The 72,089-nt window shown below is 36.1% G+C and overlaps 4 protein-coding genes across 4 annotated transcripts; 2 read left to right on the top strand and 2 right to left on the bottom strand.

Annotated features, from left to right (window-relative positions):
* Window positions 1-6,447: 6,447 nt before the first annotated feature.
* On the top strand, window positions 6,448-8,818 carry LOC125474630 (very-long-chain aldehyde decarbonylase CER1-like). Its single transcript, XM_048578556.1, has 5 exons — window positions 6,448-6,616; window positions 6,930-7,153; window positions 7,304-7,478; window positions 7,527-7,791; window positions 8,601-8,818. Exons 1-5 carry the CDS (start codon window positions 6,557-6,559, stop codon window positions 8,801-8,803), a joined length of 927 nt encoding a protein of 308 aa, XP_048434513.1. The 5' UTR covers window positions 6,448-6,556; the 3' UTR covers window positions 8,804-8,818.
* Window positions 8,819-15,166: 6,348 nt separating this feature from the next.
* LOC125474631 (very-long-chain aldehyde decarbonylase CER1-like) lies at window positions 15,167-17,268 on the top strand. Its single transcript, XM_048578557.1, has 4 exons — window positions 15,167-15,688; window positions 15,807-15,914; window positions 16,908-17,108; window positions 17,215-17,268. Exons 1-4 carry the CDS (start codon window positions 15,302-15,304, stop codon window positions 17,266-17,268), a joined length of 750 nt encoding a protein of 249 aa, XP_048434514.1. The 5' UTR covers window positions 15,167-15,301.
* A 35-nt stretch (window positions 17,269-17,303) lies between these two features.
* LOC103929757 (very-long-chain aldehyde decarbonylase CER1-like) lies at window positions 17,304-23,648 on the bottom strand. The gene is made up of 10 exons (XM_048578545.1): window positions 23,486-23,648; window positions 22,947-23,170; window positions 22,567-22,796; window positions 21,542-21,761; window positions 19,692-20,067; window positions 19,466-19,573; window positions 18,273-18,473; window positions 18,074-18,166; window positions 17,798-17,971; window positions 17,304-17,715 (listed from the first exon to the last, which is right to left on the bottom strand). Exons 1-10 carry the CDS (start codon window positions 23,543-23,545, stop codon window positions 17,533-17,535), a joined length of 1,869 nt encoding a protein of 622 aa, XP_048434502.1. The 5' UTR covers window positions 23,546-23,648; the 3' UTR covers window positions 17,304-17,532.
* A 25,924-nt stretch (window positions 23,649-49,572) lies between these two features.
* Window positions 49,573-61,502, bottom strand: LOC125474632 (very-long-chain aldehyde decarbonylase CER1-like). Its single transcript, XM_048578558.1, has 6 exons — window positions 61,443-61,502; window positions 52,670-52,892; window positions 51,057-51,290; window positions 50,572-50,768; window positions 50,109-50,257; window positions 49,573-49,795 (listed from the first exon to the last, which is right to left on the bottom strand). The coding sequence occupies exons 1-6, from the start codon at window positions 61,500-61,502 to the stop codon at window positions 49,573-49,575; spliced, it is 1,086 nt and encodes a 361-aa protein (XP_048434515.1).
* Between the last annotated feature and the right edge of the window lie 10,587 nt (window positions 61,503-72,089).

Here is a 72,089-nt window from a genome sequence, read left to right on the forward strand (position 1 = left end):
GTATGCATACTAGGTTTTAGAAAACAATACATACGCATTATGCATTTTAAGTGGAAAAGCCAAATATCTTTCATACAACAATACTTTTTATACCATTGAGTTAGAGAAGAGATCATCTTCGGAAATTTGGATAAAAATAATACTCTTTAAATTAATATATCAATCAACTCTCAAAGAATTCAGAAATTTCATGTTGAAAAAACTTAAAATTGGAGATCATGAGGTCAAACTTAAATTTTATATGAATAATTATAATTTTTAAGTTCTCAAAAGAGTGAGAATTTTAGGAGCTCCAAAATAAACCATGATACCTACGTATATAGGCAAATCAATATTTTTAAATTGAATAACTTTTTTAAAGATGATCTTGGATGACGATAAATATGAATGACTCTGAGAGGGTGCATCTAGTGCAACCGTACAAGGTCCCTGAATTTTTTAACGTGAATATAATGTGCTTAACACAAGCGGTATTTTGCTATACAAGGTCATTGTATTCTCAGTGTCAACTCTCATGATAAAGAGAATAAACGAATCAAACTATACGTTTTGTATGATAATATAATGCTCGTTTGTGAGGAACAAAAACTTTCCTCTTTATCACTAGGAATGAGTGAAATGTTATTCTTTTTTATTTAGCGGGACTGATTATAATAGGAGTAGACCTATCAATTACATGCCTCAACATGAAATGACACAGAAGAAAAAAACGGTTGGGGTTGAAGTCTACTCACAGGTAACCCATTTCAACCTATTAAGAGAAAGGTTATTTTGGTAATTTTGAAATACTCCACAAATTAAATAAAAAAAATCATTTCACATATCCTTAAACATTTAATATTTTGTGGGAAACATTGATGTGTTTTCACTAACCTCTTAATTTTTCGAACCTTGTATGAATTTATAGTGAATTTTAAGAAAAATAAGGGTATCAAACATGTGACCACCGTAACTTTCTTCATTTGTGGACCATGAACCTTGATATCTCTAGATTGGATTTGAATCTTGGACCAAACCTCGAAGTCTTGGGCTTGGATTGGTGTGGGATCATGATTTTCTGGAGCTCGATTAAGAAGTATCCAAATATGTCTACCTCAGAAATTATGTCATGGACTGAGTAGTCTCCATTGCGAAGTTGACTAAACGGATGAGCGATGCCACCATCTGGAATCAATGGGCGAACTCTGGAGCTTGAGTAAGACGTATCAAAATATGTCTACCTCAGAAATTATGTCATGGACTGAATAGTCTCCATTGCGAAGCTGACTAAACGGATGAGCGATGCCACCATCCGAAATCAATGGGCGAAGTCCGACAACTTCGCTGAGATAAACCATTCTTGTTCTGCAATATTTGGTAACCTAGTCTAGTAAGGAATCAACAGGTTTCCTACAATCTTGGAGTTCTTGTAGAGGATTTTCGTGTTCACAATCCTTAAAATCTAAGGATTGGAGTGCGCCACAAATAATCACATTCCTAAGAGGATGCAATATCTACTTCCTAGATGTCCTCATGTATTTTCTTGGTTTAATAAGCATTCTACTATCCTAAAAGGTCATATACTCAACTAATATAAATAGTAGTTCGACCACCAAGCTATAATGTGAAGTATCACTTTTTTTTCTTTTAATACTTTTGTTTTTAGTGCTCTATAATATTTATAGGTTTTAACAATCTGGTAATTATATTAGGGTGATTTTGTATAAAATCAATACAAAGTTACCATATTAATAATAGATCAATAATATTTGTGTTATTTATAAATAGGTCAATCATGTATTGTGACACTTAAATACATTTGAAATAAACAAAAAATTACATAATCTGCCATTACAGCTGACACCTACTTCAATTGACACCCCCCTTTCTCATATATTTTACACTTGGATTCAGACGATGCATTGCAATGTCCATTTTCTGGTTCCTTTTTTTCATCTCTCACATGCATCCATTTCCTGGTTCCTTTTTTTTCATCACTTGATTCAGACAGTGCATTGCAGTGTCCATTCTTCGCGTGACTATTTCTTTTTGCATTTGGATTTAGACACTGCAAAGCAGTGTCTGTTTCCCAATTCTTTTTTTTTCTTTTTTTTTTTTTACATTGTGATTCATAAACTACAATGCAGTGTCGGTTTCCTAGTTCTTTTTTTTTTCTTTTTTATATTTTGATTTAGACATTGCGATGTAGTGTCCATTTCCTGGTTCTATTTTACATGTTTATTCAGACGCTGCATTGCAATGTCCATTTCCTGGTTCTCTTATTCCCATCATCGTTTCCACATTTCGTGGAGTCTCTCTTGACCCATAAAATTAGTTCTTAAAAAAATAAAATAAAAACCGTCAAAACCCAAAAGAAGAAAGAACCCATCAAATTAATCAAAACACAAAAAGATTTCAAACTCAAAAGAAGAAGACATCAAAAACCAAAAAACTCATCCCCCGTAGACCCTTATCACGGTTTTACCTGTTTTGGGCTCAACGAGAAGGCCTTGGCGGTGAAAGATGGCGGCAACGAGGCGCATGTGTTGAAATCAGAGATTTTTTGGTCTGATTTTTTGTTCTTTTTTCTCCTGCAGGTGGTTGCGGTGGTGTGGCGTCGTTGATGAGTCTCACCAAGAACAAGTTGCTGTATTGGGAATGAAAGAAGGCTGAGAGAAATCAACGTGGTGTCCTGGTGGGAGAAGACAGAGCGCACGTGGACGGCTTGATGAAAAATTTGACAGATCTAGTTGGCAGTTGGTCATAGGGTGGAGGAGAAAGGTCTGCAGCATGTAATCACAATTTTAGGGACCACTTCTATTGATTCCAAATCTCAGAGACCAAAGTGATGTGTTATGCAAATCTCAGGTACCATTTTGGCTGAAAAGCCTTTTTAAAAAACATGAGAGAGAATGAAAGAAGGGTAAAATTCTAACTCTTAATAATGCCTTAATGCCCATGTAGCATTTATCATTGATTTATACCTAATTAGTAAAAATATATCATTAATTAAGTCCAGAAAAGCAGGTGGGAGATGTATCTCAACGGCAGACTCAAATAAACCAAATCAAAGTGGACTAACAAAAAAGTAGGTGGGAGAAGTAAATAGAGGGGAGGGCTTAAATGGTCCTCCAAGGTCATTGTCCTCAACATGTATGTATACTAGGTTTTAGAAAACAGTACATACACATTATGCATTTTAAGTGGAAAAACCAAATATCTTTCATACAACAATATTTTTTATACCATTGAGCTAGAGAAGAGATCCTCTTCGGATCTCTTCCACTGTGGTCACTGGATCAAGTGATCCGGACATTTGAAATTTCATCTAATGGTCAAAAATTATTATAGTTTTTAAGGGGTCAAAACAAGTGGGCCATTGGATGAAATTTCAAAGGCTCGGATCACTTGATCCGGTGACCTTGGTTGAAAAGATCTAGAGAGGATCTGTTCTCATTGAGTTAAGCTACACAAAAATTATAATAATAATTTAATATCAAACTCGTTATTTATTAAATCAAAGTTGATAGGATAACAACATAAACATCTTGTAATATGTCAAGACAAACTTTATGTTATCATTAATTGTTCAAAACAAACTTGGTATTTGGATAAAAATAATAATCTTTAAATTAATATATCAACCAACTCTAAAAGAATTTAGAAATTTCATGTGTAAAAAAACTTGAGATTTGGAGATCATGAGCTCAAACTTCAATTTCATATATATAGTTATCATTTTTAAATTTTTAGAAGAGTGAGAATTTTAAGAGAACCAAAAAATAAACCCTGACCCCTACGTATATAGGCTAATCAATATTTTCAAATCGAATAATTTGTATTAAAGATGGTTTTAAATGCCGATAAACGGAAATGGCCCATGTTAGCTCCTGATAATATAATGCTTGTTTGAGGGGAACAAGAACTTTCCTCTTTACTAGGAACGAGAGAAATATTATTCTTTTTTAATTATTTAGCATGACCGATTGTAATAGGAGTAGACCTATCAATTACATACACGATCCGTTAACCCAACACGAAATGACATAGAAAAATAAGGGTTCAGATTGAAGCTTAACAAGTCGGATTTTTATCAAGTCAACCCATTAATAACATATTGGTTTAGGTCTACTCGTTGGTGACCGTTTCAACCTATTAAGAGAAAGGTTATTTTGAAATACTCCACAAATTTGAAAATAAAAATCATTTCATAAATCCTTAACATTTAATATTGTGCAGGAATATACTGATGTGTTTTCACTAACCTCTTATTTTTGGGTATGTAATACTTGAAGTCAAGGTTCTAAAAGATGCTAGGCATTAGTCCGATGGCCGGCTAGGGCCTAGACCCTAGGTGGACTAGGCCGATTTAAGTAAATTTATTATATATCATATAAATAAGTGCATATCTACACTTAGAAAAGCTCTACTTGTATAGAAATTTGGGTTTATTATCTTAATAAGTTTATTATTTGACATATAACTTACAACAATATCAGAATTTTCGCTTTAGTATTTTAGTGAATTTAATGGTATGAGATGAAAGTTCAAGTGAGTACAAATCTGTAGTACTTTAAGGAATATTTTTCGAACCTCGTATGAATTTATAGTGAATTTTAAGAAAAATAACAGTGTTAAACACGTGGATGATAAAGTGGGACACATAAGTTAAGCTGGAGGGTGCCATACCAAATCCAAATTCACATTCAACCCATGTTAGCTAGCAAGTTGGGCGGCACAACTTGATTGAACAATAGCAAAAAAAAAGAGATGAAAGTTAAGAGGTCGCATGGGGTGGGAACTCTTATTCTTCCTTGATCTCTTCTTTGTCGTTGGAACCAATTGCAGCTCTCCATTCATCCTTTCTTAAGTTTGAAAAACTAGAAAAAAAAAATTGATTTCAAATTATAAAATAATCCGACTGAAACACCAAGACCGACTAGGATGCCTAATCGCCTACCTTGGCCGCCCAACATCGCTTCGGCGCCCGCCAAATCCTTTTTTTCAGGTTTTCTCCGGATTGTGGCTTCATCCTTGTGGTTAACCACCGCCATTGGCGTAGCCACACCATAGGCTACGGAGAGTTTGTACCATATGTATATATATATATATTAGTGCATAGTCTAATATAATAGACAAAAAAAAAAAAAAAAAACTGTAAGAAGAATTATTGAGTATTTAGCACAACTAGAAATATAAAACTTATCATGGAAATTGTGATGCCATTTTGTTTAAGATTATTCTGCTTTGATTCAGCGGGCTTTATATTAGTTTCAATCAATTTTTTTAAGATTGCCTTTACATCTCCTTTCATTGTTTTGATTTGTGCTAGTTGTGTGATTGTAATTGAGACGTCAAGTTTTTTATCTTCTTATTGTGTTTGCATCTAAATATATGTAAATTTGATGATTCATTGTAATTTTTGTGGTTTGCAAATGCGAAGCTTGTTGAGTTCATACCAAGTAAATTTTAAGTATACAAATACAGAAGTTAAACTTAAAATTTTTGTATACAATATGTATGTAGCAAAAACAAATGTATCATTTGATTTTAGGTAATTTTTTTTAGCTAGCCCACCCATAAAAAAATTTCTGACTCCTCCACTGAATTTTAGAACACTGCTTGAAAGACTTGTTTTGAAGTAATATTTATGTAACATATACATATGTAGTGCAAAATGAAATGATTGTCGTTTGTATTGTTGAATAAAAAAGAACTTGCGAATTCATATGTTAATGTTTAGTATATTCGTATAACCCAAAGTTTTTTCATTTGGTTATTTATTAAGTAATATTATGTTGTTCGTAATTCGTGCAAACGGGTAAAGTCGAGTTACTTGTCAATTTTAACGGATGGGTTTGGGTTTAAATTTATAAAGCCTTTAACCTAATAGGTTTTGACATGGCACTATTTGTTAAAATGATAATTTTGATACAAAAATAATACGAACACGACAAACAGAACTGTTTACCAGATAGAAATCTTACCCTATTAACTTTGTATTTTATTTTCTTACATAATACAATGAAAATATAAAATAATGTATGAGATTATATAAGACAAGTGCGTGCCATTATTTTCTTACAACCATCGTTGCATATAATAAATTTTTACAACCTATCTCCAACTCCATAACCACTTTTACAGCCACCTTGATATTGGACTTTGCGTACATCTTCACCGATTTTTTCAACATTTTCGGCAAAAAAGGAATGCTAGACAGACTAAATTTGTAGATAAAATTTTATAAACTCAATAATATGGAAGTTGATGATTAGATTATGACTTACGCGTTAATAAACGGGTTCATTCCTATTGATGACACATAATTTAATTTGTAAATTTAGTCTATAAATTTAGTCTTCCTAGCATTATCTGACAAAATATCTGAATGGAATTAAAAACCTTGCATTTTAGGCACGGCTACGCACATAATAAATGAACATAATCATTGTTCCAACTTCGCAACAAAAACTCTCATGTGGCATCGACAAACTACTATATATGCACATACCCAAAGCTAAAACTGTGTCAACGTGCAAAGCAGCCAGCTTTATTAGCAAAGAAGACAAAAGATATGGCTACTACTCCCGGAATTCTCACCGACTGGCCATGGACTCCTCTTGGAAGCTTTAAGGTCTCCTCTTCTACAAACCCTAGCTCCCACCCTCTCTCTCTCTCTCTCTCTCTCTCGTACCTACAATGCCACACACCGAAAATTTTAAAATGGACCGCCCCATAGTATGAACGAGGTAAATGAACAACTGGTATGCGAGGCCAATAATGCAATGGTTCTGAGCAATCAAGAATCTCGATGCATGCTATGCTCCAGTCCATACTAGAAAACTTTGTTACCTCCCCCGTTAAGATTTTTATTGTATATACATTATCGATACATGATATACTTTGATGTACTAATAACTTAAAGTTTGTGATATTGGGGTTTTCAGCATGTGGTCGTGGCTCCTTGGATCATTCATGGTGCATACTCGTATTTCGTTAACGATGAGAAAGATAAAGATCTATCTTATTTCCTCATATTTCCATTTATGCTGTGGAGGTTTCTCCACAACCAGTTATGGATCTCTCTTTCTCGATATCGGACGGCCAAGGGCAATGGCCGGATTGTTGACAAGGGTCTTGAATTCGAGCAAGTCGACAGAGAAAGAAACTGGTACCTATAAAGAACTACATCAGTCGACAGCGGATTCTTAGCTAAAAGATGCGCTGCCTGATTACAATCTCAGAAAGATGTCTTATAACCAATCCATTTAAATGTTTTTAATTATATCTTCTTCTTCTTTTAATTTTTCGTTGGGTGTAGGGATGATCAAATATTGTTCAATGCAATTCTATTCTATCTGGGGAGACACTTACCTGGGGCTGTAAACCTGCCATTTTGGAGGACAGATGGAGTTATTCTAACGATTCTACTTCATGCCGGTCCAGTGGAGTTTCTCTATGTTGGAACCCCCAGTCCCACATCGGACAGAGGGAGAAGAGAAGAGTGCTTTAAATAGAAATAACCCTCTCTAACTAACATCGAGGCTTTTTGTGATAAAACCCCACACCTGAGGATTGTGCAGGTGGTTAAGTGGGGACAGTATCGGTGTTGTTGGAGTGGGCCCTCGGCCCGTCAACCTGAAAATTTCTACATGGTATCAGAGCCAGGAGGCGGGCCCGTACTGCCACGTTATTGGGTGGGTCCCCGTTGGCCCCGCGTGATTGTCCACAGAGCACTTCACCACCATTTCCTATACTCTCGCTACCACTCACATCACCATTCCTCCATTGTCGCTGAGCCAATCACTTGTAAGAAAATTATCCAGATAACCCCCTCCAGTTAATTAGTAGTATACTTCACTTTCTCTTGGTACGTGAAAGTGTTCACACATTTCTTGTGTGAAGCAGTTTTCTGCTCTTTTTAAGAAAATATATGGGGGAGAGAAGCCGGAGAGTCGTGTAAAAATAGAGGGATTGAGAAAAAGAGAGAAAACATGATAGTGGAGACAGGTTTATATTTTTATTATTATTTTTTAAATTAGAAATATATTATAAAGATATGTGGGTGAGGGAAGAAATAAAGAATTTAGTTTATGTAAAATTACATTACTATCTATAATTTTATTTTGTGATATATGACCAAATTGTCTTTACATTCTCTTTTGATAGACAAAGCAGATTTCGTTAATAGGTAAGTAGCATATGCCTGCACACAAACACTTTGTGTGTGAGTATTTTTTTTTTTTTTTTTAAAATGGGAAGGATAAAGGGAGAGAGGGAGAACGTGGAAGTGAGAGTGGGAAGAAGTTTTTGTTTTTTATTTTTTATTTTTTATTTTTTAATATTAGATATATGCTAAAATCATATGTAGATGAGACTTAAATAGAAAAACAATAAATTTTGATTTTGTGAAATGACATTATTGTCCACAACGTTTTTGTTAAGATAGAAAATTAAATGGTCTTTTTCACCATCTTTTAGTTGATAAAAAAAGATTTTGTTAATACATAGTTTAGATTTAGATGTATGTGAAATGATATAAACAGAAAATCAATGTGAAATGATATAACAGAAAATAATTGTTTTGATTGTATATTTTTGTTTGATGTATCGTGCAGCTGTGATTCACCCATTTGCGGAGCACATCTTATATTTCACACTCTTTGCTATACCATTGATGACAACTATACTCACCGGAACATCTTCTATCGTAAGCTTTGCTGGTTATGCAACTTATATCGACTTTATGAACAACATGGGACATTGCAATTTTGAGCTCATTCCAAAGTGGCTCTTCACTATTGTCCCTCCTCTCAAGTAGGTCTGGCAAACGGGTCGTGTCTATCGTGTTCGTGTCGTTTTCGTGTAACACCTGTTATCTTAACGGGTCGTGTCGTGTCACACCCGTTATCTTAACGGGTCCTTAACAGGTCGTGTCACTTTACCCAACGGGTAAAGTGACCCGACCCGTTATGACCCGTTATGACCTGTTAAGAAAAAAATATATTTTTTTAAAATTTGCACATACCACACATTGCCACATAAATATTACTTCAAAACATTAAAACATTTCTCGTTCAAGTACTATATCTACACTCGAAAATAAAAGCCTAATAAAAAAAATAATACATACACTACTAATATATTACAAATATTAAATGTGCAAGGATAAAGAGTTTTTGTTTTTAAGATTGTAAGTCTTTCTCAAAAGTTTACACCTCCATTTACAAAATCTTCAATTTACATCGATCATCATGAAATTGTATTCAATTTATACCTACATCTATATAATTATTATAGTTTTTACTTTTTAGGGATATAAAATTATTAAATTAATGTATATAATTATTAATATTATAGTTGATTCATACTTTTATTAAGTATATAAATTATAACATAAGATTTTGTGATATCCACATCCACTAGTGTAAATATTTTAAATTGAAGATCAAATTCATTCTTTGTATTCATATAGGGTTAAGGAGTGTAGCTGTAAAAATTCATCAAAATCAGAGTTAAATAACCGTTAAATCTTGATTTTTCGTTTATAACCGTCGAAAAGCTTTGTCCCGTTACTTGATCTCTGAATGGTTTTTTTTTTGTGATTTTTTGCTGATGTGATCTCCAAGCATATACAAACAATTTTGACGGTTTGGATCGTTGAAATTAGTTTTGGAGAATTCGTAAAACGATAGATTGACTAACACTTAGAGTTTATTTATACTTTTATTAAGTATAACATAAGATTTTGCGGTATCCACTTGTGTAAATATTTTAAATTGAAGATCGAATTCATTCATTGTATTCATATAGGGTCAAGGAGTGTAGTTATAAAAAATCATCAAAATCGGAGTTAAAATAACTGTTAAATCGTGATTTTTCGTTTATAACCATTGAAAAGCTTTGTCCCGTTACTTGATCTCTGAATGTTTTTTTTTTGTGATTTTTTGCTGATGTGATCTCCAAGCATATACAAACAATTTTGACGGTTTGGATCGTTGAAATTAGTTTTGGAGAATTCGTAAAACGATAGATTGACTAATACTTAGAGTTTATTTATACTTTCATTAAGTATAACATAAGATTTTGTGGTATCCACTTGTGTAAATATTTTAAATTGAAGATCGAATTCATTCATTGTATTCATATAGGGTCAAGGAGTGTAGTTATAAAAAATCATCAAAATCGGAGTTATAATAACCGTTAAATCGTGATTTTTCGTTTATAACCGTTGAAAAGCTTTGTCCCGTTACTTGATCTCTGAATGTTTTTTTTTTGTGATTTTTTGCTGATGTGATCTCCAAGCATATACAAACAATTTTGACGGTTTGGATCGTTGAAATTAGTTTTGGAGAATTCGTAAAACGATAGATTGACTAACACTTAGAGTTTATTTATACTTTTATTAAGTATAACATAAGATTTTGCGGTATCCACTTGTGTAAATATTTTAAATTGAAGATCGAATTCATTCATTGTATTCATATAGGGTCAAGGAGTGTAGTTATAAAAAATCATCAAAATCGGAGTTAAAATAACCGTTAAATCGTGATTTTTCGTTTATAACCGTTGAAAAGCTTTGTCCCGTTACTTGATCTCTGAATGTTTTTTTTTTTGTGATTTTTTGCTGATGTGATCTCCAAGCATATACAAACAATTTTGACGGTTTGGATCGTTGAAATTAGTTTTGGAGAATTCGTAAAACGATAGATTGACTAATACTTAGAGTTTATTTATACTTTTATTAAGTATAACATAAGATTTTGCGGTATCCACTTGTGTAAATATTTTAAATTGAAGATCGAATTCATTCATTGTATTCATATAGGGTCAAGGAGTGTAGTTATAAAAAATCATCAAAATCGGAGTTAAAATAACCGTTAAATCGTGATTTTTCGTTTATAACCGTTGAAAAGCTTTGTCCCGTTACTTGATCTCTGAATGTTTTTTTTTTTTGTGATTTTTTGCTGATGTGATCTCCAAGCATATACAAACAATTTTGACGGTTTGGATCGTTGAAATTAGTTTTGGAGAATTCGTAAAACGATAGATTGACTAACACTTAGAGTTTATTTATACTTTCATTAAGTATAACATAAGATTTTGTGTTATCCACTTGTGTAAATATTTTAAATTGAAGATTGAATTCATTCATTGTATTCATATAGGGTCAAGGAGTGTAGTTATAAAAAATCATCAAAATCGGAGTTAAAATAACCGTTAAATCGTGATTTTTCGTTTATAACCGTTGAAAAGCTTTGTCCCGTTACTTGATCTCTGAATGTTTTTTTTTTGTGATTTTTTGTGATGTGATCTCCAAGCATATACAAACAATTTTGACAGTTTGGATTGTTGAAATAGTTTTGGAGAATTCGTATGCCATCAATCAAGTTCCGTGTCTGTGTGTGTATATATATATATATTTATTAAGTAGATTTAAATCTATTTATTTTGTACGTATAAATTATAATTGACTGGTACACGGAATAGTATATACATCACGTGTCACGTGTGTAATTATAAAAATAGTGAGATATGTCATGAGAGTCATGTGTGTGATAAAAAGTTAATAACTTAAAAAAAAAAAAAATTTCTCATCACTTCTATTAATTTTCATTTTTCCCTCTCTTTTTTGTTTCCTTTTCAACTTTTTCTTATACTTTTCACTTTTCCCTCCAACATCTTTCCCTAATTCCCTCACTTTTTTGTTTCATTTTCAACTTTTCTTAACATTTTCATTTTCCCTCCATTTTTTTTTTCAAAAAGAGCGGCACGTTGTGTGACATCCCGTCCCGGAATTATTGAAACGTACGTGTGAAATTACCATTTTACCCCTAGTTTGTTTTTGTTATGTTTTGGTTGTTTTGTGTGGTGTTGGCCTGAGTTGGACCACACACACACACACCTTGTCCCTATCTCTTTCTCAGTCTCCTTCCCTGTCCCTCTCTCTCTCTCCCGAGTCTCTATCCTTCCTCTTCCTTTTGAAAGTGTACGGACACACACACAACTACCCTAAAACATCACAGATCGAGGGATCCAAGACCACCATCGTGCTTGTGAGGCTGAGAGGAGTCCAGTGATGCCATTTTCAGGTAAGAACTTCGACGTTTTCACGTCGATATCGCCATGTCCGTTTTGAACACTGTTCATGCAAAGTTATTCTAGCTTGTTTTTGGGATTTTGAAGCTTGTAGTTGTGTTTGTGAGGTTCCCAGGAGCTTGGGAGTGCTTCGTTGGACAAATTTGGACGTCGGGAAAGCTTGGTTCGAAGTTGGCCGAGTTTTGGAGCTTTGGACAGGTATAATCTTGTAGTTTTAGGCCTTAAAACTTGTAGGATCGTGTTCTACTAGCTCTAAGGTTGATTTTGGTGCAAGAAACGTGAAAAAAGGTGGAAAAACGAGCGAGTTATGGCGAGTTGCAGGTTTTCCGGCGATGGCGCCGGCGACGGCGACGGCGCCGGCGAGAGGGACTGGCCGGAGAAGAAAGGGGAATATTCCGTTGAGTTTAACGGAATATTCCTAACGGACGTTGACGTCGTCAGTTTAGGGTTAACGGAATATTCCTTCAGTTCAACGGAATATTCCTGACGGCGTCACTTGACGCCGTCAGTGTGCCTGGCACGTGGCCGCGCGTGGGGGCACGTGGCCGCGCGTGGGGGCGCGTGGGTCCGTGCCTGTTTTGGCGCGTGAGGGCGCGTGGGAAGTCCAAAAATTATTTTAAAAATATGGGTGTGATCGTGAGGTTGTGTAGATCACGTTGGTATATTCATTTGTCCATTTTGAGCAATGTATGAGAAGTTATTTTGAACGGACGGTTATGTGCTTTAAAGTTAACGTTTTTATAGTTAATTCGCATATAGGTGACACGTATCCCGAGGACGAGCGTGCACATTCGAGGCAGGGGGGCTACGACCCTTCCACATACCAGTGAGTGGGCTTTTGTTTCCGTATATACCTATATACATATAAATTCCCAGAAATTAGTATAAATGCTTCATTATATGCCGTTCTTTTTATATAATTGATGGTGATGCATGATTAGTGGCATATACGTTTAATTATATATTCAATTATGCATATGTCATATATATATATGTTGGTGCTGTGGAGGCATAGGTAAGTGCCAGGTAAGCGTTATTTAACGATTGCATTAAATAGTGGTTAGAGATGCTTAGAGAGCTCATAACCTGCACCCCCGGTGTTAGTGCTCCCGCCCAGAGTAGGGCACAGTCCTTCACGTGTTGTTCACCTCCCGCACCACACGCTCAGCTTGAATCCAAGTTAGGTGCACAGTCCTGTCGTACAGACCACTATCGGTGGTTCCGACTCGTAGGTGACCCGCGATTATTCGCACAGCCTTCACGTAATCGTAGCACTAGAGCGTTCATATGTATTACACCCAGGCCTGTCGTACAGACCACTATAGGTGGTTCCGACTCGTGGGCAGGTTTAGTGATTTAGTTGAGATTTGAGCTCTAGATTCAGCCGTACAGGTCACTTAGGGGACTCCGGCTGCCAGTTTATTATGCTATTGATGAGATTTATACCTGAGCACATGCATGATATTATGAGGTTTTGTGATGGCATACCTGCGAGCATGATTGGCATACCCTTGAGCATGACTTGGCATATCTACGTATATGTGTTTATTTTCTGGGAAGTATACAGGTTTTACGGCGAGGGGTTAGAATGTATTTTATGAATTGGTTTTCAAAGAATTTGTTTTTGCCCACTCACGCTTTTGTTTTACGCCCCTCCAGGTTCTAGTAGCTTAGCGGGTTTAGTGGTTTTCCCGGAGGACGTCCCGGCATTCTGACAGACACTCACCTACGTAGGGTCACCTTCGGGTGCACTATTGTTGTATCGTTTCTTTTGGACTGCTGTAGGCTTAAAGCTCTGAATTCAGCGTCTTACTTTCGCTAGCACATACTTTATCACATTATATTTGCTAGTTTTAAATTATTCGTACTTTTATATTACTGTTTTTAGCTTCCGCACTGTGCACATGGCTACGTCACTTCCACGTGACGGCCAGCATGCCCTGATCTCGGTTGGGGTGTGTCAGTTTGGTATCAGAGCTTAGGTTTGGCAGTCATGTGTCTTTTGTGAGTATTCTAATGGTTTTGGTGCCTTCTGTCAGAATTATGCCGCCTCGTCGGGAACCACGTCGTTCATATGAGTCTAGTTTCCCCGATATCACTCAGCTGGGGGAAGCTATATCTACCGCTATCCAGGCAGCTATCCGCCCTCCCTAGAGGACTCCTCTGGAGACTATGTATAATCTGAAATTGGATAAGTTCCACGGTCACGAGGGGCACGAGGGCGCGGAGCGTTGGTTAGAGCATATTGAGAAGACTTTCCGAGTGTTGAACAATCAGGGGAATCTTCCTGTTGAGAGGTGGGTCGAGACGACCTCATGGTTTCTGGGTACGGAGTCTGCATCCTGGTGGGAGCAGGAGCTTCGTAGTTTGACTCCAGCCGAGAAGACTGACTGGAATGTTTTCATTAGGTTATTTAAGAGGAGATTTGTGCCCCCAGAGTACATCGATCGCAAGAAACAGGAATTCACTGAGTTGAAACAGCGGAAGATGTCTGCGAACGAGTACTATCGGAAGTTCACCGACTTATCTCGCTACCACCCTGAGATTGCTAGTAATCCAGCGGAGATGCTTCGTCCAAGAATCTTGGTCCAACCAAGATCATTATGTATGTATAAATTTGTGGGTTTAGTTATTTATTAGTTTATATGAATAATTTCTTGCTTATGTGTTTATATGAGAAGTGCCGACAAGAAGTAGTTTATTTTATTTTATTTTATTTTATTTTTATTTTTTATGAATACATCAATATTTTTACAATAAGAGGAGAAGAAGTTTGGCTAAATTATATAATGAGTATGCAAACTTGGTATCAAATTCACAATCCATGAAATTCGAACTTAAAACATTTCACTTCCAAATAAAGAAGAATACCATCAGACCGTAGTAATGAGTGATAAGATGTAGTCTTTTAGTTACATAGATCTATTGACAATTTTGTATTGTTTTGGAACAAAGTAAAATAATACAAAATTGTCAATTCACAAACACCTAATCTTAAAACAAACAGAACAGCAACCTTAGACTTAAGTATAAATGAGAAAAGAAACCCTACTTCGTATCCTACAAAGAAAAAAAAAAAAAAAAAAACTCTAAAACATATAATACTAAAATACCTTTACATAATCAAATGACTAAATACCCAATTAAATTTCGTCACCAATTTTTAAATCTTTTTAGGTACTAATGATAGTTCTCTCTGTATTTAATTAAAAATTTTGACATGCATTGCAGATACCATTCTTTGCACCACACGCAATTCAGGACCAATTACTGTCTCTTCATGCCAATCTACGACTACGTATATGGCACCATGGACAAATCAAGCGATCCACTTTATGAAACTTCACTCAAGAGGGAGGAGGAATCGCCAGATGTCCTCCATCTAACCCATCTAACCACACCCGAGTCCATCTATCATCTACCCCTAGGATTTGCTGCCTTAGCGTCTAGGCCCTACACAAGGAAGTGGTACTTGTCGCTGATGTGGCCAGTGACATTGTGGTCTATGATGATAACTTGGATCCACGGCCGTACATTTGTTGTCGACAGGCACCGCTTTGACAAGCTCAGATTACAGACTTGGGCTATTCCCAAGTACAGTTTGCAAGTGAGGCCCCATCCTTAATTACTCTATGAAATTTGGTTGTACTTGTGTTTCTTGCTATTATTATTATCATTATTATATTTAATGAGATCTGATTTAATTTGTTATTTGTAAATTTCAGTACTTTGTGCAATGGCAAAATGAAGCTATCAATGGTTTGATTGAGGACGCCATACTTGAAGCAGAGGAAAAGGGTGTCAAGGTTTTAAGCCTCGGTCTCTTAAATCAGGTAATTAAAAAAATCTAAAACCTCAATGTTTGGTAAAACAAAAAAAAATAAACAAATTAATTAATTAAAAAAAAACTAATGTTAATGACAATAGAAAAGCAGAAACATGGTCTACCATGTTTCTAAAAAAGTGTTTTTTTATCAAAGCGTAATAATTAGTGTCCATTTAATGAAATTTTTAAATGTTAACTATATCTCCACTTATTTTACAAAATTATAATCATTTTCTCTATATTATTCTCTTTGACAATTATTATCTTACATTAATTACTATATTCTTTTTAATTATTTTATATATTTACAATAGTTTATACAAAAGTTCACCAAACACACAAACACTATTTTTCTGTTAAAAGCATTTTTACAAAAAAAAAAAAAAGAAAAAAGAAAAGTTTACGAAACACTCAACAATTTTATTTTACAGCTGTCTTTTTTCACAGCACAGCAAAAACAATTTTTTTTAAGAAGCACATAAATACTAAACTAGTCCTAAGTCTCTTGTTCAATCAGAAGTTAATTAATTTTACCAAAATCCTCACTTCCAAATAAATAATAGAATTGGGATGGATAATATATCTCAAATATTCGTCAGTGTATTTATATCTATATATAAATAATATTGGTTAATGCATGGTCTATTGAGAAGTAATTGTCTATGTAGTTGGGTACTCTAAATTTTAGTTCACTGATGGTCCAACCCATATGGTACCAAGTCGGTAACGTCATCATTTGTCTGGCGCATTTAGAGATTCTGTCACTTCACTGTTGATTTGTCGATTGTCAAAAATTGATATGCAATGTAGCTTTCTGATTCAATATGCATATTATATAAATAGAAATATAATACATGATTACTGAGAACCCATTTTGTATAAATCTCTCTCCTTGAATTAGGACCACATTTATTACTGCGCACTGTATTTATTTCCAATTTTATCTATTCAAATTTCAAACACTTGTTTATTTATTTAATTTCCATATATGTATATGAAGGGTGAGGATTTGAATAGATACGACGGTCTCTACGTTCAAAGGCATCCACACCTAAAAATCCAGCTGGTGGATGGAAGTAGCTTGGCTGTGGCAGTAATCCTAAACAGCATTCCAAAAGAGACAACCCAAGTTGTTCTTAGAGGCAAACTCACAAAGGTTGCTTATGCCATTGCCCATGCTTTGAGCCAGAAGGGTGTCCAGGTAAACATATACATATCATGCAGTCATGTTGGCATGTCGTGTCTAATCCCTTGTAAGTAAGATTATGTTTCCTCATATCTTCTAACCTAAATTGTAAATCTCTCAGGTAGCTACATTATATATATACATACTTTGGTATATTAAAACCACCAAGTATTAACAAAAGATCAATAACGATCAAATTTTCCCCGTGAATAGTTCCAAAGTGATATCCATTTATATAATATAGAAATACTCATAAACAACAATATGATACAATGATAACATCTAGCTAGCTGTTTATAGAAATATAGCAAGCATTACCACATTATAACGCAACTGAAACAAGGGATAATCATGCATAAATATTATAAGATAGATGTGCACTAAGTAACTTTTTTTTTTCTTTTTCTTTTTCTTTTTTTTTTAAATATTAATCTGCAGATCACTGAATTTTGGTGTGAATGGTACTGGTCGTCAGAGGCTGAAACCCATGCACAAGACTTGCTTGCCAAACTTTGTCGATGTTGGACATGGTGTAACCACAGTCATGCTCCTTCCAACCTTCCAAGGCATGCACTATTCCTGCTACTCGCGATGCACTCATCACCCTTCTTGGCAACCAGTTCTGTCGTCGCATAAAAAGATAGGTTTAGCATTTAGGGTTTATAGTTTCGGGAAAAATGATGAATAAGTGAATAAAGCTTTACCTCGCAAGCGTGAACATTCTCAAAAGATGTGGGAGTCTTCATTGCTGGAGTGTAGTGATAGAAGCAGTCCTTGCGCAATTTTTTGGGTGGGAATTGTGAGAAGGGAACAAATAATGTTCCTTTTGGTGCACGCATCTGTTCTTTCTCGGTCAGTCCATCACCCACTAACCATATCTGCAAATTAATCAATTGGCATTAAATATTATCCAAAATATAAATAAAGATATTTAAATAGATAAAGAGAATTTAGAATTCGGAAAATGCAACAGTTGATACCTTTTGGGCATAACTTTTTGCAACAACCAAATTACTTTCAGTGCCTAGTGATTTGGTGAGCTTCAAATACTCAGTCTGATATAATGTAGCTACCTGAGAGATTTACAATTTAGGTTAGAAGATATGAGAAAACATAATCTTACTTACAAGGGATTAGACACGACATGCCAACATGACTGCATGATATGTATATGTTTACCTGGACACCCTTCTGGCTCAAAGCATGGGCAATGGCATAAGCAACCTTTGTGAGTTTGCCTCTAAGAAAAACTTGGGTTGTCTCTTTTGGAATGCTGTTTAGGATTACTGCCACAGCCAAGCTACTTCCATCCACCACCTGGATTTTTAGGTGTGGATGCCTTTGAATGTAGAGACCGCCGTATCTATTCAAATCCTCACCCTTCATATACATATATGGAAATTAAATAAATAAACAACTGTTTGAAATTTGAATAGATAAAATTGGAAATAAATACAGTGCGCAGTAATAAATGTGGTCCTAATTCAAGGAGAGAGATTTATACAAAATGGGTTCTCAGTAATCATGTATTATATTTCTATTTATATAATATGCATATTGAATCAGAAAGCTACATTGCATATCAATTTTTGACAATCGACAAATCAACAGTGAAGTGACAGAATCTCTAAATGCGCCAGACAAATGATGACGTTACCGACTTGGTACCATATGGGTTGGACCATCAGTGAACTAAAATTTAGAGTACCCAACTACATAGACAATTACTTCTCAATAGACCATGCATTAACCAATATTATTTATATATAGATATAAATACACCGACAAATATTTGAGATATATTATCCATCCCAATTCTATTATTTATTTGGAAGTGAGGATTTTGGTAAAATTAATTAACTTCTGATTGAACAAGAGACTTAGGACTAGTTTAGTATTGGTGTGCTTCTTAAAAAAAATTGTTTTTGCTGTGCTGTGAAAAAAGACAGCTGTAAAATAAAATTGTTGAGTGTTTCGTAAACTTTTTTTTTTTTTTTGTAAAAATGCTTTTAACAGAAAAATAGTGTTTGTGTGTTTGGTGAACTTTTGTATAAACTATTGTAAATATATAAAATAATTAAAAAGAATATAGTAATTAATGTAATATAATAATTGTCAAAGAGAATAATATAGAGAAAATGATTATAATTTTGTAAAATAAGTGGAGATATAGTTAACATTTAAAAATTTCATTAAATGGACACTGATTATTATGCTTTGATAAAAAAAAAAACACTTTTTTAGAAACATGGTAGACCATGTTTCTGCTTTTCTATTGTCATTAACATTAGTTTTTTTTTTAATTAATTAATTAATTTGTTTATTTTTTTTTTGTTTTACCAAACATTGAGGTTTTAGATTTTTTTAATTACCTGATTTAAGAGACCGAGGCTTAAAACCTTGACACCCTTTTCCTCTGCTTCAAGTATGGCGTCCTCAATCAAACCATTGATAGCTTCATTTTGCCATTGCACAAAGTACTGAAATTTACAAATAACAAATTAAATCAGATCTCATTAAATATAATAATGATAATAATAATAGCAAGAAACACAAGTACAACCAAATTTCATAGAGTAATTAAGGATGGGGCCTCACTTGCAAACTGTACTTGGGAATAGCCCAAGTCTGTAATCTGAGCTTGTCAAAGCGGTGCCTGTCGATAACAAATGTACGGCCGTGGATCCAAGTTATCATCATTGACCACAATGTCACAGGCCACATCAGCCACAAGTACCACGTCCTTGTGTAGGGCCTAGAGGCTAAGGCAGCAAATCCTAGCGGTAGATGATAGATGGACTCGGGTGTGGTTAGATGGGTTAGATGGAGGACATCTGGCGATTCCTCCTCCCTCTTGAGTGAAGTTTCATAAAGTGGATCGCTTGATTTGTCCATGGTGCCATATACGTAGTCGTAGATTGGCATGAAGAGACAGTAATTGGTCCTGAATTGCGTGTGGTGCAAAGAATGGTATCTGCAATGCATGTCAAAAATTTTAATTAAATACAGAGAGAACTATCATTAGTACCTAAAAAGACTTAAAAAATGGTGACGAAATTTAATTGGGTATTTAGTCATTTGATTATGTAAAGGTATTTTAGCATTATATGTTTTAGAGTTTTTTTTTTTTTTTTTTTTTTTTCTTTCTCTTCGTAGGATAAGAAGTAGGGTTTCTTTCTCATTTATATTTAAGTCTAAGGTTGCTGTTCTGTTTGTTTTAAGATTAGTGTTTGTGAATTGACAATTTTGTATTATTTTACTTTGTAACTAAAAGACTACATCTTATCACTCATTACTACGGTCTGATGGTATTCTTCTTTATTTGGAAGTGAAAAGTTTTAGGTTCGAATTTCATGGATTGTGAATTTGATACCAAGTTTGCCTACTCATTATATAATTTTGCCAAACTTCTTCTCCTCTTAATGTAAAAATATTGATGTATTCATAAAAAATAAAAATTAAATTAAATTAAATTAAAAAAACTACTTCTTGTCGGCACTTCTCATATAAACACATAAGCAAGAAATTATTCATATAAACTAATAAATAACTAAACCCACAAATTTATACATACATAATGATCTTGGTTGGACCAAGATTCTTGGTAACCAGTAAAATTTGGCAACTCGCTCAAACGTGGACAGTCAAACAAACACACGCAATAAGACTATAACAGTCTCTCACCGTGACAGAAATCTATTTTCAGGTAAAGACATTTATGGCCCGCCCGCCCACCCACCCATTTATTGGGCAATGTCCACAGTTCTATGCAGAAAAATGTTAAAGAGGCTGTTTTAAAATTAAGATTATTCATAAATTTTTTGTTATCTTACATTTTGGCGTCAATTTTTATTTTAATTTCATAAAATATTGTGCTAAAAATATAAAAAGATAAATTCTATAGAGAGTCTCATTTGCATTTCTTTTCTATCTAATAAATGAAAAATTCAAAAAAAATCTCTACATATTTTTCTAAGTAACGGGTAATCAAATGATAAATTATGTGCCATAATAAAAGTAGATAAAATAATATACTTTTCGTGTACATTAAAAATGTATTATTTACTTTACATATATTACGTAGAGTATCTTTTGAATGTATGTTACTTGAAAAAATCTGTAGAGATTCACAGTATTGTTGTGAGACTTATTAAATTGCTTGCGTAGACATTTTGTACGGCACTTGGATGAGATCAGAGATTCGGTGTATATATGTACCATAATTATTCCTCGCGTTATAAAACGATTTCGGTTTTTTATTTTCTTGTGATATTTCTTACAAAAGCAATAAATAACATTAGGACCAGAATAATTTTCAATAAAACTGTGCAAATTTATTATTACTAATTATGTGTATGACATATGCATATTTCCAAGACTCGTATAAAATAATTTTTCCCTATAACCAGTTGTATAAAAATAGTAAATGAGGGCAAAGCGGGACTTACGATGGGGTGTAAAGGAGATACTTGAGAGGAGGGAAAATAGTGAAGAGCCACTTTGGAATGAGCTCAAAATTGCAATGTCCCATGTTGTTCATAAAGTCGATATAAGTTGCATAACCAGCAAAGCTTACGATAGAAGATGTTCCGGTGAGTATAGTTGTCATCAATGGTATAGCAAAGAGTGTGAAATATAAGATGTGCTCCGCAAATGGGTGAATCACAGCTGCACGATACATCAAACAAAAATATACAATCAAAACAATTATTTTCTGTTATATCATTTCACATTGATTTTCTGTTTATATCATTTCACATACATCTAAATCTAAACTATGTATTAACAAAATCTTTTTTTATCAACTAAAAGATGGTGAAAAAGACCATTTAATTTTCTATCTTAACAAAAACGTTGTGGACAATAATGTCATTTCACAAAATCAAAATTTATTGTTTTTCTATTTAAGTCTCATCTACATATGATTTTAGCATATATCTAATATTAAAAAATAAAAAATAAAAAATAAAAACAAAAACTTCTTCCCACTCTCACTTCCATGTTCTCCCTCTCTCCCTTTATCCTTCCCATTTAAAAAAAAAAAAAAATACTCACACACAAAGTGTTTGTGTGCAGGCATATGCTACTTACCTATTAACGAAATCTGCTTTGTCTATCAAAAGAGAATGTAAAGACAATTTGGTCATATATCACAAAATAAAATTATAGATAGTAATGTAATTTTACATAAACTAAATTCTTTATTTCTTCCCTCACCCACATATCTTTATAATATATTTCTAATTTAAAAAATAATAATAAAAATATAAACCTCTCTCCACTATCATGTTTTCTCTCTTTTTCTCAATCCCTCTATTTTTACACGACTCTCCGGCTTCTCTCCCCCATATATTTTCTTAAAAAGAGCAGAAAACTGCTTCACACAAGAAATGTGTGAACACTTTCACGTACCAAGAGAAAGTGAAGTATACTACTAATTAACTGGAGGGGGTTATCTGGATAATTTTCTTACAAGTGATTGGCTCAGTGACAATGGAGGAATGGTGATGTGAGTGGTAGCGAGAGTATAGGAAATGGTGGTGAAGTGCTCTGTGGAGCCAGTAGTAGAGAAACTCCACTGGACCGGCATGAAGTAGAATCGTTAGAATAACTCCATCTGTCCTCCAAAATGGCAGGTTTACAGCCCCAGGTAAGTGTCTCCCCAGATATAATAGAATTGCATTGAACAATATTTGATCATCCCTACACCCAACGAAAAATTAAAAGAAGAAGAAGATATAATTAAAAACATTTAAATGGATTGGTTATAAGACATCTTTCTGAGATTGTAATCAGGCAGCGCATCTTTTAGCTAAGAATCCGCTGTCGACTGATGTAGTTCTTTATAGGTACCAGTTTCTTTCTCTGTCGACTTGCTCGAATTCAAGACCCTTGTCAACAATCCGGCCATTGCCCTTGGCCGTCCGATATCGAGAAAGAGAGATCCATAACTGGTTGTGGAGAAACCTCCACAGCATAAATGGAAATATGAGGAAATAAGATAGATCTTTATCTTTCTCATCGTTAACAAAATACGAGTATGCACCATGAATGATCCAAGGAGCCACGACCACATGCTGAAAACCTCAATATCACAAACTTTAAGTTATTAGTACATCAAAGTATATTATGTATATATCGATAATGTATATACAATAAAAATCTTAACGGGGGAGGTAACAAAGTTTTCTAGTATGGACTGGAGCATAGCATGCATCGAGATTCTTGATTGCTCAGAGCCATTGCATTATTGGCCTCGCATACCAGTTGTTCATTCACCTCGTTCATACTATGGGGCGGTCCATTTTAAAATTTTCGGTGTGTGGCATTGTAGGTACGAGAGAGAGAGAGAGAGAGAGAGGGTGGGAGCTAGGGTTTGTAGAAGGGGAGACCTTAAAGCTTCCAAGAGGAGTCCATGGCCAGTCGGTGAGAATTCCGGGAGTAGTAGCCATATCTTTTGTCTTCTTTGCTAATAAAGCTGGCTGCTTTGCACGTTGACACAGTTTTAGCTTTGGGTATGTGCATATATAGTAGTTTGTCGATGCCACATGAGAGTTTTTGTTGCGAAGTTGGAACAATGATTATGTTTATTTATTATGTGCGTAGCCGTGCCTAAAATGCAAGGTTTTTAATTCCATTCAGATATTTTGTCAGATAATGCTAGGAAGACTAAATTTATAGACTAAATTTACAAATTAAATTATGTGTCATCAATAGGAATGAACCCGTTTATTAACGCGTAAGTCATAATCTAATCATCAACTTCCATATTATTGAGTTTATAAAATTTTGTCTACAAATTTAGTCTGTCTAGCATTCCTTTTTTGCCGAAAATGTTGAAAAAATCGGTGAAGATGTACGCAAAGTCCAATATCAAGGTGGCTGTAAAAGTGGTTATGGAGTTGGAGATAGGTTGTAAAAATTTATTATATGCAACGATGGTTGTAAGAAAATAATGGCACGCACTTGTCTTATATAATCTCATACACTATTTTATATTTTCATTGTATTATGTAAGAAAATAAAATACAAAGTTAATAGGGTAAGATTTAAACAGTTCTGTTTGTCGTATAGGGTAAGATTTAAACAGTTCTGTTTGTCGTGTTCGTATTATTTTTGTATCAAAAATATCATTTTAACAAATAGTGCCATGTCAAAACCTATTAGGTTAAAGGCTTTATAAATTTAAACCCAAACCCATCCGTTAAAATTGACAAGTAACTCGACTTTACCCGTTTGCACGAATTACGAACAACATAATATTACTTAATAAATAACCAAATGAAAAAACTTTGGGTTATACGAATATACTAAACATTAACATATGAATTCACAAGTTCTTTTTTATTCAACAATACAAACGACAATCATTTCATTTTGCACTACATATGTATATGTTACATAAATATTACTTCAAAACAAGTCTTTCAAGCAGTGTTCTAAAATTCAGTGGAGGAGTCAGAAATTTTTTTATGGGTGGGCTAGCTAAAAAAAATTACCTAAAATCAAATGATACATTTGTTTTTGCTACATACATATTGTATACAAAAATTTTAAGTTTAACTTCTGTATTTGTATACTTAAAATTTACTTGGTACGAACTCAACAAGCTTCGCATTTGCAAACCACAAAAATTACAATGAATCATCAAATTTACATATATTTAGATGCAAACACAATAAGAAGATAAAAAACTTGACGTCTCAATTACAATCACACAACTAGCACAAATCAAAACAATGAAAGGAGATGTGAAGGCAATCTTAAAAAAATTGATTGAAACTAATATAAAGCCCGCTGAATCAAAGCAGAATAATCTTAAACAAAATGGCATCACAATTTCCATGATAAGTTTTATATTTCTAGTTGTGCTAAATACTCAATAATTCTTCTTGTAGTTTTTTTTTTTTTTTGTCTATTATATTAGACTATGCACTAATATATATATATATATACATATGGTACAAACTCTCCGTAGCCTATGGTGTGGCTACGCCATTGGTGGTGGTTAACCACAAGGATGAAGCCACAATCCGGAGAAAACCTGAAAAAAAGGATTTGGCGGGCGCCAAAGCGATGTTGGGCGGCCAAGGTAGGCGATTAGGCATCCTAGTCGGTCTTGGTGTTTCAGTCGGATTATTTAATTTGAAATCAATTTTTTTTTTTCTAGTTTTTCAAACTTAAGAAAGGATGAATGGAGAGCTGCAATTGGTTCCAACGACGAAGAAGAGATCAAGGAAGAATAAGAGTTCCCACCCCATGCGACCTCTCAACTTTCATCTCTTTTTTTTTGCTATTGTTCAGTCAAGTTGTGCCGCCCAGCTTGCTAGCTAACATGGTTTGAATGTGAATTTGGATTTGGTATGGCACCCTCCAACTTAACTTATGTGTCCCACTTTATCATCCACGTGTTTAACACTGTTATTTTTCTTAAAATTCACTATAAATTCATACGAGGTTCGAAAAATATTCCTTAAAGTACTACAGATTTGTACTCACTTGAACTTTCATCTCATACCATTAAATTCACTAAAATACTAAAGCGAAAATTCTGATATTGTTGTAAGTTATATGTCAAATAATAAACTTATTAAGATAATAAACCCAAATTTCAATACAAGTAGAGCTTTTCTAAGTGTAGATATGCACTTATTTATATGATATATAATAAATTTACTTAAATCGGCCTAGTCCACCTAGGGTCTAGGCCCTAGCCGGCCATCGGACTAATGCCTAGCATCTTTTAGAACCTTGACTTCAAGTATTACATACCCAAAAATAAGAGGTTAGTGAAAACACATCAGTATATTCCTGCACAATATTAAATGTTAAGGATTTATGAAATGATTTTTATTTTCAAATTTGTGGAGTATTTCAAAATAACCTTTCTCTTAATAGGTTGAAACGGTCACCAACGAGTAGACCTAAACCAATATGTTATTAATGGGTTGACTTGATAAAAATCCGACTTGTTAAGCTTCAATTTGAACCCTTATTTTTCTATGTCATTTCGTGTTGGGTTAACGGATCGTGTATGTAATTGATAGGTCTACTCCTATTACAATCGGTCATGCTAAATAATTAAAAAAGAATAATATTTCTCTCGTTCCTAGTAAAGAGGAAAGTTCTTGTTCCCCTCAAACAAGCATTATATTATCATGAGCTAACATGGGCCATTTCCGTTTATCGCCATTTAAAACCATCTTTAATACAAATGATTCGATTTGAAAATATTGATTAGCCTATATACGTAGGGGTCAGGGTTTATTTTTTGGTTCTCTTAAAATTCTCACTCTTCTAAAAATTTAAAAATGATAACTATATATATGAAATTGAAGTTTGAGCTCATGATCTCCAAATCTCCAGTTTTTTTACACATGAAATTTCTAAATTCTTTTAGAGTTGGTTGATATATTAATTTAAAGATTATTATTTTTATCCAAATACCAAGTTTGTTTTGAACAATTAATGATAACATAAAGTTTGTCTTGACATATTACAAGATGTTTATGTTGTTATCCTATCAACTTTGATTTAATAAATAACGAGTTTGATATTAAATTATTATTATAATTTTTGTGTAGCTTAACTCAATGAGAAGAGATCCTCTCTAGATCTTTTCAACCAAGGTCACCGGATCAAGTGATCCGAGCCTTTGAAATTTCATCCAATGGCCCACTTGTTTTGACCCCTTAAAAACTATAATAATTTTTGACCATTAGATGAAATTTCAAAGGTCCGGATCACTTGATCCAGTGACCACAGTGGAAGAGATCCGAAGAGGATCTCTTCTCTAGCTCAATGGTATAAAAAATATTGTTGTATGAAAGATATTTGGTTTTTCCACTTAAAATGCATAATGTGTATGTACTGTTTTCTAAAACCTAGTATACATTCATGTTGAGGACAATGACCTTGGAGGACCATTTAAGCCCTCCCCTCTATTTACTTCTCCCACCTACTTTTTTGTTGGTCCACTTTGATTTGGTTTATTTGAGTCTGCCGTTGAGATACATCTCCCACCTGCTTTTCTGGACTTAATTAATGATATATTTTTACTAATTAGGTATAAATCAATGATAAATGCTACATGGGCATTAAGGCATTATTAAGAGTTAGAATTTTACCCTTCTTTCATTCTCTCTCATGTTTTTTAAAAAGGCTTTTCAGCCAAAATGGTACCTGAGATTTGCATAACACATCACTTTGGTCTCTGAGATTTGGAATCAATAGAAGTGGTCCCTAAAATTGTGATTACATGCTGCCAGACCATTCTCCTCCACCCCATGACCAACTGCCAACTAGATCTGTCAAATTTTTCATCAAGCCGTCCACGTGCGCTCTGTCTTCTCCCACCAGGACACCACGTTGATTTCTCTCAGCCTTCTTTCATTCCCAATACAGCAACTTGTTCTTGGTGAGACTCATCAACGACGCCACACCACCGCAACCACCTGCAGGAGAAAAAAGAACAAAAAATCAGACCAAAAAATCTCTGATTTCAACACATGCGCCTCGTTGCCGCCATCTTTCACCGCCAAGGCCTTCTCGTTGAGCCCAAAACAGGTAAAACCGTGATGAGGGTCTACGGGGGATGAGTTTTTTGGTTTTTGATGTCTTCTTCTTTTGAGTTTGAAATCTTTTTGTGTTTTGATTAATTTGATGGGTTCTTTCTTCTTTTGGGTTTTGACGGTTTTTATTTTATTTTTTTAAGAACTAATTTTATGGGTCGAGAGAGACTCCACGAAATGTGGAAACGATGATGGGAATAAGAGAACCAGGAAATGGACATTGCAATGCAGCGTCTGAATAAACATGTAAAATAGAACCAGGAAATGGACACTACATCGCAATGTCTAAATCAAAATATAAAAAAGAAAAAAAAAGAACTAGGAAACCGACACAGCATTGTAGTTTATGAATCACAATGTAAAAAAAAAAAAAAGAAAAAAAAAAGAATTGGGAAACGGACACTGCTTTGCAGTGTCTAAATCCAAATGTAAAAAGAAATAGTCATGCGAAGAATGGACACTACAATGCACCGTCTGAATCAAGTGATGAAAAAAAAGGAACCAGGAAATGGATGCATGTGAGAGATGAAAAAAAGGAACCAGAAAATGGACATTGCAATGCATCGTCTGAATCCAAGTGTAAAATATATGAGAAAGGGGGGTGTCAATTGAAGTAGGTGTCAGCTATAGTGGCAGATTATGTAATTTTTTGTTTATTTCAAATGTATTTAAGTGTCACAATACATGATTGACCTATTTATAAATAACACAAATATTATTGATCTATTATTAATATGGTAACTTTGTATTGATTTTATACAAAATCACCCTAATATAATTACCAGATTGTTAAAACCTATAAATATTATAGAGCACTAAAAACAAAAGTATTAAAAGAAAAAAAAGCAATATTTCACATTATAGCTTGGTGGTCGAACTACTATTTATATTAGTTGAGTATATGACCTTTTAGGATAGTAGAATGCTTATTAAACCAAGAAAATACATGAGGACATCTAGGAAGTAGATATTGCATCCTCTTAGGAATGTGATTATTTGTGGCGCACTCCAATCCTTAGATTTTAAGGATTGTGAACACGAAAATCCTCTACAAGAACTCCAAGATTTTAGGAAACCTGTTGATTCCTTACTAGACTAGGTTACCAAATATTGCAGAACAAGAATGGTTTATCTCAGCGAAGTTGTCGGACTTCGCCCATTGATTTCGGATGGTGGCATCGCTCATCCGTTTAGTCAGCTTCGCAATGGAGACTATTCAGTCCATGACATAATTTCTGAGGTAGACATATTTTGATACGTCTTACTCGAGCTCCAGAGTTCGCCCATTGATTCCAGATGGTGGCATCGCTCATCCGTTTAGTCAACTTCGCAATGGAGACTACTCAGTCCATGACATAATTTCTGAGGTAGACATATTTGGATACTTCTTAATCGAGCTCCAGAAAATCATGATCCCACACCAATCCAAGCCCAAGACTTCGAGGTTTGGTCCAAGATTCAAATCCAATCTAGAGATATCAAGGTTCATGGTCCACAAATGAAGAAAGTTACGGTGGTCACATGTTTGATACCCTTATTTTTCTTAAAATTCACTATAAATTCATACAAGGTTCGAAAAATTAAGAGGTTAGTGAAAACACATCAATGTTTCCCACAAAATATTAAATGTTTAAGGATATGTGAAATGATTTTTTTTTTATTTAATTTGTGGAGTATTTCAAAATTACCAAAATAACCTTTCTCTTAATAGGTTGAAATGGGTTACCTGTGAGTAGACTTGAACAAATTTCTTATGTTAATGGGTTGACACGATAAAAACCTGACTCATTAAGCTTCAACCCCAACCGTTTTTTTTTTCTGTGTCATTTCATGTTGAGGCATGTAATTGATAGGTCTACTCCTATTATAATCAGTCCCACTAAATAAAAGAGAATAACATTTCACTCATTCCTAGTGATAAAGAGGAAAGTTTTTGTTCCTCACAAACGAGCATTATATTATCATACAAAACGTATAGTTTGATTTGTTTATTCTCTTTATCATGAGAGTTGACACTGAGAATACAATGACCTTGTATAGCAAAATACCACTTGTGTTAAGCACATTATATTCACGTTAAAAATTTCAGGGACCTTGTACGGTTGCACTAGATACACCCTCTCAGAGTCATTCATATTTATCGTCATCCAAGATTATCTTTAAAAAAGTTATTCAATTTAAAAATATTGATTTGCCTATATACGTAGGTATCATGGTTTATTTTGGAGCTCCTAAAATTCTCACTCTTTTGAGAACTTAAAAATTATAATTATTCATATAAAATTTAAGGTTGACCTCATGATCTCCAATTTTAAGTTTTTTCCACATGAAATTTCTGAATTCTTTGAGAGTTGATTGATATATTAATTTAAAGAGTATTATTTTTATCCAAATTTCCGAAGATGATCTCTTCTCTAACTCAATGGTATAAAAAGTATTGTTGTATGAAAGATATTTGGCTTTTCCACTTAAAATGCATAATGCGTATGTATTGTTTTCTAAAACCTAGTATGCATACATGTTGAGGACAATGATCTTGGGGGGCCATTTAAGCCCTTTCCTCTCTTTACTTCTCCCACCCACTTTTTTGTTGGTCCACTTTGATTTGGTCTATTTGAATATGCTGCTGAGATACATCTCCCATCTGCTTTTCTGGACTTAATTAATGATATATTTTTACTAATTAGGTATAAATCAATGATAAATGCTACATGGGCTTTAAGGCATTATCAAGAGTTAGAATTTTACCCTTCCTTCATTCTCTCTCATGTTTTTTGAAAAAGGCTTTTTATCCAAAATAGTCCCTGAGATTTGCATAACACATCACTTTGGTCCATGAGATTTGGAATTAATAGAAGTGGTCCCTAAAATTGTGATTACATGCTGCCAGACCTTTCTCCTCCACCCCATGACCAACCGCCAACCAGATCTATCAAATATGCCATCAAGCCGTCCACGTGCGCTCTGTCTTCTCCCACCAAGACAACACGTTGATTTCTCTCAGCCCTCTTTCATTCCCAATACAACAACTTGTTCTCGGTGAGACTCATCAACGACGCCACACCACCGCAACCACCTGCAGGAGAAAAAAGAACAAAAAATCTCTGATTTCAACACATACGCCTCATTGCCGCCATCTTTCACCGCCAAGGCCTTCTCGTTGAGCCCAAAATAGGTAAAGCCGTGATGAGGGTCTACGGGGGATGAATTTTTTGGTTTTTTATGTTTTCTTCTTTTGAGTTTGAAATCTTTTTGTGTTTTGATTAATTTGATGGGTTCTTTCTTCTTTTGGGTTTTGACATTTTTTTTTTTTTTAAGAACTAATTTTATGGGTCAAGAGAGACTCCATGAAATGTGGAAATGATGATGGGAATAAGAGAACCAGGAAATGGACATTGCAATGCAGCGTCTGAATAAACATGTAAAATAGAACCAGGAAACGGACACTACATCGCAATGTCTAAATCAAAATATAAAAAAGAAAAAAGAAAAGAACCAGGAAACCGACACTGCATTGTAGTTTATGAATCAAAATGTAAAAAAAAAAAAAAAAAAAAAAAAAAAGAATTGGGTAACAGACACTGCTTTGCAGTGTTTGAATCCAAATGTAAAAATAAATAGTCACATGAAGAATGGACACTGCAATGCAACGTCTGAATCAAGTGATGAAAAAAAAAAAGAACCAGGAAATGGACGCATGTGAGAGATGAAAAAAAAAAAGAACCAGAAAATGGTAACTTTGTATTGATTTTATACAAAATCACCCTAAAATAATTACCAGATTGTTAAAACCTATAAATATTATAGAGCACTAAAAACAAAAGTATTAAAAGAAAAAAAAGCGATACTTCACATTATAGCTTGGTGGTCGAACTACTATATATATTAGTCGAGTATATGACCTTTTAGGATAATAGAATCCTTATTAAACCAAGAAAATACACGAGGACATCTACGAAGTGGATATTGCATCCTCTTAGGAATGTGATTATTTGTGGCGCATGCCAATCCTTAGATTGTAAGGATTGTGAACACGAAAATCCTCTATAAGAACTTCAAGATTTTAGGAAACCTGTTGATTCCTTACTAGACTAGGTTACCAAATATTGCAGAACAAGAATGGTCTATCTCAGCGAACAAGTCGGACTTCGCCCATTGATTTCGGATGGTGGCATCGCTCATCCGTTTAGTTAGCTTCGCAATGGAGACTATTCAGTCCATGACATAATTTCTGAGGTAGACATATTTTGATACGTCTTACTCAAGCTCCAGAGTTCACCCATTGATTCCAGATGGTGGCTTTGCTCATCCGTTTAGTCAACTTTGCAATGAAGACTATTCAGTCCATGACATATTTTCTGAGGTAGACATATTTGGATACTTCTTAATCGAGCTCATGATCCCACACCAATCCAAGCCCAAGACTTCGAGGTTTGGTCCAAGATTCAAATCCAATCTAGAGATATCAAGGTTCATGGTCCACAAATGAAGAAAGTTACGGTGGTCACATGTTTGATACTGTTATTTTTCTTAAAATTCACTATAAATTCATACAAGGTTTGAAAAATTAAGTGGTTAGTGAAAACACATCAATGTTTCCCACAAAATATTAAATGTTTAAGGATATATGAAATAATTTTATTTTATTGTTTTAATTTGTGGAGTATTTCAAAATTACCAAAATAACAGTTCTCTTAATAGGTTGAAATGGTTTACCTGTGAGTAGACTTGAACAAATTTCTTATGTTAACAGGTTGACTCGATAAAAACTTGACTCATTAAGCTTCAACCCCAACCGTTTTTTTCTATGTCATTTCATGTCAAGGCATGTAATTGATAGGTCTACTCCTATTATAATTGGTCCTGCTAAATAAAAAAGAATAACATTTCATTCATTCCTAGTGATAAAGAGGAAAGTTTTTGTTCCTCACAAACGAGCATTATATTATCATACAAAAGGTATAGTTTGACCCGTTTATTCTCTTTATCATGAGAGTTGACACTGAGAATACAATGACCTTGTATAGCAAAATACCACTTGTGTTAAGCGCATTATGTTCACGTTAAAAAATTCAGGGACCTTGTACGGTTGCACTACATGCACCCTCTTAGAGTCATTCATATTTATCGTCATTCAAGATCATCTTTAAAAAAGTTATTCAATTTAAAAATATTGATTTGCCTATATACATAGATGTCATGGTTTATTTTGGTGCTCCTAAAATTCTCACTCTTTTGAGAATTTAAAAATGATAATTATTCATATAAAATTTAAGTTTGACCTCATGATCTCCAATATTAAGTTTTTTCCACATGAAATTTATGAATTCTTTGAGAGTTGATTGATATATTAATTTAAAGAGTATATTTTTATCCAAATTTTAAGTTTGTTTTGAACAATTTATTGTGTAGCTTACAACATCATGTCTTAGTATATAAAAAAAATATTGTTGCAGGAAAGATGTTTGGGTTTTCACTTAAAAAAAATCATTTTAATTGTAATTGCATGTCTATTGTTTTTTAAAACCTATTGTCAGAATTTCGGTGATCAACATTGTTACTGCTTAAAGAAACCTACCGACCACTACTGATCATCAACTTATAGACCAATGAGTCACATGAAAACGTAGTATACGTACATGTTGAGGTCCATGATCTTGGAGGACCATTTAAGCCCTCCCGTCTCTTTACTTCCCCCATTGGTCTCCTTTGATTTGGTCTATTGGAGTCTGCCATTGAGTAGGGATGGCTATTCTAACCATTAAACCCGTTAACCGTGGATAATCACCCGAATGGATTGGATTTGGATGTGAAAATTCAGGTATGGTTTGGATATGGGGAAAAACCGTTAACTTTATTTGGTTATGGTTTTGGATATGGTTATAGGGGTATCCAATCCATATCCGTACCCGAATCCGATCCGAATATAATAATATTATATATATATTTGATATATACATTATATTTTATTCAATTATGTCTTTTGAAGTCTTGGAATTATGCCCACAACGTATTCAATTATTCCTATCCCTATAGTACTAATTCATTATGCATGCATTAAACGCTATACTATCTTCATTATGCACCAAACATCATACATGGGGCATACCAACAACCTCATCAATTCAATACTCTTATTGCTATACTCAACCAAATTAATTCATTGAATCATTTTATATATCAATTATCAAATGTTCAAAGTTTATCAGATTCATTTTATATATTAATCTCGTTTGAATTTAAACAAGAATATAATTGCCTATTTGGAAAGCCACATCAGTTGAATATAATTGCCTAATTGCGTCATCCTTACCTGAGGTCTAGGTCCCCACTGATTAGGCCAAAGGTAAAAAATCATTCAGTTAGCTAAGTCTTGTAAAAGACCATTATGGCTAAGTCCAAAGATGTCGGTGCAAGTCATCGTGCACCCAATTACAATAGGGCAGCCCTACCCATCCACGTCTGGATATTTGGAGTGCTAGTAGTTTACCCTATCTTAAGGAAAGAGCATTGTATGTTCCCAAAAGGGCGCAATTTCTACCATATGTCCCCAAAGGGGCGCAATTTTTGCAAGGTTAGGTGTAAGCAGTTGTAATAAATACGCAGTCGAGCTAAGCTTGTGAATGACTTCTCAATTCCTCATCGAGAAATGTATTGATCTATATTGGAAGGTAGAAACTGCATAACAACTGGATAATCCTTGGCCTGTAGGGTAGTGCTCGTCGAGCTGCTTAAGTCTTTAAACTTTGATAGGCCTGTAGGGTAGTCCTCCACACTACTAGAAGCAACATTATTCAACACCACATGAGCTAAATATCGCTAGCAACCTTTTGATAATAACTTTTTTGCTCTCATAGCGGAAATAACACCATGCTTCACCCCACTCTTCTCACCCACAAAAGTAACCATAGGTAATCCAGGACGATGGAAAGTAATTGTTTTCCTGTAGCAATCTATTTTGGCACAATTATAATGCAACCAATATGTGCCCAAAATCATATCAAAATCAACAATATCTAATGGGATAAGGTTAGCTGGCATAACTATATCCTCCACCATCACTGGACATCCTGGATATACACAATCAACATAACATCTCTCCCCTCTAGGCATAGCAAACTCTAAATCATACCGTAGAGGTGTAGGATGAGGTTGCGTCACTTGAGCAAATGTATGAGAAATGACAGAATGCGTAGCACCATAATCAATTAAAACTCTAGCACAGTGACCAAGAATATTTAACGTACCCATGATCAAGTCTGGATGATTCTGCCCATCTTGCAGAGAGATATTGATAACACGTCTCTGGGCTTGTTGTCATCCCCCACGACCTCTACTAACTTGATTATTTCGCCCATGCACACCACGACCTTGACTAGGCTGACTAGGTTGCCTCAAAGATCCTGCACTACTGGAAGCAATCTCTCATTGCTGGGGTTGTCCTCTCTGATACCACTGAGATCCACCAGCTGGAATGAGAGGATACAGCGTATAACCTCCAGAATACTGAGAATACCCACTCTGATAATAAGGATCCTCGGAATACTAATACTGCCCTGAAGCATAAGAACGACATCTCCCTAATAATGGTGAGCATCACCACGATCGATCTGACCATAACTGCCAGACCCTGGAACTTGCTGGATCGGAGTTGGTGAAAGCAAGGAAGGTTGTTGGGGCCTCTGCTGATTCTGGGGACAATTTATAGCTCTATGTCCCATTTGCGCACAAGTAAAACATCTACTGCTGCCTTTCTTACACTCCCCAAAATGTTGATTATTACATCTGCGGCACAACGGAGCACTTCCTTTACTAGCATCCCCTGTCTCTGGAATCTAGGACCCCCAGAAAATCTACCACCTCTTCCCTGACTAGTGGCACTAAAACCCCTGCTGGAAGAACTGGAACTAGCTCCACGTCGTTTATAACTCTGAGTCTTGCGAGGTCCTTGAGATGATCGACCTTTACCTTTATCATATTTCTTTTGATTGCCATCATTTTCTTCTTCCTCACTCTTACTAGGCATATTCTCTTAATCCTCAATCCTCAACAAAATCTCATAGAACTCCTGGTAAGAAGCACAAGGAGTAATGGTCGCCATAGAACGCCATTTCTTCTTAGTACCCATTCTGAAACGAAGAAGCATCTCAACCGGATTAGCAGCAACATTTGGATGATAATGAGACAAGTCAATGAATCTTCTATAATACTCATTCGCCGTCATCTTCCCCTGTCTCAATTGAGTAAACTCTTGCTTCTTGCGATCAATATACTCAGAGGGAATAAACCTTTTCTGAAACAACTGTTTAAAGACTTCCTAGTCAGCAATTTGCTCTGGGGTCAACTGATAAACCTCATGTTCCTACTAGGATACTGGTTCTTGACCTGAGAACCATGTAGTCATCTCGACCCACCTTTCAGAAGGAAGATTCCCTTGACTTTGCATCACTCGAAAAGTCTTTTCACGATGATCGAGCCACCGCTCTGCTCCTTCATAACCTTCATTACCCTCAAACTTATCCAACTTTAAGTTATACATAGTCTCTAAGGGAGCCCTCTGAGGAGGGCGAAGTGAAGACTGAATCGCATGAGCTATAGCTTCCCCTAACTGAGCTATATCGAGGAAACTGGGCTCAGTTGAACGACATGGCTCTTTACGAGGTGGCATAGTTATGCCAGAAGACACCAAAATAATTAGAATATTCACCAATTATGCAGGATTGCCAAACCTAGGCTTTGATACCAAACTGACACACCCCGACCAAAATCAAGGCATACTGGCCGTTACACGAAAGTGACGTAGCTATGTGCACAGTGCGGAAGCAAGATTAATATAAGAAATGAGAATAAATAAAACCGAGCTAACTAAAGCACTAGATAAGTTAAGGTGAAAGACGAAATAAGTGTGAATTCACAACAAAAGCATAAGTAGCCTAAGTGCAGTCCAGCAGGACGAATACTAATTATACAACACTAAAGGTAATCCTACAATGGTGATAATTTGTCAGAGCTGCCGTGGATTCCTCGCAAGCCACCAAAAAGTCAAATTGTCAATATGTCAAATTGTCAAGTCAACCATCCAATTGAAATTTGATGTAAAGGAATTACATGTGTATGTTGAAAGTGAAACCTGTTAGAATTTCAACTCTGATTATCAAAAATATAATTCAAATTATAAGCTATAATTCTGGTATAAAATGAAAGGAAGAAGAAGGAATGATTTCATAGATTCTCATTCATACATGCTGAGCATATGAGCTCAATATCAATACAAACATATATAACCGTTGGAAGAGAGAGAGAATTAATAAACTCAATCAATCTTAGCCCCCCATTGTAACTAGGCTATGAGGCAATGACAAGTGTACTTAGGCATGGCAACAGTTCGGTTTGGGGACGGAAATACTATATCCATCCCCATAACCATGAAAATTAACCATATCCATAACCGCAAATTAACCATCGGGGATTATCCATAACCATAGCCACCAGATAATGGAGTTTCAATCAGTTATCGGTTATATCCATCTTCATAAAAAAATTAAAAAAAATTATGTTCATCCAATTGATGCGCTATAAATTTTAGTAAATACTAATTTCATCATTAAATAGCAACATCCAATTACAAAAAACATAACAATATATTTGAAGCTGTTCATGATAAGCCAATATGATAAATTGGTCCAATAAAAAGGAAAAAGAGGACAACAGCAAATACGAAAGGAAGACAAAACAAATTGATCCAATGAATTTATTTCTTGACAGTGAGACTCTTGAAGAGAGATGAATCTGATAAACTTAGAACATTTGATAATTGATATATAAAATCATAGTATTGAATTGATGAGGTTGTTGGTATGCCCCATGCATGATATTTGGTGCATAATAAAGATAGTATAGGGTTTGTTGCATGCATAATGAATTAGTATAGGGAGGGTTCGGTAAATTGAATAAAATTATATTATATATCAAATACACACACACACACACACACACACACACACAATATATTTGGGTCGGATTCGGGGACAGATATGGATTGGGGACCCCTATAACCATATCCAAAACCATAACCGAATAAAGTTCACAGTTTTTCCCTATATCCATACCATACCCGAATTTTCATATCCAAATCCAATCCATTCAGACAGTTATCCACTGTTATTGGGTTTAACGGTTAGAATTGCCATCCCTAAATGTACTATTACATAGCTTATGACCTAATAAAAGAACTCTCCAATAGCATAATTACTTGTGTAAAATCTTTATGGGATTTAAATTTCAACACTGTGTCTTAAAGCCTTTCATATTATTAAAATTTCTCACATTAAATATTTTTGGTGCAGTTTATCTTTATAGCGCTCTCTAAGGATATGACACTCATTCTACCACGTTTACTGCTATGCAACACTTTCGTTCAGAGCTTAGCAAACAATTCTACTTCAAAGTACACATTTTTTGTGACATAATGATAGGATTTTTAGTATATGCACAAATAGGGTTAAAATTACTGAAAAATACTTGCAAGAATAAAAGGTAATTGTAGTATAATCGCTCATGCAAGGTCGTTGTCCCCGAAAATTGTTTGACTAACTTGTAATTAAACTAACTCTCAATTAATTATTAAAACAGACTTTTTATAAAAAAAATTGGAGATTTTTGATGTTTTAAAAGATTAAATTAACAATAAAAGAAATTTGAAAGTTTGAAAATAATGGCAGCAAAGAAGAAAAACGTTTTTAGAATTAAAATAATTATGAGAAAGACTAGGGTTCAACTGTCACCGTTAACAATCCTATGCACTTGTATCAACTACTTATGAATTTCCACATACATGCTTTAAAGGTCAGATTTTTCTAATGCATATTTTCCTCATGATGTTTAACCGAAAATGCATATCTAACATGCAACCCGTCTGTGATATTCAAATCAAATATAAACATGCAAGACTCATTAAGCTTTGTGAAGACCGTGAAATTGGGCACCAAAAATATGGGTGCAGATTGAAAAAAAAACAAGCAGAAAATAGTTTTGGGCCGAGAAACAAAGGCAGCCCAGCATTGAAATTGCTGGCTGCTGCTTTATACAAGGCCATGCAGTTTCAGGCTGCGGGCTGGCCTTCGGATCATGGCTGCAAGTGGCAGAGGGCCGAGAAAAAAGGGGCTCGGTGTGCGGGCTAAAGCAGAAGGGAAGCCCAATTGGGCTTGGTCTAGGGCTTAAGGTTTAGGGCTAAAAAAGAAGCAGCCCAAGCTGCTGGTGGGCTCGACAGACCAAATTTTGAAGCCACCTTTTCCTTTAGACACAAGAGGAACTCTTTGGGGTTTCCCTACCAGCAAAGGCTTCAACCATCATTGATCCGTGGCAACCGTTCTTGTCAATTTTCAGATTTTAATATTTAGGGTTTATGGAACCAAAAAAAATAATAAAAAAATCATGCTTCTATTTTATTCAATTCTTTGACTCAAAAATTGCGTAATGCATGAAAGATATATATATTGACAAATTTATTAAACATATACAATATATATCGGAAGGTAAATATAAATGTAGGGGGTTCATGCATCATAGAGAATGTTTTCATGCTTCATGATCGTTTCAAATATCTTCCTTTATTTTAAACGTACCTGATTAGCAGAAAACAATAAAAGCCTTTGAATTTGTAGAAGATCCTTCTTGGAAAGCAGGAATTGCATCTCCAATACGTTGTACCATGTTCAACAAAGAAAAATTAAATCGAATCAATAGCATGTATATCAATTCAATAAAATAATAAATTAATCATAAAAAGAATAATTAAAATATAATACTTCCTTGATTGAAGAATAAACTCTCTTTAGTTCAACGTTAAGAGCGTGCTAATAACATGTTATAGGCATAATTTACTAAACAATTATGGAGGCCAGAGAGAGAGGGAAAGTGCGGCATAGAGAGAGAAGAGAGAGATGTGTAATTGTGATGTGTGTTCTATTGATTCAATTTAATTTGCCTATGTTGAACGTGATACAATGAATTGGAAATGCAATTCCGGCTTTTTGAGAAGGATCTTCTACAAATTTAAAGGCTTTTATTGTTTTCTGCAAATCAGTACACATCAAATAAAGGAAGATATTTGAAACAACTATGCAGCATGAAAACATTCCTCATGATGCATAAACCCCTTATATTTATATTTCCTTTCGATAATTATATTGCATATGTTTCCTATAATTATCAATATATATACACGTTTCATGCATTATGCAATTTTCACTATGTGGAATTTGTGAGTCAAAGAATTGAAATAAATTAGAAGCAATTAGGGTTTTTCAAACCCTAGGAATTTCGAAAAAGAAATTAAAATTTATGGGAAATTTTTGGCATCGCTGCGGCCTAGAATTGCATTGCTGCACTGACTTGACGCTAAGCCAAGCCTGCAACTTGAGGCTTGGGCACTGGAACCGTGAGGGAGCGGCCTTTTGGGCTTGCTGCATGTGTGTGAGAATTAGGCATGCGCCTTGGTTCCTTACTGAAGGCTTGCAGTTTTTTGCCAACATACAAGCAATTTTTTTTTGCTGGGCCTATCACACTCTGCCCAGCGCTAGACCAAGCCAGTGCTACTAGGTTTGTCTTGTGCACTCGCCCTAGTCAGCCAGCAAGCCTTTGCTTGTTGGGCTTGCATCGCGTTAACCAATCAGCCAGTGAAAGTTGGGTTCTTTAACGCCTTGACCCACACCTAACTAAAGCTAAGGTGTCTTTTCCTCACAACCCTATTGGGCTTGTTTTCTCTGTTGCAAGCCTACAACTTGCATGCCTTTATGGGCTACCGTGCAGCCATGTTATGTTGCCCAAGGCCTGCAGTTTGTTAGAGGGCCGTGCCTCACACAACTAGCCCACACGTGTTGGGTTATGATTTTTTTCGAACCTAATGGTATGGCTGAAAAATAGCATAAAAGGTGACTGGTCTGCGGGAAAACTCGCCGGAAACTAGGTAACATTTAAACATTCATGAATTCTTCAATACTCAACGAAATAGAGTGATTCAAAATAGAAAATCATACTTATCAACGAGAAGAAGATAATGGTAAATTTCTTGACGGCTAACTCATCATGGTTTGGCCGAAAAACGTCACGAAAGTGGCTAACCATTTTCGAGTTAACCACTTTAGAGCCATTTTCCAGCCAAACCACAGCGATTTAGCATTGATAAAGGTACCATTCTCTTCTTCTCGTCAAGAAGTATGATTTTTTTTTGTTTTTGAATCACTCAATTTCGTTGAGTATTGAGGAAGTTATGAACGTTTAAAGTTTACCCAGTTTCCCGCTAGTTTTCCAATTTTTCCACGGACCAGTCACCTTTCAGGCTATTTTTCGGCCATCTCCTGCAACCATTGGGCTTCCAAATAGGTATAATCTTGTTCAACACTTTTCTATTTTCATTTTGATATATTATGGATCAAATTTGGTTAAGAATCGATTGAGTTACGAAGTTTTGAAAATCGCCCAAGGAGTTTAAAACGGAAGGACCAAAATCATAGATGGTGGACAATCTCAGGGACCATTTCTATTGATTATGCAAATCTCAGAGATCATTTTGGCTATTTAGCCTATATATATAAGTGAAGGGTCGATTTGATAACTATATGCATGAGTGATAGAGGGGATATAGATAGCGGGACGAACTAATGAAGGAAAGTGGACAAAAAGTAAAACTAACAATAAAAAAAGTAAAGGGTAAAAATAGTTCTAAAACATATCCTAAGATATGTGATGAGACCCTTTTTGCCTTGGCATGAAACCCCTCATATATCCTACATTGCGCCCTCCTAAACGAGAAAAATTTTGGTGTGATCAGAACACTAAATAGTATATCACATGTTATTATGTAATTGAAGGGATAATTGAAAAAAAAAAAAAATTTCCCTCCATTTATACAATGATATGTGGTGTACTACTCTGTATTCCAAGCACATTGAAAAATCTCTCCTCCAAAACAGATCTGACAATTTTGTATAATGTCAAACGTTGTTAGGTAACCTGAAACAATATATTGTTGCTACCAAATGCTAACTGCATTTTCTCTTTAACTTTCCATTCTTCCTCTTTTGCATGAACTCTCATAACCGGTGGTGGAGTCATGATTTCACATGAGTGGCCTGACATAAATGTTTTTAAAAAAGATAATATGTACAAGAGAGTATAATACATGCTTTGAGTTGTGAGCTAATTAAAATTTTCAGGCACTAAATGCTTTTTTTCATGTTGAAATTAATCATCTAATGTCAAGTCAATAAGAAAGTATGATGAGTCAATTTCATATTATATATTTTACCCTATTCTTAGTATGTTTTGGTAATTATTTTGGAAGAATTTTGATACTTCAAATTGTATTTTCAATATATGACTTTTGACTTACTCTAGAGCAAACCATAATCAAATGGACAAATTTTGGAATAATTCCAGTTGGAGGACGTTCATGAGTCACTTGGCTTGATCGTATCAAAATATCATATTTTTCCACCAAGCGGTTATTTTCTGGCGATAAAATAAAGGAATGCTGGAATAGTGACGTTTTGGGCTTGAATTGCGTTTTTGGAGTCCAAGATGACCTTCTGTAGATGTGTTTAGAACATCCTTATTTTTAACGTGACTGGACATGTGACATCCCACATCGCCCAGGGGAGCGATCCTTATATGTATATTTCCATCTCTACCTAGCACGAGGCCTTTTGGGAGCTCACTAGCTTCGGGTTCCATGGGAACTCCGAAGTTACGTGAGAAGAGGGCTAGAGCACTCCCAGGATGGGTGACCCACTGGGAAGTTGCTCGTGAGTTCCCAAAAACAAAACCGTGAGGGAATGGTAAGCCCAAAGCAGACAATATCGTGTGACCCACTGGGAAGTTGCTCGTGAGTTCCCAAAAACAAAACCGTGAGGGAATGGTAAGCCCAAAGCGGACAATATCGTGCTACGGTGGTGGAGTGGGCCCGGGAAGTGGTTCCGCCCCGGGTCGGGATGTGACAGGACAATTTCTGTGCAGTTTATCCTAACTTAACTAGGACTTTATGTTTTAATATATAATTATTATTAGTTAGCTTCCTAGTGAAAATAAGAGACTTGGTTCCTAGGGTTTGTGCGGTTGGCTTTGAGGGAGATATTTAAGGTTTTAGTCAGCCCTAGTTTGGGACGACGCTTTCTTTTATGAAATTTTGGAGTCAAAGAGTGATTGCTAGGGTTCTTGAAGATTTTCTACTTTAAGGTTTTTTTTATTCCTTTTATTCTTAATAATATTTTCTATGATTTCAGTTATGACTATGCGTAACTAATTCTTTTGCTAGGGTTGGGCCATAAGCCTTAGCAAGAATATGTAATTTTATTAATTTGCTTATGAATGGATGCATGCTTGCTTTGAATTATTAATCACTGTGATTAAAACTATCTATATATTTTAGTGATTGATCACCATTAGGGTATTTAGACAAGTAATTTGATACAATTTCTGTTGGAACATCACCCTGAAATTGAGGAGGGCTTCTTGTGATTAGTAATTGTAAGTTCACTTAGGGTGAACAACATGCTCTTAAGGGTTGCATGGTTTTTCAAAGGGTTTTCACGAAGCTTAGTGAGTCTTGCATGTTTATATTTGATCTGAACATCACAGACAGATTGCATGCTAGATGTACGTTTTCGCTTGAACATCACAAGGAAAATATGCATTAGGAAAACCTAACCTTCAAAGCATGGATGTGGAAATTCATAAGTAATTGATGCAATTGTATAGGATTGTGACGGTGACAGCTAAACCCTAATCTTTCCCTAAATTGATTTTAATTAAAAAAACCTTTTTTTGTTTGCTGCCTTTATTTTCTAACTTCTAGGTTTCTTTAAATTGTTAATTCAATATTGTCAAACTCAAAAATAAAAAATCTTTGATAAAAATCTGTTTTAATAGTTAATTAAGAGTTGATTTCATTACGAATTAGTCAAACAATCTTTGGGGACAACGACCTTGCATGAGCAATTATACTACAATTACCTCGTATTCTTGCAAGTATTTTCAGTGATTTTAACCCTACTTTTGCTTGTGGTAAAAAACCTACCAGAGTAGTTAATCAAAATTAAAGAGGTTTAAGATAAATTAACCTTCCAATATCAAGTCATTGAAAAATGCGGGAGACTATATTTGTAGACCACATAGAGTGGTGGTTAATGATTGGATTTCTTCCTTAATGATTTAAAGAAGTAGTTCAACCATTAACGCTTGAAAAATGAGAAGAATGGATTGCGAATTTGGGGAACAAAATATATGAAATTTTAAAAATTTAGTGAAAGGTTAATGAGAACAGAGAGATTTACAAACCTTAATGTTGATGTGGGTTGAAAATTTGGAGGACAAAATATATGAAATTTCCATAAGGGAAAAAGGAAAAGCTCAACGTTTATTATTTTTTTAGTTGCCATTGTAAAAGAATATTTTGTAATTTTTTTTTTATAAAACCAAACTAGATAAAAACCAAACTAGACTTTAGATGTTAATTTTAAGAGTTATTGATATGGCTATAGAATAAGAGTTAAATTTAGTTTTAGGATGAGTGTTTTAGGGAATGAAAAGAAAAAAATACCTCTTGTTTCAATTATCAGTGAATAAAATTTAAGAGTTTTGTGTAACTAAAAGAAGTACAATAATAAGATTATAAAAATTTAAATTTAGTTTTAGGATGAGTTTTGTTGGGATTGAAAAGATAAAAAAAGACCTCTTGTTTCAATTATCCGTCAATAATATTTAAGAGTTTTGTGCAACTAAAAGAAGTACAAAACTAAGATATATATATATATATATATATATATATATATATATATATATATATGGGGCGGAACTACTGGTAGGAGGCAAAGCCTTCCATAGAATGTAAAGTGCGGAAGTAAAATATAAAATAGCAGCAGGAGGCATAGCCTTCCATATAATTCAGAGTGCGGAAGTAAAGCATATAAAGAAAATAATGAATTCAATGTAATGATGCAAATATATTTTTGAAAATAAGTTTTATTGAAAACTTACTGCAATGCAGATTACAAACAGGTATTGCCTAATGGCAGATGAAATAAGTAAACAAGGTGGAGCTCGCAGGCATCCTGAATAATATATGTATTACAAGTGTTTGGAAATATTCTCTGTTCTTGCGAATACGCAGAGAGTGTTTAAAAAACTATATGCTTCTTCTGAAGATAAGTCCTCCTTATATAGAGCGAGGAGACTGAATGAGGCTTGCCAAATGGATCCGGGAATCCCGCTGACTGACTGAAGAACCTTTACTGTGGAGTCACGATGATACTTTTACAAAAGCTGAATGAATAGTGAAGATGCTTTGATTCTTTTACAAAAGTTAAATGAATAGTGACCTTTTTGTTTTTCACTATTGTGAATAGTGACCTTTTTGTTTTTCACTATTTGTGAATAGTGACCTTTTTGTATTTCACTATTGAAGAATAATGCCTTGTCTTTTGTGAAAGGGATGATAACAGCTACTGCTGATGATGTTGTTGGGCTGACACAATCACATGGGCAAAAATGCAGTTCAATAATCAAACGGATCTTGGGCATCTTGAAGATCTGCTTGATCTGCCCATTTGGAGGGAAGTTGAGATGAGGCATCAGATGCGTCAGAGTCCGAATCTGAACCTTTTCTTTTTTGTAGCATTGCTGCTTCAGCCATGAGCAGATGGGCCATATCCAGAAGCTGGGTAGTCTTTGCAGATTTTTCTTTCTTTGAGCTAGAGGATTTGGCTGACTTGGACTTTCCTTTGAGGGAGGAGGATGGACTAATGTCTGATAGAGACTGAACTGGTTCTTGAGGTCTCGGGAGCTCAGGAAATTGCTGAGTGTCTGGCAAGGCCTGCGAGGGAGATGCAGCAATTGCTGGGGTTGAACTTTGGGGAAAATCTGCACGAACTAGATCAAGAATCTTCTGGTGATTGAATTTGTCCCACCATTTTACCCACCGGGCCCTGAAGATTCCTCCATTGTCTAACTGGAAATTCCATTTTAAGATCCATGGAACTCTGTATTTGGCCATGAATAGAGAGAATAGGGAAACCCTGCTGTCAAAACGGCTACGGTCAAAACCAGTCTTGAAACTATTGTTTAGTGCTTGACGAAGATCATCAGGAACAAGGGAAATATTTGGGCCATGAGTAGCCCACCAGTCTGGAAACCATGCTGGGAATCTCATTCTGAAACTTTTATCAAAAGTCACGAACCATGAATGACTAAAATCTTCCGTCTGATGAAGAAAAATATTAGTCCAAGCTTGAATGTAATCATAATAATTATAATTGTTGTTTGGTATGAGAACATGCTGGGTGTGAAGGGGTTTGGTATGATAAAGTGGGAGACCCCAATCTTGCTCAATGAGAAATTTTCCAATATGAAGTGAATGGTATAAAATTTTATTTTGGTTAGTGGTGCTATAGATTGGCTTAATAGCAATGCTTTTGGTCTCAGAGAGAATGGCCTGGTAGTATTTGAGGCTTTTGTATGGTGCTGCTGGGAGATAATGAGAATTTGGGGGCAGAAGCAATTTAGCAATGCGTTCTGGAGGTTGATTTTTATCAATGTCAAGAGGTATGCAAAAAAGCTTTTCAGTAGTGGGGTTTTGGATATATGGAGAGGTTTTAGCATAGCTAGGTGTTTTGGGTTGTGAAGGAGCTGGAGAACGAACTGAAGAGTAGGGATCATAAGGGGTGGCTAAGGCCGTTTGGTAGTTTGGTCGGATATTTCCTACTGTTGATCCTAAGGGAGTAAATCTGTTTGTAATGGCGAGGGCCGATGAAGAGTCTGGTGAATGGAATACCAGTGATATATATACAACACTTTTTATTTTGGTCAAATTATTAACAATTTATCAACTGTAAGGTACTATGGTTTTGTAGTATCAAAAACATATGTTCATTTATCATTAAAAAAAAAAATGTTATCATCACTTAATATTATGATCTTGTAGTATTTCTTTTCACTTGTAACTAAGATGATTTAGGTTCGAATCTCATGAATGACAGGTTCGAAACCGATTTACTCCCTTACCTCTTAGTGTAAATATCTCATTGTGTGTGTGTGTGTGTGTGTATATAATAAAAAATCCTACTGCCGAACTATTATTTAGCAAGGTTCTAAATGACGCTAGGCGCTAGTCGGGAGACGGACTGAAGCCTAGCGCCTAGGTGGCTAGGCAGCTAGGCATGGTCTAGGGGGGCATCTAGGTGGATTTAATTAAATCTATTATATTTTATGTAAATAAGTGTCTATTTATTCTTAAAATAAATATAATTTCACCATAAACTACAAAATATAATGACATATATATTATGAGCTATTGGAACATAATGAAAACATGGAAAGAAAAAAAAAAACATAAAATGTGTGTTCATTTAAGTATCCAACAAGTCCCTTAAAATTTATTGAAAAAAAATAAAATGCAAAATGAAAGTTATATATTTTTTGTCTGAGTCGCAACCTATGAGGGTCTTAGCGGGTTAGGCGGGATCCTCAATAGGTCTAGATGCCCTTTCTTAATTTTCAAATGCCTAGCCATTAATCGGGGCGGTGACCAACCACCTAGCGCCTAGGCGGGGTCTAGGTGGCGCTAGACGGAGATTTTTAGAACTGTGTTATTTAGCCATGACAAATCCACGCAGGCTATCATTGCACTGGGACCGAAATCCAAAATATTAATGTCACATCACTAAACGAGATGTATTCGCAGGTCATGCACAAGTGTATACTCAATAGAGTACCACCATGGTCATGACAGCAGCGACATCAACCATGCAATGGCCCGTGGGACAGCTCATAACAACTACCACCATTGCTCCCCAAAACGCTGCAGCAACAACCACCTGAGGAGAAGGCCATGAGGCAGCCACATCTATAATCTAGGAGAAAATTCCAAAGGAAGTTGCATCAGGCATGGCGTCCAGGAGATGACCCAACCTTCCAAAACCAAACCCACCACTTGCTGGAGTCACCTGTAGCATAATAGGGCAACCCACTACCTTCAGCCACTAGCCCAACAGCGAAGCCCAGTGCCATAAGGCCGACGGAGAAATCCTACAACAGCTTCAGTGATGCGACTTAAGCTATAAGGGGCTCAGCCAAGCCATAAGCTGGCCAATGTCCAAAAAACAGGCCTTTAGAATAGGCCAAGGTGTTGGCCCATGCAGAAACCCATAAGATCAGCAGCGGGCCTAAGCCTCAACAAGCAGGAAGCCCATTTTAGAAAATCCGAGAGCGCACCCACAGGCCTAGGTGCTTCAGCTTGTAGCCATGCAGGTCAGCCCGACCTAGGGACCTGGATCTGCACTTTTTTTATGCCCAGACAGATTCTGACTGGACTGGTTGGTCCATCGGTGAAACAAAAAAATTTTCAACGACCGTTTTAGCAGTTTTTTTGGCGATCTAAACTCGTTTATGATGTTGTTAACCTATTTTTATGCAGATTTGGCTCGTTGAAGCTCAAAATTCTTACCTGACGTCCATTACACTTCCACCACTCATGGAGATGTACTGACAGATTACGAACTTGACCAACGCCTTCGCGCAGCAATCCACTTTGGCAAACCCACTCCTTGAGCACATCAACAAGCAGCGCACTTTTGACGAGGTGTCCCGAAGTAAGTTGGAATGTGATGACAATATTCTTTCCAAAGGCATCCCGATAAGCAGCCGCTCAACCAGCTATGAACTGGCTTTCAGGCAGCGTGCACTCCATTATCGGTCCACGCATAAACATTTTCTCCCACTTAGTGCACTGAGAAATAGACCATCTCTCTAAAAGGCTAGAAGATGAGTGCACATCCACAGTTGGATCTACATTCAGGCAAACACTCAAGACCCGAATCCAACACAGTGCTCACTCATAACATGGCTTGCAGGGAGTTCCTTCTACCTTATACCAGAGCACGCAGTACATGGAACAAGAAGAAATTCGAGGATACTCAAGCTCAAGCTCAATTGGCACTCAATGCCTAGTGCAGCCACGAGCAACCCGCTCGCTAGGCAGAGACGAACCATGTATAACGCAGTCGCGACACAAACAAGCAGGTCATTGAGAGAAGCAACACAAACCTACAAACCACCGTTGGAGGCAATCAAGGCTTCATCACTATAATGGAAGTATGTTCAGAAGGAAGTAAAAATGCTTAAGCTCAAGTTCAATTCCATTTTATGACCAAGTGCAACCACGAGCAGCAAGCGCGCCAGCAAAAAACGAATGACGTGTATTTCAACCGCGACAAGAACGAGTAGGACACAAGAAGAGCAGCACAGATCTGTAGGTCACTTGTGGGGGCAATAGAAGGCTTTGCTACCTCAACGAATAAAGATCTAGAAGGAAGTAGCGCATTGAAACCACCGATGAGACACTCCATAACTGTGCCAAGAGGTTTAAGACGGAGGAGGCTAACATTGTTGGACGTTACAATACAACAAACAACCCAACATTTAAAAAGCAGACCATAAGTAGTCCAACAACAAGAACAAACCGATATGCAAGTGTATGGATCATTCTTCAACGACGATGCCCTAGTGATAACTGTCTAACTAGCATATGCCATAGTCAATAAAATGATGGTGGACAATGGAAACACAGTTAACCTCCTCAGCCTTTAGTGATTCAGAAATGGGTCTAGAGAGCACGATCAGACACCGAACCGAGGTAATCACTAGATTGAACAGTCACACCTCGATTGCCATCAACTATATAACACTCGACATTAGAACACCACTAGTTGTCTCTAAGCAGATGTTCACAATAGTCAGAGTTTTGTCACCCTATAACAGGATTCTAGGTTGACCCTGGCTAGTGAAACTAGGCGTCATAATCTCTATTGAGTACTAGAAAATTCGATTTTGCATCCCTAGAGGATAAGTCAGAGAAATCAAGTTAGACCAAGTTGCATCCTACGATGCACTGTGCAACTTCTGAAGACGTCAAATAAGAAGTCATTTATCCCAGTAGAAGCCATTGAGGTGCAGAAGGACGACCCAATAACTAAATAACAATCAAAGCAGGCAGGGCAAGAAAATGGTGTCCAGGACGATCCTCTAGTAGATGAGTCAAGATAGGAACACGAAGAAGACGTAAGCACATTTTTCTTGACCCTAAGCAGTTGTCAAACCACATCAACAATTTGGCAGAGGCATTCAACATCCTAGGGGAGTACAAAATGAAGCTTAACTTCTCTACGTGCACATCTAAAGCAGATCCAAGCGATCCAGGATATCAAGTCCCCAACTACTTTGAAGGAGATCCAAGGTCTGACCAGATAAGCAGCCATACTTAACCATTTTCCCTTGCAATTCACCGACAATTGAAATCCCATTTTTCAAGGCAATTAAGAATGAGAAGTAAGACGAATAAGACGATAAGTGTGAGAAGGCATGCTAGGGGTAGACAAACAATAAAAGGATATACCAGCCCAACCTATAGAAAAGTTCCTCTAACCACCAGGCATCGGAAACAGGTCTTGTCCACGTCACCTCAAGAGATTCTACATAGGAACAACCCAACACCGGAAGTTGAAAACCGTTTCCTACTGCATGCAACTCAGCCCTAAAGCGGCCCTACACCAGCAATTGAGCACCACTTCCTGCTATGCATCACAATGCCCTAGTTCCACAACTATTAGACATGCCTATTATGCACCACGACTCCCAGTCGTGCTAAGCTTTCCCCGCAGATCTCCGTCGTGTCAATCAAGCCAACAACGTCCTAACTTCAAAGCATCTAACGACAAAGCAGAGTATGAGGCTTTACCAGTAGTCACCCGGCTAGCAAAAAGACTTAGTAGTGAAAAAGCTTGCAATCCATTCAAATTCTTAGCTAAACACCAATCAAGACTCAGGAATGCACACGATGACATATCCAAAGATGATACAATACTTGAGAAAAGTTTGGAAGCAACTCGCATCGTTTCCAATTTACAATGTCCCATGTTATTCATGAAGTCAATATAAGTAATATAGCCAGCAAAGGAAACGGTAGACACTGTTCCCATGAAGACAGTTGCCAGCATTGGTATTGAGAAGACCAAGGAATATACCATGTGCTCCGCAAATGGGTGAATTATCACAGCTGCAATATAATAGCAAGATTACATAGACACAACACAACACATATATATATATATATTATATCCATTATTACTAGTCCATTGTGAGATTAAACCCACCATCTTCCTTTAATGTAAATAATATCATTTGTTAAGGAAAATAAACACACACACACACACAATATATCCATTAAAAACTGGGTACTGGTACCGTTATGTTCTACAAAATTATATTATGATCGTCAAAATTTATCGTCCAACGTTAAAAAATAATGATGAGGTTATGAAATGATATGGGGTAGCAGTCTTACAAGTAATAGGCTCGGTAACGATTGAGGAATGGTGATCAGAATGGTAGCGAGAGTAGAGGTAATGATGGTGAAGTACTCTGTGAAACCAATAGTAGAGGTACTCCACCTGACCAGCATGAAGTAGAACTGCTGAAACAACCCCGTCTGTCCTCCAAGGTGGTATCTTTTGAGCCCCAGGGAAAAATCGGTTGGCGAGGTACAATAGGGTTCCATTGAATAATATTTGGTTATCCCCGTAACAAATAGGGTTAGTTAGATCTTTTAATTTTAGATCAAATTGTTTATTCATTGCACTCAGAATGTTGGGATTAAGTTTTGATTAATTTTTTCATTTCATTAGGTACACTATCGTATTGAACATACGTATATTATACTTGGATACTAAAATAAAGGTTAATTATTCGATGAGAAACATTATTAATCTTGAATGTCTATATATACTAATTATATTAAGAGATATATTAAGAGATCCCTTTTTGTTAATGAAAGAGAGCGAAATCACTAATACGTCAATTTTATGTTAAATGATTTTGATATTAGTTTAAAAGGTGAAGTGATGATTTAGTCCCTGAATTATCACCTCAGTGAAGATTAGGTCTCTGATTAATTTTTTCGTCAACTTAAGTCACTTGATATACTTTAGAGTGTAATACCGTTTTTTCTCTTGCCTATAACCCCTTAACATTTCACATAGGTTGCGAATCTAACGTCTAATTTACCCTCCAAAATTAAGTCCCTACACTATTTCTTTATGAAAATTTTCTAATCTACCATGCAATGTGTATCACATGCAAGTAATGTGATTTAAATTGACTAAAAATTGAATATACTAGCTTTGAATCTAATATTAGGGATGTAATTGGCATATTTTTATAATTCAAGGATTGATTTTTCTAAAATAATAATAATTTAGGAACCTAATTTTCACTCAAGTGATAATTCAAAGACTAAATTGATAGTTCACCCTAGTTTAAATAATCAAAGAAAAACTGTAATTTTATTTAAAACTTGTATCATCGCATGTTTACAAATTGCTAGTATGCATAATAAAAAGTTCAAAATAAAAATTTAGTCTAGAAAGACAGGTTTAAACGGAAAATTTTGGAGGAAAAAAAAAAAAAAAAAAAAACCTTTTTCTTGAGAGGTTCGAAAAAGACTTTTCCGCCTCTTTTTAAATTTTTTAGAAGTTCGTCATGTTTGAGGTAAAAGCAAAATACATGCTTTGAGAATTTTTACATGTAAAATTTGTCTTCCCATTTGATACAGAAATTAGTTTGAGTTCTTAATATTGTAATTGAAAAGTTTAGAGAGAAAATCAAAAACTCAATGAAAGTTCAAAGGGAAAATTGGCAGTTTACCATATGAATAAAACTATTAGCACGGGTGAGAAGACTTAATTAACCCTCGCATTCATACTTTTTGCTTAGTCTTCATTGCTCGAGATGCCTTCATGAACAACTTGCCGAGCCATAACTCTTGTCTCGATTTTTATATTTGTGTGTTGGGATATTACTCGGGAGGTGTCGAGATGGGCTCGAGCAAAAGGAAATTGGGAAAGTATGGAATTAAATTTACGGAACATAAAATGTAAATGGAATCCCAATGCACCAATCAATTTCTTTCTCTGTCAACCTGATCGAATTCAAGACCCTTGTCAAGAATTCGACCATTGCCATTTGCTATTCGATGTCTAGAAAGAGTGATCCATATCTGGTTGTGGATCATCCTCCAAATCATAAGCGGAAATATAAAGAAGTAAGTTATATCTTTATCTTTTCCATCATTCACCATGAACAATAATGTGCTGTGAATGACCCAAGGAGCCATGATGAGGTACTGCAAGTGAGAACCCAGCATATATAATTCACAGCCGAAGGAATTATTGCAGCAAGATATAACTATTTGGGCCTAAAATGACAATTTGGGCTGAGAGTAACAAAATGGGCCGAGACTCTTGGTCTAGCAATCTTCCGAGGTATCATGGGCCGGCTAGGCACCAGGAGTTGTCTAGTTGGTTTCGGTCGAATTCTTTTGCGAGAAGGATTGATTTGGATAAAGATGAAGGTTGAATCCTTATACCACTAGGGGTGTTAGAACTGAAGGCACTGAGAGTCAAGGAATGAATCTGGTTCATTATGGAGGCGGGTTCAAAGTCCCAATTGAATTAGGATTAGCCGAGTCCTGGTTAGATCAGGATAAGGAGTCCTAATCCGAGTGTGGTTCTAACTCAACCAAGAGTAGGTTCACTGCTATAAATTGAAGTGGGAGTTTATCATTCGAGCTCCCTCCAATTCAACACACAAACTGCCCTGCACAAACTCTCACTCTACGCGAAACCTCTCAACAACCTTGAGATTTTTATTTTTCCGCCAACACATCTTCAGTTTGGATAAATAGCATTGTGAAGACAATCGGTGACATCCTCAGTTTGGATAAACAGCACTATTGCTGTAAAATCAGCCGACCGCGGAGCACCTTTAGTTTGGATAAACAGCACTGCGTCGAGGTTGACTGGTTATCTATCCAAGTCTCGGTCAAGAAAGATTTTCGAGTCCTTATTGACAGAGGTCATCTTATTAGGCTTCTTGACGAAGTGAGGTGTCATAAGTTATTGGGCTCGGCATATTGAATGCCGAGTTGTTTATGATTGGATATTCACAAGTACGTTTTAGAATTCGGCATTTTGACGGCTGAACCACATTCACCATTAAGACATACATCTCCTTCAAGTACTTGTGTCCGTATAGCTTGGTGCTAGTTCGGCGTGGTTATACTCTCATAAATATAGTCACCGTTAGACCTGGCAATTTCTTACACGACCCGTTAATATGACATGTAAACGACACGAATATAATGGGTTTCAGGTCAACATGATAACTAATCAGATCATTATCGGGTCACACGATAATAACCCATTAATAACGGGTCCTTAACAGGTTTACATAAAAGTGACACGCAGGTAACCTGTTTCGACACCATAAGAAAAAAGTTATTTTGACGATTTTAATTTTTTAAACTACTAAAAAAAACTTAATATAAAATACAATAAATATAATGAATATGTATATATTATTTATTAATTATTATTCTATATAAATTTTAAAATTTAAGTTTTATTTATTTATTTTTATAGTATATTATTGGCAAAGATTGAGATTAAAAATCATAAAACACATTAAAAATAAAAATATCAAGTAATTTAAAAATACCAAACACATTAAAAAAACATATAATAATTAATTTACATGTGCGAAAAATATGCAAACTCTCGTAGTCGCATCCTCTACACTTTGAGGATGGGTATATGATTGTTTGAATTTTTAAAACCATACAAACCCTCATAAATAGTATTTTTAAGGGAGTTCAAAATAAATAAAATTCATAATCATTAATGTATAAGTCTAAAAAATGTGAAAGCATAATAAACGTTCATAATTGCATTCTCAACGCTTAGATAATGGTTACATATTCGTTTAGGTTTTTAAAACCCTCCAAATCTCATGAACAATGTTTTTTATTTGAGTGCAAAATTAATAAAATTAATAATAATTATAGTAGAAGTGTGAAAAATGTAATCACTCGTAATAAAAGGTTTTACAACTTTCATGAAGAGGTCAACTCCAAAATTTAGTATGTATATACAAATATAGTATTATGTTTTACATTTTTTTGGATCAAATTATGTTTTTCATTTTCATTTTTATTGATTTAAAATATATTTTTCTTAACAGGTAACGGGTCAGCTCATATTACCTGGTAATATTAACAGGTTGATTTCGGGTCGGGCCATATTACCCGTTTACTTTAACGGATATTACACGACACGACCCATTAAATTATCGGGTATGACATGAAAACGACACAAACACGAGAAACACAACACGAATGTCAGGTCTAGTCACCGTGACCGAACCCGGCGCCGACGATCCGTGAACTTCGTAAGATTAGTAGCTTTGTCTTCAGGCTCTAGAACCCGAAGGCTGAGACGTGTTCCTTACTCCACTAGGTCACCAAACCGTGGCTGTTCAGAGGATGGGCCATGGATGTAACGGTAAAATTACACCATCTTCTGGAACAGCAAAACATGCATGCATACTTGTGGCAACTGACTACTTCACTAAGTGGGTCGAAGCAAAATCATACGCTGAATTGACATCCAAGGAAGTTTGCAATTTTGTAGAAGAAAACATCGTGACCAGATTCGGTACCAGAAATGATCATAACTGACAATGGCACGATCTTTACAGCCGAATGGTTCAAAGAATATACGACAAACTTGAAAATCTGACTCAAACAATCCATGCCGTATTACCCACAAGTAAATGGACAGGTCGATGCAAGTAATAAAGTGTTGATCGGCATTCTTGAAAAAAAATGATAAAAGAAAAGCCTGGTATGTGGCATTTGAAGTTAAACGAGGCTTTATGGGCATATCGAACCTCATTCCGATCAACAACCGGGACGACCCTATATACATTGACTTATGGACACGACGCGATGTTACCAGTCGAGTTAAGTATAAACTCGTTGCAAGTAATTGAGCAAAGTAGTTTGTTCAGTGTCGAATATAACCAGGCCATGAGACAAGAGTTAGAAGACTTAGAGGAAGTTCGGCTTGATGCTTATAATTTATTGGTGGCACAGAAAAAGATTGTCGAGCAAGCCTATAATCAACGAGTCAGACAAAAAACGTTCGGCGAGGGAGAGTTAGTGTGGCAAACCGTGTTGCCCCTAGGAATCAAATATCCTAGATTCCGGAAATGGTCGCCGAATTGGTAAGGACCGTTCGTCGTCCATAAAGTTCTTGGCAGGGGGGCTTAACACTTTAAAAATCGAACCAGTCTAATTCATAAGCTACTAATCAATGGGAAATTTTTAAAGAAATACTATCCAGTCACTTGGGAGATGCCAGAATAAAAGTTTCGTTTGATTAATTTTGCAATAAAGGTCGTACAAGTGAAGTTACAAAAGATTCCAACAGTTGATTACTAAAGACAAAATCCTAAAGGGTCAAAGGAAGGAAAGCTTCAAGAGCGGCCCTTAGTTCCAACCATCTTACTTCACCCATTGTGACTTCGGCTTGCCTTGTTCTTTTATCAAGTTGAAGTTGATGTATCTGCTTTGTGCCAGCCACGAAGTCTATTAGTTAAGCCTTATTCGCTTCAAAATCTTTTTCGGATTTCGAAGCAATGGCCGACCTTTGCCGTTTGGCAATTTGACATTAAAGCTCAGTAATTTGATGATCAAGGTCAGCCAGCTGTGTTTTCTTTGCTTTTATGGTCTCAACCTCTGGCTGATTGGCTTCATGAGCGATCTTTGCAACCTTTAGGTCGTTCTCAGCCTGAAGAGCCCTTTCAAAAGAAGTAAAGTATTGCCGGGTCTGCTCCAGGATATTAGATAAGTGGACAACACTTTCGTGCTTAGCAAACCACTTGCTACAAGATCGTTCAAGCAGTCTCCTACAGAGTCGAGGCCTTTACATTGAAAGACTTGTAAGGCCGAAAAAGATAGGAGTTCCTGCAACTTGGCCAAGGCATTGGATTCGGCCGCGGTTGCGGAAGGTTCGGTCGACGGGGCAGATGACCTGGCTACTCCAGAAGTACTCGAGAGGAGAATGTTGAACTTGACTTCCCTGGAAGGCTGCACATGAAAAGATTTTAGGAAAAAGGAAAATTGTAAAGAAGATAGTAGAGAGAATTTGTTTTAGACCTGTCGAGATGAGACTTCGGCCATGTCTCATGGTTCATTGCTCAAACCTAGAAAGCTTAAAGGTTGAGCCCAGTGTTTAAGATTGCTTCCTAATACATGCGGCCGATGAAGGTTATCTATGTTCGACGACCACTGAAGTGGCCAGGAAATATAGATAACACAATTCAACATAGAATTTTTGATGAAACGAGTAAATAGGCACCTGACATTTAATATTTTTGGTTTGGAATTCTAAAGCAAGAAGTTAATAGAAGGATAATGAAGGTTCTTACAAAGGCCGAAGTAACCTCCTATGGAGGAATGATGAAATTCTGATCTTAGGGATGAATCAGCGTATCTGCCGTCGCTTCCATCTCGACAGTAGGTACCGCTTCATGCCCCATGTTTGCTTTGGCAGCAGGAGGGTTGACTTGGCCCGCCATTTCGACCACCAACTGAGGAATAATGGGTGGCACTTCATCAACAAGGGTTTTTCACTCTTGTCCTCCTAGATAGAAAAAAGGTTGTTTATTAGTGGGCGGTCCAGTTAAGTAGAGAAGGAAAATTGCTAACAAAAATGGTCATACCTCTTTCTCCACGACGATTATTGATTTCTTTTTTGGATTTGGAGGAGGGCTTTTCTTGACCAGAGTTGTCACTTTCTCAACAGCAACGATTACTGAACCGACATCATGAGTAACAGTTAGCCTCGGAGCGACAGGACCCTTGACCAATGGAGCGATGATTGGTTCGACCACGGCTAGAAAAATAGGTTGCACTTGAGTTGCCTGATCCATTTGAGTATTTTGCAGCTCTTTCGTTAAGGCCTCAACAATAGAAGGAGGGAGAGAAACGCTATGAGCAATTGCCCCTGTGGTTTGACTTGAGATCACAAGAATCTCTTGCTCACCCTTCTATGCTTTCTTTTTAATGCATTTTTGGGGTGGGGCAACATTTCCAGCAATTATTGTCTCAGGGCAAGGCCGTTTGCTCGGTGTGACTAGAACAATAGTCGCCGCCATTGGAGTAAGAGATGCCGCATGAGCCTGAGTAGTTGCACTTTTCTTTAGAGGAGCAAGCTTCTTTTTGGTTGCAACCGTCGTGGCCGTGTCAGCCTGCTTTATTGAACGACCCATTGAAAATAAACTCAAGTTAGGATCATAGTCTTAAGTGAGACAAAAATAAATAAAGGACGTATACCTTGGGTCGCTTCTTTGAATTTTGGGGCGGGAGCTTTCTTTGGACCATCGCCGAAAATGTTTTTGACAGCATCCTCAACCGATGTGCCAAAGAATTCTTGGATGTATGTGTCCCATCAATCAGCAAAAGTGCTAGTGCTCTGAGTTTCAGGGACATTCGGCCGAAGGTGGAGTTTCGAGCACTTTTCTTGAAATTCTCGCTCGGCCTCTCTACACTCTCTTTCTGACGAACCAGATAGACGTTCTCGACTTAGAAGAGATTGGGAGGTGAGTAGAGGCACATGGCATCTTTGTAGGTAGCCAAGTTGCCGAGCAGTAAAGTGAAGGTGGTAAACTTCCCAACTCGCCCGTCAAGCATCACAGTCGGGAGGAAAGTCCCGAGTTAGCACGAGTGCCCCCTAGTTTTGTCGAAGAGCGGTATCTTTGGTCTCATCTCATGCCGAGGATGGATGATTGATGGAAGAAGGGTACTCTTGACAACGGCATACTAAGAATTCGTCGTTAGAAAGATCTTCTAGGCCGAAGAAGTACTTGAAGACTTCTTTGGCCGAGTGAGAATGAACTGATCTAGAGGCCAATTGGAGACCCAGCACTTCAGTGGTCTTGGAGCTGGGGATTTCTGGTCTTAGGGTGGCGAAGTAAACTTGCAGCCAGAGTTAGAAAACCTAGAGTGGGCTGTTTTGGTGCGGGTCAATTTTGGTGACGGGCGCTTTGGCCAAGCAATGCATAAGGTTGGCAAGGATGGCCAAGCTAAGAGCTAGGGTGTGACCACTGGCCAGGGCTTCGGCCACTGGCATATTTTCGATCAAACATTTATTTGACTTGGTACAAATAATAAATTTGTTGTACCAGTAGAAGATGAAGGCTTCATGTTCCTCTTTCCGTAGGTCTTCCTCCCATCGGCTAGCAAAGTGGTGGTTGAGAGTGTTATAATTGAAGAAATTCTTGTGCAACTTCTGGACTTCTTCTTTTGGGGCTTTTTGGTAATTCTTCTTTAGGGCTTCGACAGCACGCTCGTCGAATAATGATTTAATGTCTAAGTCGAATTGATACCCATGAAGGATGGTATCAACGGGAAGACCAGATGGAGAAATACCGAGGATGGCCCATATGTCGAGCACGGTAAGACCAATGGGGCTGAAGGGGAGTACCATTATGTTAGTGACTGAGCACCAAAAACTCAAAGCTATCGTGAGAAGCTCCTAGTCCATGACAATCTTAATAGTCGATAGCTTGATAATATCATAAATGCCAAGAGTTTTCCACTCTGTGCTGAAAAACTTCTCCATTCGTTCGACCCAAGCTGCCCAGGGTGCAGGGTTCGAGGGCCAGGCTCCTTAAGGCCTGGCCAAATCCCACTTTGACCAATCATACCCTTGGAACAAGGGTTTCAAGCAGTGGGCTTTGAGCATTTCAGTAATGGTCTTTGGGACGACATCCTTGAAAAGAGGTCCCAATATCTGGTGGGAAGCAATTGAATCACCTTCAAACCGTAAGGTTTTGATAGGGTTTCGGTTAATGAAGTCTTTACACTTGGTACACTCCGCAAAAAGCTTGGTGATAAAAGTGTTGGAAACCATTGTTGAAGATTCAAGGATTTTTCTGGGTTTGGGAGTTTTCTGGATTTTGAGATTTTTTAGGTTGAAATAGCAAACGGCATGAGATTCAAGGGTTTTGAAAGCGTAAAATATGAATAAAGCAGAGTCGGGTATTTATAGGCATTCTGGGAGGAAGATCAATTGTTTGATTTTCTAAATAGGGGGTAGAATCGACCGAAGAATTTGATAATCATGATGGATATTCAGAAGATCCAGGTAAAGGGACCGAGGTTTTCGTGGTTTAAGGATGCATGTTTGTGTATGACAGCGGGTTTAATGGTGAAGGGACGTTTCAATGGTTGCATGTTTCGAGGGTCATTATTAATGGCAAAAGAGTAGGTTAAGGAGTCGCCACATGGCAGAGCATCTGACAAAATTACGATCATGTGATCGTGCTTCATAAATACACCTGAGTGGATGGAATATGTGGGACTTTTCGTTGTCGTCCAAAGATACATTAAGGGTTTAATTTCACTTCTTCAGGGTAGAAACTCGGCCAAAGAGCTATAGGCCGAAGACCTTAGAAGCAAAGGGGCAATGTTTGGGCCCAAAATGACAATTTAGGCTGAGAGTAACAAAATGGGTAGAGACTCTTGGTCCAGCGGTCTTCTAGGGTATCATAGGCTGGCTAGGCACTAGGAGTTGTCTAGTCAGTTTTGGTCGAGTCTTTTTGTGAGAATGATTGATTTGGATAAAGACGAAGGTTAAATCCTTATACCACCTGAGGTGTTAGAGCTGAAGGCACTGAGAGTCAGGGAATGAATCTAGTTCATTATGGAGGTGGGTTCAAAGTCCTAATTAAATTAGGATTAGTCGAGTCCTAGTTAGATCAGGATAAGGAGTCCTAATCCGAGCATGGTTTTAACTCGGCCAGGAGTAGGTTCACTGCTATAAATATAAGGGGCAATGTATCATTTGAGCTCCCTCTAATTCAACACACAAACTGCCCTATGCCAACTCTCGCTTTACACGAAACCTCTCAATAACCTTGAGATTTTTGTTTTCTTTTTCTACCAACACATCTTCAGTTTGGATAAACAGCACTGTGAAGGCAATTGGTGACATCTTCAGTTTGGATAAACAACACTACTGCCATAAAATCAGCCGACCGCGGAACACCTACAGTTTGGATAAACAGCACTGCGTCGAGGTCGATTGGTTATCTATCCAAGTCTTGGTTAAGAAGGATTTTCGAGTCCCTATTGACAAAGGTTATCTCATTAGCCTTCTTGGCGAAGTGAGGTGTTACAAGTTACTGGGCTCGACATATTGAACGATGAGTTGTTTATGATTGGATATCCATAAGTAAGTTTTAGAGTTTGGCATTCTGACGGCCGAACCACATTCACCATCAAGACATTCATCTTTTTCGAGTACTTGTGTTCGTATAGCTTAGTGCCAGTTCGGTATGCTTATATTCTCATGAATATAATCATGGTGACTGAACCCGGTGTCGACAATCCGTGAACTTCACAAGATTAGCAGCCTTGTCTTCAGGCTCTATAACCCGAAGGCTGAGGCGTGCTCCTTCCTCAGCCGCAGTCGCAAGATCAAGAAGTCAGTAGCGCGCCCAACAAAACATTAACATATTTTACTGTCTGGTCGAGCTCAACCGACGAGTTGGCACGCCCTGTACATAACCGAATGACATAGTTAGCTTACTAATTACTAGGCCTGCACGCCATGTAGGTTGGGTTTTAGGGTCAACAATAACACACAAATAAAAATGTATCATGACAAAGCTAATGATATATAATGTTCAATGACTAAACCCTAACCCACTGTATAAGCATGCAGTCCAATATATAGCATGAATGTATATATAGGAATTCAAAAGAGAAAGAAAGAGAGAGAGAGAGAGAGAGAGAGAGATATGGAACAATAATTAGGTAAGAAAGTGCCTTAAAGCTTCCAAGAGATTTCCATGGCCACTCAGTAAGAATTCCAAGCATAGAAGCCATGTTCTTCTTTGTTAATTTGCAGTTTATTGGACGGGTGTATATATAGGCAATTCTCTGTGGACTTCTTGATAAAGTTTTTTATTTTATATTTTTTATTGTGGAGATGGATGTTGCTTGGTTAGCGAAAGTAGAAAGAGGATAGGTGTTGATTTGAACTTTCTCTTGATACCATACTACTACTTGATCATCCACCTTCTTGCACTTATTTCTTTATATCCACATAAACTAGCTTAATTCTAGGGTCACTTTCGTCCCAATTCCTACGATATAATTTTCTAAGTCCCAAATTTAAACCCCTTAAAATCAATACCAACTAGACTTGGCGTTCATGTCGTGTTTTCCGTGTTCGTGTCGTTTTCGTGACATACTCAATATCTTAACGGGTCGTGTAATACCCCTTAAAGTAAACAGGTAATATGGCTTGACCCGAAATCGATCTGTTAGTATTTTAAGGTAATATAACCCAACCCGACTTATTACCCATTAAAGAAAATATATTTTAAATCAATAAATAATGAAAATGAAAAACTTAATTTGACCAAAAATAAAATAAAAATAGAAAACATAATACTAAATTAGTATCTGCATACCACATTGTCACATAAATATTACTTAAAACATAATAAAAAATTAAATAAAAAATTTAATCTTTCAACTATTACTTTCCCCAAAATAAGATCCTAAAGAAAAGACATTAGTACATTACACAAAATACCAAATGTTCAAGGATATGCAAAATGAAGGAAGTTGCGCTAACCTTGCATGTTTTTGACAATAGAACCTTTCAAGTTTCATCAATCACCAAGAGAAATGGTATTGGAATTCTGGGTTGAAATATTGTCTTCAGGAGTTACATTGACGATGTTTTCATTAAGGCTTTTCACATAGCACTATTTTTCACATAAACTGACACACCCCGATCGAGATCAGGGCATGCTGGCCGTCACGTGGAAGTGACGTAACCAAGTGCACAGTGCGGAAGCTAATAAAATAATAATAAAAGTACGAATAAATAAAAACCAGCTTTACACAAAGTAAGAACATACATGTGCAAGCGTAAGTGTGAAAAACAAAATTCAGAGCTTGAAGACCTAATGCAGTCCGGGAGAAATAACACTACAAAAACACACCCAAAGGTGGTCCTACACTGGTGATAATCTGTCAGATATGCCGGGGAAATCCTCTAGGGAGCCGCCAAAAGTGCGAGCCTGGAGGGGCGCAAAACAAAAAGTGTGAGTGGGCAAAAACAAAGCTTTTCAAAAACCATTTCATAAACAAGATTCTAACCCCTCGCCGTAAAACCTGTATACTTCCCAAAAAAATAGAATATACATATACATAAGTCATGCTCAGAAATATGCCATGCCAAAAGCAGTGCTCAGGTAATGTTAAATCAATGCCATGTAATCTATCAGCCGGAGTCACCTAACGTGACCTGTACGACTGAATCTAGAGCTCAGATCTCCACCTCACTAACTGTACCTGCACATGAGTCGAAACCAACTAGGGTGGTCTACACGACAGGACTGGGTGTATAATAAATACGCTCAAGTGCTACGATCACGTGAAGGCTGGGCGACTAATCGCGGGTCACTTACGAGTCGGAACCACCTAAAGTGGTCTGTACGACAGGACTGTCCACCTAACTTGGATCCAAGATGAGAGTGTGGTTCGGGAGGTGAACATCACGTGAAGGACTGTGCCCAACTCTGGGCTGGAGCACTAACACCGGGGGTACAGGTTATGAGCTCTCTACTTAACATAAACATAAATCATAACTCACCTGGCACTTACCTGTGCGTCCGCAGCACCAAACATATATATATATATATATCTGCGACTAATAATGCGTAAATAAATGGCAAATAATAAGCATGGCATATAAACATATAAACGTTTCATTTCACTTTCTGGGAAAAGCATAAGTATATAAGTATATACGGAAAACCAAAAGCCCACTCACTAGTATGTAGAAGGGTCATAACCCCCTTGCCTTGAGTGACCGCGCTCGACCTCGGGATAGGTCTCACCTATATGCGAAACAACTATAAAAACGTTAATTTTAAAGCACATAACCAACATCACGAAATAACTTCTCATACAATGCTCAAATAGGGTGTATGAATACACCAACGTGATCTACTCAACCTCAAGAACATCCCCATATTTTTAGAAAAAATTTCTAACACCGTACGCGCCCCCACGCGTCGGCCAAGGCACGGCCACACGCGCCACCAACGCGCAGGCATGTGCCTGGCACACTGACGGCGTCAGTTAACGTCGTCAGGAATATTCCGTTAAATCTGACGGATTCCGCTAACGCCGTTAGGGATATTCCGTCCAAACTGATAGAATATTTCGTCGTCTTCTCCGGCCAAACTCTGGCGCCGTCGCCGGCGCCGGAAAACCGGGAAAACTTCAAAACCTTGTATCTTCTTCGTTTTTCAACCAAATTTCACAAAATTGGTACCAAAATGAAGCCTACAACAAGGGGAACAAATCCATATGGCTTTCAAGAACTAAAACACACGGAATCTCGCTGGGAAAACACCACCAACTTGGGCCAAGCTTGAAACTCACGATCCCGACATCCAAAACCTTCAAACGAACCACCCTGAGCCTCCTAAGGACCTCACCAAGCTTCCTACAAGCTTGAAATTCCCAAAAACACAAGAATTAACGTGTGCATGAACAGTGACCAAATCGGGGTATCTCGAGTTCAACGTGAAAACGAAGGTATCCTTACCTGAAATGGGTATGGTTGAACTCCCAAGGACCTCACGAGCACGAATATGTAATTTGCTTCCTCGATCTGTGAAGGTTTCAATGGTTTTTGGGTATGTCCGTACATATGGGGATAGAAATAGGAGAGAGAGAGAGAGGGAAAGAGACAGGGATACGGGACAGGGAAATGGGTAAGGGGGTGTGGGAAAGTGTTTGTGGTCCAAAACCAGCAAAACAAAACCCAAAAACAACCACACAACGAAACAACCATAATAGGGGCAAAGTCGTCATTTCACCCTTATGGTTCTAAAATCCGGAACGGGCTGTCACATAAACTAAGCATTAAAAAAATTAAAATAATAAAAATAAAAAATAAAACATAAAAAAATAAAAATAAAAAAAAACAAACAAACAAACATTGTAAACCATTCAAATGTGTTTGGTATTTATAAATTACTTGATATTTTTATTTTTAATGTGTTTGGTATTTTTAAATTACTTGATATTTTTATTTTTAATGTGTTTTATAATTTTTAATCTCACTATTTGCCTATAGTATTGACACACCCCGACCCGGAATATCCACTATGACTCTAAATCGAGTTGTGCTAGCTGACACCTGGAAGGTGACGAGCCTATAAAGTATAATGATGTGGAAAATGTGAATAAATTTAAACTTGAAAGTTGCTCTAATCATTGAGATCTTCATTTCTGTGAAGTTTGAGAATTTTTAGAAATAGTTGAACTTTCAGGCAAGTCGGGGCGGCGCATGGGCCGAGACTTCCCCTGACCTTCTTAGGTTAAATTTGAATACTCTAATTCCATTGGTGAAATCCGATTAACGAATTTTCATCATTTGAACGTAGCTCCATGAAAGTCCGCCGCTTGATTATTATAGCAATCGACGATCCAACCGTTGGATCGTCATCAAACTTTGATACATTATAATACGTAATATTTGAGGATATTAGAAACTTACGAATCGGGAATCGGACATACGGATCTTCCCGATTAGGACATGTATGTTATATGTTCTATTGATAAGAATTCTAAGACATGATTTGATAATTGTTCTAGGCGCCGATCGTTTGTGACACCTTGATGTTGTGCTAGGGAGTTGTAGTGCGGACTCCAGTTGAGTGGGCTTTTGGTTTTCTATATATATATATATATATATATATATATATATACACACGTATGTATACTTTACGTTTTCCCCAAAAATTGTTTTAAATGAAGTGTGATTGAAATGCCATGTCATACTTGTGTTATATGTTAGTATATGCATTGGTGTAGTCATGTATAATGTTACATGATGCTGCAGAGCCCAGGTAAGCTACAGGTGAGGACATTATGATGTTAGTGGTTGTGATGTATATGGTTATGCCTGAATGCATTTGGTATTTATTATCTTGCACCCCGATATTAGTGCTATGCCCGAGATCAGGGCCTAGCCTTCACGTGATCGTTCACCTCCCACACCGAACGCTCACCTTGGATCCAGCAGGTGCCAGCCTGTTGTACAGACCACATTAGGTGGTTCCGACTCGTAGGTGACTTGTGATACTTCGCACAGCCTCCACGTGATCGTAGCACTTGAGCGTATTTATTTACACCCAGCCTGTCGTATAGACCACATTAGGTGGTTTCGACTCGTGTGCAGGTTTAGAGCCGTACAGGTCACATTGGGTGACTCCAGCTGGCATATCATTTTACATTGATTTATTTCATCTGGCTTACTTATTTCATTGCTGAGATAATTGACATGGCATATACTTTGTTTTCACTACTCTCGAGCATGATTTCTATATACGTATGTATTATTATTTTCTAAGAAATTATATGGGTTTTACGGCAAGAGGTCATAATGTTTTCCAAAAGGTTTTTATTAAAAACTTTATTTTCAGGTCCACTCACCTTTGTTTTTACGCTCTTCCAGGTTTTAGCTGTTGGGCATTTTGGGAGCTCACTGGCTTCGGGTTCCATCGGACTCCGAAGTTAAGCGAGAAAGGGGTGAGAGCATTCCCAGGATGGGTGACCCACTGGGAAGTTCTTGTGAGAGTTCTTAGAAACAAAACCGTGAAGGCATGCTCGAGGCCTAAAGCAGACAATATCGTGCTATGGAGGAGTCAAGCCCGGGATGTGACAAGTATACTATAAAAATAAATAAATAAATAAATAAAACTTGAATTTTAAATTTGTATAGAATAATAGTACAATAATACATATTTAATATACAACATATACATATACAGTATGGCTATTGTATTTTATAATAAGATTTTTTTAGTTGTTTAAAAAATTAAAATCATCAAAATAACTTTTTTTCTTAACGTGTTGAAACTCGTGTGTTACCCTCGTGTAAACCTGTTAAGGACCCGTTATTAACAAGTTCTTATCGTGTGACCCGATAATGACACAATTAGTTATCGTGTTGACCTGAAATCTGTTATTTTCGTGTCGTTTACATGTCGTTTAAGAAATTGCCAGTTCTAATACCAACCTCGTAACTTTTTCTTTCTTTTACAATAAAGCCCAAATGCAATTTATTGAAGGAAAACTGAAATATACAAGAAAAGAAAAAGAGCACCAAGCATAAGCCAAAAGTATTCTACAATCTTCTCTCTATTTCTCTTTATTTTGTTCTCACTGTAGTAAAACCTCGATAAATGAATCTTCGATAAAATAGTAACCTCAATTAAATAATAAATCTTCCGGTCCTGACTCGGTCGAATGTACTAAAATAATAACTTCTAAGATAATAATTTTTCTTAAAATTATTTAAGGCCTCATAAATAGAAAATAATTAACAAAATACATAAAAAAACATAACATATAAATATTCATAATACATATTTAGGAATTTTTTTACTTTAGTTACTTATATTTTCTCTATTCAAGTCTTTCTTTGTCATTAAAATATGCTTTGTAAAGCATATTTTATCTTGTAGCGCATTAAGTTTGGAAAATACATAGTTGTTAATTATCTTAAAGTTTGAAGTCATATACATATATATTTTTTTTATCTTCAGGAACGTTGACATTCTTATCTCTTCTTAGTGGCGGGAAGACTGTCTCATTCAAGTGACAATCTGCAAAATGAACAGTAAAGAGGTCGCTTGCAAGGGCTCTAAAAAGCTATCTCAAAGGAGAATCATAATCAATAAAGATTCACATCCTTCTTTGAGGATCCATATTGGTATGTTATGGTGGAGCAACTTGGCACATAAAATGCACACCCAAATACATAAGTACGAAACATCAGGTTGTACCTAGTAATCAATTGTAACACCAAAATAGATTGGGTGGCGGGGGGCCTCAGGTGAACCAACGTAGTTGCATACACGATTGCATAGCCCTAAGTAGAAACTGAAAACTTAGTGCATTCTCGAGGTCCCGACAATCAATTTAACTGTGCTTTATTATCGCTATGCGAGCATGTTTTGGGGTGAATAAAGGAAACATGATGTTCAATTTCAAACCCAAAAGGCATGCAATACTTATTGAAAAATCTTTGATATAAACTCTCCTACAGTATCTAGTCTTTCAAACTTCAAGTGATAATCAGGGTGGTGAACCCTTAAGGTAAATTGGCTAGTAGGTTTGCAGCAATGTGTGGTCAACCATGTGACCAATTTGTTGATACATCCCAAAACCATAAGTGTTTACGTGGTCCGCATTTTTGTTTGATAGTTCACAACTATTCCCTGAATCCACTGTGAAAAGACGGTCATGTCGTATCTTTGCTAAGGATGATATATAAATCCAATTAGGGTAAAGAGATGCTTCATATAATGCGCAACATCATTGTTCGACCTATGTGTCCCAAATGGTCATACCAAAGTAAGTAAATTGCTCGAATCGCTCAACTTTTGGTCAGCCATGTGTTACATGCTACGCCCTATATGGTGTGCATTGTCTCCTAAATATGCTTTAAGTCGTATTCATAGGAGGTGATACAAAGATATTCCACTCTATTTTCTTCAATGGTTTCATTCATGATCATTGTTCTCTTGAGTATCCTTAAGACTCAATGACATTTTTCGGGAATGTGGAAAATATAAGGTCTCTTTAATGGTAATTCAGTATCATTTATACATCGAGGAGCAGTGCCTAGGCCCTTAATCAGTTTGGATAAACCTGAATTCGTTGTTGGAGGAGTTATTTAGGTGTGAAGATAGTGTGCATAGTAGCACATCCATCTAGACAACTAACATTCCTTTATTTATACGTAATCATGTATTTAATTGAATTTGGTCACATGTATAAGAAACATGATTCAATCAACTCATATTCGAGAATAGTGTCCATATCATTATCCAGAACTAAAACAATCACCAAACTTGAATCCAGGAACATAGGAAATTTTTAATGAAGTAAATCAAAATTTATTACAGGGATTCGGCCAATGTGCAAATTCTATGTCAATTATGCTATTCCAAATGTGTTAGATAGAGCAAAATCAATCTCATATATTGACTCTGGGAATGATACTCTTCAACAACATTAGTAAGGGAACATACAAGTGCCTAACCAATGATCTCTTCCATCAAGATGGAAGTAAATTATGCTGGGTTGAGTATCGGGAAAATTGTCCCTTATTTTTGAAGTTTAGGGTCTTAGGTGCCAAGGGTCATGCTTCTAACCTTGATGCCACCTTTTGGTTGACCCTGATTCTACCATATGTTGTAAAACAAATGCTAAAATGGGTGAGAGAGAGACAGACCTAGACTTGGGTTCGAAAGGTTCCAGCCAAACTTGGGCGAGTCTATTCGGTGCTCTCCAGCTAAAGCTAGATGAGAAAATTCGGTAGGTGTGTAGATCCTTCTGTATGGTACACCTCTGTTGAAGCACAGCATCTCCTTCAATACATTTTTTCTTAAAATCCTAATAACCTCGCTAAATGTATAAGATAATAATTTTTCTTAAAATTCTTTAAAGCCAAGTAAATATATAAATTAATAATTAACAAAATACATAAAAGATTCTTCTAAAGTATGCTTTTTCACAAAATATGCTTCTAAAGTATATTTTATCTTCTAGGGCATTAAGTTTGAAATACACTCGATCTTCTAGCTCTTAAATTATTATATGTATGTTTGTTGTTTTTATATGATACATGTATATTCAGTTTTTTATCTTTGTTAAAAAAAATAGTAACTAAAATAAATGAAAAAAACAAAAAGTTCTTTTCAAGTTAATAAATATTAATTACTCCATTTATTGATATAATAATAATCTTCTTAAAATATTAATTTTCCTCTGTCTTAAAATATTCATTTATAGAGATTTTACTGTACATATACTTCATAATTCTCAATCGCTATCAAAAAGGGTAATGCAAGCTAAAAGCCCTTTGATTAACAAACAACTAGTCTCTTGTCACATGCTTACACGCGTGACAATTGGCCTTTGTATGTTAAATTAAAAAAAAAAAACAAAGAAATAAAGAAAGTTTAAGTTTTTGTTATTTTTTTCCTAGCGTTTTAAATTTTAAATTCATTCAAAATTAAAATGTAATTTTTGAAATTCTTGAGGGGCAAATTATGGTATTTTGATTGTTTCACTATTTTGAAGTGCTCCTTTATAGATAGATTAAAAACTTTATAGATAGATTAAAAAGTTAAGGCTCGGTTTGATAACTATATGCATGAGTGATAGAGGGGATATAGATAGCAGGACGAATTGATGAAGGAAAGTGGACAAAAATTAAAACCAATAATAAAAAAAAGTAAAGCGTAAAAATAGTTCTAAAACATATCCTAAGAAATGCGTTGAGACTTTTTTGCCTTAATGACATAGATTCTGTTAGTGAAAAATTGGCACTTCTTGACAAAATGCCTGAGTCTGTAATAACTTAGATTTGTTACATATTTTCAATTGTAATTGTTTAAGTCTAGGATGGTCTATCACACTTTTGATGCAAAGATGTTACGTGAACGAGATACTATACAGGTATGTTTGCATGCATGCATCCAACTACATTCATCTATATCTCATGATATTGTATTTGAGATAGGTCTCTTATTAAAACTACTTTCAAGATAATTTGATTGTATTTGAAGAGACTTATCTGATTGCATGTTGGTGAGAGTTATCCAACTAAATGGATTACATGGTTGTAATCTTTTATAAGGGTTGTTGCCGTGCGTGTCAATCTCATCAGTTTAGGATTTGTGGTGTTATAAGGATTGTTATCCAACTAAACCCTATCATTAGTTATGGAATCCTTATCAGTTCCAAATTGTAGCGATGCCTTGAGGTGTTATAAGGAAGGTTTGGAATTGGTTTTTGGGTGAGCCGCATATGCATGAATTTTGTGTTCTTCGTGAAAAGCAACTAAAGGCAACAGTGTGTTTTTGTTAAAGAAAAAATTATTTTTATGTTGCTGCCATCTTGCGATTTCAATAGCATGCGTGTTTAAAGAGAAAATATTATTTTCATGCTAGTTTCATTTGGTTTTTTTTTTTTTTTTTTGAATGTCAATTATGAAAATGTGCCTTGTGATTTTCGTAATTGATTGGTTTTCAAAGAAACACCTCATCATATAAACATTCTGCATGATTGAGTTAGCATCTTGCAAAGTTCGAGGGAAAGGTGATTGACGATCGCGTTAGTATCGTGCCACTTCAACTCAAAGACTGAAGAAAGATCGAGTAGTAAAGCATGAAGACAAAGCTGCCAACTGCTATGGGTGTCTAGTTGATGAGTTTTGTAAGTCTTTATGTATTCGTTCTCTCTTAGTGCTTCCTAGCTTGGTAGCCCGAGGATTTTCCCAGTGGTGGGTTTTGCCTCGTTAAATCCTACATCATGTGTGTTCTTTATATTTATGTTGAATATTTGTATAGGATTAAGTTTGCATAACTATAATTTTGGATTAGTTTTAAGTAGAAAGTTAATTTATATCTCTAGGTTAGATAAGTACCCATCCTAGGACTTTCAGATTGCCACAGTAATTGAAAGGGCATGAATCCCCTCATATATCCTACATTGCGCCTTCCTAAGCGAGAAAATTCTTGGTGTGCTTAGGACGCTGGATAGTATATCACATGTTATTATGTAAGTGGAGGGACAATTGAAAAATAAAACTTCCCTCCATTTATATAATGACATGTGATGTACCACTCCGTATGCCGGGTACATTGAAAAATGTCTCCCCCAAAATAGATATGATCGTATAATGTCAAACGTTGTTAGGTAAACTGAAACAATATATTGTTGCTACCAAATGCTAATTGTATTTTCTCTTTAACTTTCCATTCTTCCTCTCTTGCATGAACTCTCATAACGAGTGGTGGAGTCACGATTTTACATGAGCAGTGGCCTCACATAAATGTTAAAAATAATAAAATATTTACAAAAGAGTATAATACATGCTTCGAGCTGTGAGCTAATAAAAAATTTTAGGCGCTAAACGCTTCTTTTCATGTTGAAATTAACTTTCTAATATCAAGTCAATAAGAGAGTAGTTAATCAAAATTAAAGAGGATTTAGAAAAATTAACCTTTCAATTTCAAGTCAAAGAAAAATGTTGGAGACCATATTTTGTAGACCATCTAGTGTGGCAGTTAATGACTAGGTTTTTTCTTTAATGATTTAAAGAAGTAGTTCAACCATTAACAGCTATATCATAATGTGGTCTCATAATATGGCTCAAGTAGGCGATCTCTCTAACATTACCCTCAAGTCAAATCTATGAAATTTTCAAATATGAAATTTCCAGAAGGGAAAGAGGAAAAGCTCAAAGTTTATTATTATTTTAGTTGGCATCGTAAAAGAATATTTTTTATTTATTTATAAAATTAAATTAGACTTTAGATTTTAATTTTACGAGTTATTTATTTGTTTATAAAATAAGAGTTA

The sequence above is a fragment of a genome, unplaced genomic scaffold (genome assembly GCF_019419815.1).
Source record: "Pyrus x bretschneideri cultivar Hongxiangsu unplaced genomic scaffold, Pyrus_bretschneideri_v1 Contig122, whole genome shotgun sequence".
Classification (NCBI taxonomy): domain Eukaryota; kingdom Viridiplantae; phylum Streptophyta; class Magnoliopsida; order Rosales; family Rosaceae; genus Pyrus; species Pyrus x bretschneideri.

What these genes read in the sequence shown, in the direction of transcription:
- LOC125474630 (XM_048578556.1), top strand. Translation starts at nt 6,557, where the DNA reads ATGGCTACTACTCCCGGAATTCTCACCGACTGGCCATGGACTCCTCTT. An exon ending in CTCCTCTTGGAAGCTTTAAG is followed by an intron (nt 6,617 to 6,929) that starts GTCTCCTCTTCT and finishes TGGGGTTTTCAG; the next exon opens with CATGTGGTCGTGGCTCCTTG. An exon ending in CCACATCGGACAGAGGGAGA is followed by an intron (nt 7,479 to 7,526) that starts AGAGAAGAGTGC and finishes ACTAACATCGAG; the next exon opens with GCTTTTTGTGATAAAACCCC.
- LOC125474631 (XM_048578557.1), top strand. Translation starts at nt 15,302, where the DNA reads ATGCATTGCAGATACCATTCTTTGCACCACACGCAATTCAGGACCAAT. An exon ending in TTCCCAAGTACAGTTTGCAA is followed by an intron (nt 15,689 to 15,806) that starts GTGAGGCCCCAT and finishes TGTAAATTTCAG; the next exon opens with TACTTTGTGCAATGGCAAAA. An exon ending in TGAGCCAGAAGGGTGTCCAG is followed by an intron (nt 17,109 to 17,214) that starts GTAAACATATAC and finishes TAAATCTCTCAG; the next exon opens with GTAGCTACATTATATATATA.
- LOC103929757 (XM_048578545.1), bottom strand. Translation starts at nt 23,545, where the DNA reads ATGGCTACTACTCCCGGAATTCTCACCGACTGGCCATGGACTCCTCTT. An exon ending in GTCGACAGAGAAAGAAACTG is followed by an intron (nt 22,797 to 22,946) that starts GTACCTATAAAG and finishes CGTTGGGTGTAG; the next exon opens with GGATGATCAAATATTGTTCA. An exon ending in CAAAAAGTTATGCCCAAAAG is followed by an intron (nt 17,972 to 18,073) that starts GTATCAACTGTT and finishes ATTAATTTGCAG; the next exon opens with ATATGGTTAGTGGGTGATGG.
- LOC125474632 (XM_048578558.1), bottom strand. Translation starts at nt 61,502, where the DNA reads ATGGCTTCTATGCTTGGAATTCTTACTGAGTGGCCATGGAAATCTCTT. An exon ending in AATCTCTTGGAAGCTTTAAG is followed by an intron (nt 52,893 to 61,442) that starts GCACTTTCTTAC and finishes TCTCACTTGCAG; the next exon opens with TACCTCATCATGGCTCCTTG. An exon ending in CGTTACCGAGCCTATTACTT is followed by an intron (nt 50,769 to 51,056) that starts GTAAGACTGCTA and finishes ATTATATTGCAG; the next exon opens with CTGTGATAATTCACCCATTT.